The 72089-nt window shown below is 42.0% G+C and overlaps 1 protein-coding gene across 1 annotated transcript; it reads right to left on the bottom strand.

The window, feature by feature from the left end:
- Nucleotides 1–16110: 16110 nt before the first annotated feature.
- On the bottom strand, nucleotides 16111–67200 carry LOC142195049 (transcription elongation factor A protein 3-like). Its single transcript, XM_075264560.1, has 17 exons — nucleotides 66894–67200; nucleotides 61660–61722; nucleotides 61398–61503; nucleotides 61212–61284; nucleotides 60770–60805; nucleotides 55416–55460; nucleotides 51373–51438; nucleotides 44599–44667; nucleotides 43411–43464; nucleotides 42251–42322; nucleotides 42073–42147; nucleotides 41851–41987; nucleotides 37341–37397; nucleotides 32374–32528; nucleotides 25206–25352; nucleotides 19039–19110; nucleotides 16111–16735 (listed from the first exon to the last, which is right to left on the bottom strand). The coding sequence occupies exons 1-17, from the start codon at nucleotides 66960–66962 to the stop codon at nucleotides 16727–16729; spliced, it is 1305 nt and encodes a 434-aa protein (XP_075120661.1). The 5' UTR covers nucleotides 66963–67200; the 3' UTR covers nucleotides 16111–16726.
- Between the last annotated feature and the right edge of the window lie 4889 nt (nucleotides 67201–72089).

Here is a 72089-nt window from a genome sequence, read left to right as displayed (position 1 = left end):
TCTAGAGGGTGTTGTGCACCAGTTGAAGGTGGTGTTGACTCTGGTGGAGGAGCAGAGAGGACAGGGGTTCTTGTAAGTTGTCTAGATCTCCTAGGAGTTGGTGGTGCAATATCTTCAGCTTCAAATGAGGCAAACAAAATACTAGAATGAGAGGAGTATCTGGAGATTTATGGTACGCGGGTGAGCGATCAGCCTGGGCTAAGGTGAAGGCCAGTAAAAGTTGTTAGGATGTCTTCTGGGCATATCCCAGAAAGAGAAGACCAAGGGCTGTAGTGAGGGTACGTTCATGGTCACAAGGTTGTTACATAGGTGAAATTTAGACTTTTCATTTTTATTCAATAATATGTTAATTACTAGAGATGAGCGAACACTGTTCGGAACAGCCGTTCCGAACAGCATGCTCCCATAGAAATGAATGGACGTAGCCGGCATGAAGGGGGTTAAGCGACCGGCCGCCGGCAAAGTGTACATGCCAGCTGCTTCCATTCATTTCTATGGGAGCGTGCTGTTCGAAATGGCTGATCCGAACAGTGTTTGCTCATCTCTATTAATTACCAATTAAAGCATGGGACAGCATGTCATTAGGAGGCAGGGACTCATAGCATCATAGATGACTATACTGCTAGGAGTCCCAGATCCAGCATGAAGTTCAAGCCAGTAAATCTGGCTAATTTCACAGGTGAAATACAATCGTGTGCAGATACCCTTAGAAGGAGTTTAACTCTATGTGTCGCTCTTTTTCACTGACTGACACCTTTTATAGTTTGCTGAAAATCAACAATGGAAAATACTACTACCAAAAACTTAAATCAAATGTATAATAAAGATGGCTCGTGAGTAAAATCTAAAGTGCAACATTTAACAACTCTATAGTACTTATGGTCCCCCTAAGTATAAGATTGTCTCACATAATAAGAGGGGATTTAATTCCCCTCAGAAACGCCTTAAGGAGTTTCTCCAATATGGGAAACTGCAACCTGACATTCTCTGCATCCTGGAATCTCATTTCACCACCAGCACAAAATTTTTCCATTTTGTTATTGGTTATTCCCCCAATAAATCTAAGAGCAGGGGAGTAGTGGTTCTAGTCAGGATTCTGTCCCCCTCTACATTGATATTATGATGGTTGATCCTCAGGGACGAAACATTATTGTTCAATGTTGCCTTTATGGTCAAGAAATATGTTTAGTCAATTCATATGCTCCCAGTGAGTCCCCAGTGGCGTTTTTCCACCAGCTAAATGCTGTGTTGGGGCATCTCAATTTTTCTAAAATAATCCGGTGAAGGGACTTTAATTTCCCGATTAATGTGACTTTGACCACTCCTCCCTCTATGCAGATAAACTCTCTTCTAAGGTCAAGGGAGAGATTCGCATTGCTCTGTAGTCCCTCATTGTAGCTGATACTTGATGTAACTTCAATGGGAATTTTATTTATCCAGCTCACCACCAACACCAGGATAGATAGGATCCTTCTGTCCACCTCAATACTCCGTAACTTCATTTATGCCTGTCACATAGCTTGTACCAGGTCGAATCATGACCTGGTTATGATTGACGTTGACTCCCATAGCTATTCGCTCCCAGTGGCACTTAATATTGAAATTAAAAATTAAACTCTTACCAAATTCTATGAATGTAATAATGATATTGGACACTGACCCAGCTAGCTGGGCAGCCCACAAGGCCACAATTAGAGTAACACTCAGAGCAGAAGCTCCTTGCCTGAAGAAAGAACATTGTAAAGTACAGATGGATTTAGAACCCAAATTACTAAAATTAGAAATTGCTAATCAGCCTTAACACTCACGCTATCTGACTAAATGTATCAGGGATGTTAAACTTCAATTTGATTCTGTCCTTACTAGAGATGAGCGAACAGTGAAATGTTTGAAGTTCGAAATTCGATTCGAGTAGCCGCTCAATACTCAACTATCAAACCCCATTATAATCTATGGGGAAAAAATACTCGTTAAGGGGGAAACCACTATTCGACTCAGGAGGGTCACCAAGTCCACTATGACACCTCAGCAAATGATGACAACACCTCTGGAATGCAACTGGGACAGCAGGGGAAGCATGCCTGGGGGAATCTAACAAGCCCAAGTCACAGTTTTACCCCACTATCACAGACCATCAACTACACACTTTCCACACTCCATACAACCTCTATGAAAACTTAAAAAATACCTATAAACCTTCTTTCCTCCCCAATTGTATGGACAGAAACCCACATTTTAAGCTAAAGAAAGATTGGCATGCGCTCCTCACAATTCCTGATATGACAGATGCGTTAAGCAGGGTGCAGGGTACAACACAGACCAGGCCTGAGCACCAGGAACAGGTGTTACTAGGCTAGTGGATAATGCTTACAGCTCCTTATCCACCAGCCAGTCAGCCTCTACCTCAAGTCCTCTTCCTTGCCAAGAGTCTGGTCCACCTTCCTCCCAACATGCCCAATCTTCCCAGGACAGTCATCCCACATTTCCCCCCTCCCAGGAGAGGTTTTCAGGTACTTTAACTGTCCCTCACTCTGTCCAACCACTTCACCAATCCCAGGAGCTACCAGACGACTTTGTGTGTCCTGATGCCCAAACACTGGAGCATCCGCCATTTCCCGCCAATTTTGTGGTTGGGGACCCGCAACCAGAGTTTCTCAGCCTCAGTGATGATGACGAGACACTGTTGCCATCAGGGCAAGCAGTGGTTATGTGTGGTTTGCAGTAAGAGGAGAGTGAGCAATTGTAAGAGGAGTTGGTGGCCGACGAGGCCACCGACCCGACATGGACAGGGGTGATGTCTAGCGGGGAAAACAGCGTTGATGTGGAGGCAAACTAAGCAGGAAAAAAGGGGGCTAGAGGCAGAGGTATGGAAAGGGGTGATGTCTAGCGGGGAAAGCAGTGTTGATATTAAGGCAAGCTAAGCAGGAAATAAAGGGGGCTAGAGGCAGAGGCATGGACCGGTGTGATGTCTAGTGGGGAAAGCAGCATTGATATTGAGGCAAGCTAAGCAGGAAAAAAGGGGGCTAGAGGCAGGGGCATGTCCAGGGGTGATGTCTAGGGGGAAAGCAGTGTAGATGTGGAGGCAAGCTAAGCAGGAAAAAAGGGGGCTAGAGGCAGAGGCATGGACAGGGGTTATGTCTACGGGGGAAAGCAGTGTAGATGTGGAGGGAAGTGCAGCATCAAAGAGGGTGGCTAGAGGCTGCTGGGGTCTTTAATTTTTTAAGGTCACTCTCCCCACTCATTGCCTCCACTAGTTTTGAGTGAGTGATAGAGTTTCTGTTTCTTTCATATATGGTTTACTGCGCCTCAGTTTCTGATCTTACATTGGGAATGAACCTGGAGACCTCCCTAACACCAGCTCATTGGATTGATTGCTGCACCTTTATCAGCAACAGCATTTGGCAGATCACCCTTATGGAGCCCTCTCTCAAAATTTTACATAGAACATATCTGGTCCGCTCTAGATTCAGTGGTTTTTACCCTACAGTTTCACCCCTTTGTTTCTGGAGCTGTAACACTCTAGGCGATACTCTTCATGTTTGGTAAACCTGACCACTGGCCCATTGCTTGGGCGTCTATCAAGGATGGTGCAAAGACTCCTCGGACAGCCAATCCCATTGGCTGCTTCGGTTTTTCCGCTTGGCCATAAGCCAACTACCCTTTCGATCCGCACAATATAAATTTCCATCAAGTTTCCTATTTTTTTTAAATAAATAAATACAAAAATATTTTAATTACCACTAAAAAGAAGTACAATGTGTGACTAAAAAAAATTCTCAAAATCACTTCTGTAAGTTATAGTGTCTCAAAGTTATTGTCATATAATGCGACACGTCAGTTTTGAAAAATTAGCAAGTGTCCCAAAGGTACTTTTAAGTTGTTTCCCTAAGGGATTAATAGCTAGATCCTAATTCCATTTCTGCAAAGGGGTAACTTGAAGGGACTGGGCTCCTAATTTAATAAGTTTTATCTATAATAGTGGTGTCATGTTATGTCTCAGAAAGGCCTTTGGGCCCCCTGAAGCGCTATGGCCCGGTGGTGATTGCTACCTCTGCACTCCCCATAGCTACGCCCTCTCATTGCAGTGTTTTTCCTACATGTTTCTAGGAATTAGTTTCATCACCCCTTTCACAGCAGTTCTATTTCTCCGTTTCCATTCTCTCTCTGCTGTGCCTCTCCTTTCCACTTCTATCTTGGTCACATTTCTCCATTCATTTCAGGGCCTGCCCTCCCTTCTTCCAATCTCCCCCTGAGCTCTTAACATCTCAGATAAAAGACAGTATGCCGCAGTGAGTGACGCTCTCCTTCCCGTGTGGGAGCGTGGGAAGATAAAAGTGACATGTTTAGGGTTATTAAAATATTTTTTTAAGCTAGTTTTCTTAGGCGAATGACGGGTGGTTAACCCTATGATGGTGAATTTTGTATGCAATAGTTTGAAGGGATATTTTTGTTCCAGCTATATGATGACAAATTAAAAAAGACTAGAATGTAGACTAGCAGGGATTGTAGTGACAGACTGTAGCAGGGAAGGAAGACCAGGTCACAAGTGACATTATGTTTTCCGTTCTGAAGAGTTACATGTCACATACCGAGGGTCTCTCTTCGGCATACACCTGGGACCCTCTAAGTCTTTTAATTAACAATAACCTTTTCATCCTCACAAATCCCGGACAAGTGGGAGGTCAATACAGAGATGAATAATCATCATTATATGTCACATGAAATCCTCTCACTAGAGTTGGGCAGGCGTAACACTGATTTTTTTTTTATGAAGCCTGAAATAATAGATTTAAGGAAATGCTGACCAGTGCTGGTCCTGTTGCTATATCTTCCCTTTATAATCAGTTATTCTGACAGAATAACAGATGTAGTAAAGTTTAACTTGACATTCTGCAGTGATAACTTGCTAAAAAGAGCCTGTCAGCAGAAAAACCATAAAGTAAGGAGCAGTGGTACTGCTCTTTCCAAATATGCCTCTGTTGTTCAGCATTGCAGCTACATTATAGAGAAAACTGATATTTAATTCAATTCATATATAAATTAGATGAAAAGGACTTTTGAGACCGTTCTTATGTTCTTCGGGCACTTCAAGTACTCTCATCACCTTGATCACAATTTTCCTACTGACCAACTTCTTTAAACTTGATAGCTTATCAAAGAAGACACTTGAAGAGTCAAGTTAAAACTCTGTGCCCCAGTGTTTATCCATTGGTTTCAGTGAATGCAGCACCCCAGTCTGACTTACACGGTGTTGATTTGGAAACCTCCATGTAGTGTTTGCACAAAATTTGGTAATATCCAAATTTGCTCTCACTTAAAGGGAGTCTGTCACTAGGGTGATGAATAGGAAACCAGCAACATAGATAGACATATTCATCTGAATGTAAAGACGTTTTTTAATGAAAAATTGTGCATCCATTGCTGAGATATTCATTGACTTCTATGATCCATAGAATGAGATTTTCTCACCAGTGTTTCAGGCTGCCCTCTTACGGGCACTACATGAAAATGCATTATGAATGGAACTAAATGGCATTTACTTGCATAGCAGGTGACTGCAGAAAATACACAGAAGGCGTCATAGTCCCTTTGTTCCCATGATCACCTTCCTGAGGTTAAAACTCCACTGATTATAATCCAGTGAACTTTTAATGCGGTGACTTCTCTTGAATATTTTTGCCTTTTTGGGCTCACAGTTATAAATGTAAACTATGGGGACAAATATATCAATGTTGTTCCCCATCTCATGTAAAAAAAAAATTAAAAACCTGATTTTTCTTTTCTGTAAATGTTCTAATATAGCAATCTTGTCACATAGTTGCAGTTGTTTGGCATGCATCTTTAGGGATGTCTTGATATTAAAGGGGTTATCAAGGGAGTAGTAAATTATTTACTAGGTCCTGCTGATCGCTGATGATGCAACATTCGGCCCTCCAGATCACTCCACCCCTCTTCCCTCCATCTCAGGGGGCCCCATGCTGCCTTGATCACCTGAACCAAGTGTGGTGATGTTACCAGAACCCCAAGGTCCATTGTCGGTGATCCCCAGGACCAGTTAGTAAATTGCCAGTCCCTAGTCAACCCCTTTCAGTCAAGTGTTTCTACGCTCATACTGTATGTGTATGTAAAACCTCATATGTGAGAATATCTAAAAGATCCTCGCAGCATGAAAGAATACTAAAATTTAATTTAAAAGCTTGCTTATCCTTGTCAATTACCCATCAATATCTGAAACAAAGTGCAATAGAAATGAAATGATCAGAAGTGTGGACAATAGGTATTTGCAAGTAAAGACATTTGGTAACACCCGTTTCTCTAACAAATGATGACAACAAAGCAACACCAGAGCCATATTTGCGAAAAGCACAGAAGGCATCTGAATAGTAGTGGACGTCAACAGATGTTTTATGATTGAAACAAATCGACACTGACAATATTTAGTAGAAATCAAGGGCCTTGTGCTTCAGTGCGTTGCACTTGGTAAATAACTGAAAATGTCTTTAGAACAATATTATATCCTGTTCACTGAGCAGAACATTGTAGGACATCAGCATTCAGTAAATACTCATTACTGGGTTTCATCTATTAGAAGGCTGACTGGACATTTAGATATGAAGCTGGTTTATTGTCAGTGATCTTGCAATAATTGCTACATCAAGGAGAGCACTAGATACAGTCAGAGGCATCACACTTAAAGAGGACCTTTCACATCCTCTGGGCACATGCGGTGTAATACACCACTAGAAAGCCGACAGTGCACTGAATTCCGCCCCCGCTGATGAGCTATCGGTGCCGGTACCGTAGCACTTCAGTGTCAGAAGGGATTTTCTGACAGTCTGTCAGGAACGCCCATCCTCACAGTAGCGTCTATAGCGCTGTACTGTGAGAGGAGGCATTCCTTACCACCCAGCCAAGACGCTGAGCAGTGAGGAACTTCCCCCCAGTACTTATCCATAGACGTGTACTGTCAGGAGTGTGTGTGTGTGTGTATGTGTGGGGGGGAGCGTTCTTCACTGCTCAGTAAACCTGAAGTGGAGAGCATGACAGTTTTCCCATAATGCACTTGAGGCCTCAATGGTCAAGCAGGTGCTGAGAACCAAGGAGGCCCTGCCAGAAGAGGTCTGCACATGGCTGTTGGAGAAGCATAAATTCTGTTCACAAGCAGCTAGTAGACAGAAAAAATGTGCTGTGTGACTTCAAAGCTAGGTTTGATCTAGGCCTACTCAGTTTCCAGAAATGAGGGGAGAGGGCCAAGTTCATGTCCGGAAAGCAGATACTAGTACAACAGTACCAACAGGGGAGACAGCAAGGGGTTCATGACAGAAGCACAAAGGAAGGTGTCCAACTTGCGAAACAAACAGCTAGGTTAACGAGAAGTACCCCACGCAAACACTATTCCTGATGACTTCTACTAAAGGTTTGAGTTGGCTCCACCATCAAGGTTCTTCCTTGTAAAAGAGACTGCTTTTGGTAGGTGGCTAAAGGGATTCTATCATTGGGAAAACTCATTTTTAACTAAGAATATATTTGCATAGCCTTTAAAAAGGCTATTCCAGGCATACCTTTCATTTGTTAATCTTCTGAGCAATTTTTGAATTAGCACACTTTTATTAATATGCTAATTAGCCAGCATGGTGCACTCCGGAAGTTCAGTGAGCACTGTGTGCTGTGTGTACACAGGGGGAGGTGAGAGCAGGGAGACTGATGAGTCAGCAGCAGCAGACACAGCCACAGCCACCACCCTGCTCTCACCTCCCCCTGTGTATACACAGCACACAGTGCTCACTGAACTTCCGGAGTGCACTGTGCTGGCTAATTAGCATATTAATACAAGAGGGGTAAATAAAAAATGGCTGAGAGGATTAACAAATTAAACATAAGTCTGGAATAGCCTTTCTAAAGGCTATGCAAATATAGGCTTAGTTAAAAATGAGTTTTCCCAATGATGGAATCCCTTTACAGATAGAGTTATAAATCTTGAAATTTGTCAACTGATTTAGTTTTGTTCATTTGTTCTACCACTATAATAACACTGTAGTACAGCTTTATAAGAAGCAAACTTATTGTTACTCTTTTACCTAACCCTTCACAATTTATACCTTGGTGATAGTTGGCTTTTAGCACTAAATGTCTTTTTTTATCACAGCTCCTGTTGTCACATCTGTCCTCCATCAAGCCATAAAGGAATCGTTTTAATACTGGTGGTTGTCATAGTACTATGATTGACTCTTCTTTGTATTTTAAAATATTATTTATTAAAGGTTATGTTGTAAGGGAATATATACGTCTAAAGGGGCATTCACACTTGCGACTGTGTCCGCCCGCTGGGTCTCCCTAATTTGAATGGATTTTGATAGCAAACCGCTGGTGACTGTATGGAGTCTCTCCGCGGGAACACCGTTTTTTTTTTTATTTCGCACGGGCACAAAGTCGGACATGCAGGACTATGTGTCTGGACACCAGCGGTTTGCTTTAAAAACCCATTCAAATTAATGGGTTTAAAACTTGCCAGGAAGCCATTCCCTATCAGTTTCCCTGGGGAATAAAACGGAGACCCGGCGTGTGTATCCGAGCGCCCCCAAAGGTTGATGTTTGATTTGGACATAAGAGAATTTACTTGTACAGGTGAAAGTACTGAATTACTGAAGATTAAATCTGAATATTGTTTTGAAATAATATTGTATTTATCAATGATGAAATCTCTATACGTTACAACTACAATAGCTATTATTTACATCACTATGGCACATATTCATATCATTATACATTGTGTTAAGTGGCACCTTAACTTGATATCCTCTTCTGATCTTTAGAATAAAGTGGCAGTGTTTCTATAGTAACAAATCCTGCCATGTGAAAATATGTATGTGTGCACACGTATTATTAAAACTGTTTGCACAAGTCCATGCTTTGTATCTATTGTATGTATCTATTCTGTATGCTTAGGTATTAAGATAGGACCTTTATGTACAATATAGAAAAGGATATTAGCGCTCAGTTATACATGATAACCAATAGGCTTACACACCTTAAAACAAGGATCTGTATAAGCGTAATGGCAACAAATACTCCTTCATAGGACCAAATATAAATGTCCAGATTATGGTTTGAGAGCCAGCATGGAAATAACCGAAGAAGATACAGGGAAGTGCAGAGGTGGCAGCTTCAGGGTAACGCACAGCAATTGTGACTCAAGGAGATCATTCCACAACTCATTTAAACAGTGAGAATATTAATGAGCCAGTAATAGGATCATTTGGGTCCCCTGGGCCGTTCTATTAAACGTTTCTGGCTGTATAGATGGTCTGTAAGATCTATTTAGGATTCACACATACAAATGATGGGAAATCACCATCGCTCGATGAGAGATAACACTGATGCTTCAGAGACAGAAAGATTGATGGCGAGATTTAGGTATTAGTGTTGCAGATCAGTTTATTGACTCTTCTTTGTATATCACATTCTTTCTGTCTGTAATGGAACAAAGATCCAATGAGTGCAGGCTGGAGGGGAGACTAAGAAATAGTAATAGATTGGAAATGACTGCTATTAAATATTCAATTATCACTTTATAGAGGAAAATATTTAAAAAGTGCACAGGCTGACACCTAGTGGAGAGAAAAGCAATGACCTCAAGTTCATTGCTCAGGGACAAACATGAAGAAATGGGAATTATGATGGTCGTATTAATATTCTTACAGAGACAAATCTGGACTGTTAAGAGGTGTAAAGATTAGATTTATTTAGGACATTTTTTACATTTATTCAGAGAAGAGCCATGCTTTAAATAGTGTATGGTGTATTGTCTGGTCCAAATGCTGTATTAAAGATACTAGTAGCAATGTTAGCAGTAATAATATTAATAATTTTACTATAAAAATGAATTTATTGTATTGTTATATACATTTTGTCCCATTAGTGTCCAACCAATAGAATTCAGTAGATTTCAGTCACTAACGGGCTCCCGCGCTGTGTCAGTAGGTGCCCAACTGTATACTTACAAGGTACCCACTCTCAATGTCAGGGATTAGAAAACCGGTGGTCCTGGGTGTTTATACTTTATACTTTAGGTGCCATGGTCAATAGGCTATCAATTAAATGGATGCAGAGGGAAATCTCTCTATTAGGCATTGGCAAATGTAAACACAAGTGCTGCCAGTACTGTGACATGGCAGCCAGAAACCTAGTGAAGTCTGCAGGGCTGAATATGCTTATTAGGTCAGGCTTGTGGTCTAATAGACTGCCTGTCAATTATACATTGCACTGTGTAAGTTGTGTTATATCAACAGATCACAAGTTCAAATCCTTTAGGTTGAATAAAAAGACAGTTTTGTTAAAACAAAAAAAATAAGTTATAACGTAATAAAACATTAATCTCCCATCCTAAAATGATTTGGCAATAAAAGCATTAATCCCAATATGGATATTGCTGTGTCTGCTAGTAGAAGTAAACATCCAGCACGCATCTCCTTAGTTTAAATAAAACTTAGCTTTTATTTATCCATATTCAAAAATTGGAAAACATTCAATTTTAGATATAAAAAACGCTCAGTGTGGCCAGCATGGAGGGAAAGCGGGCAGCGTCCGGCTAAGCCGGACGCTGCCCGCTTTCCCTCCATGCTGGCCACACTGAGCGTTTTTTATATCTAAAATTGAATGTTTTCCAATTTTTGAATATGGATAAATAAAAGCTAAGTTTTATTTAAACTAAGGAGATGCGTGCTGGATGTTTACTTCTACTAGTTGAACCACACCCTGGGCTGAAGGGCAACAAAATCTCCGTGCATCCAACTCAAGCTTTCAGGTGAAGTTCTTCAATACACGTAAGAATTTATACACCCAGTGTTGGATCTTGGAACAAGAAGGTGAGCTGACTTCAAATTTTCGACAAGGATATTGCTGTGTCTGTACTGACCCAAGCAATGCAACAGTAACCTTATTTTTCCCACACAATAAATAGTGCAAAAAACCCAAAATCTGAAAAAGTTATATCATAACAAGCCTCTGCCTGCTACTTCGTCTGCGTGTTGTCAGCGTCGATGATCTGCCTATATTCAGCAAATTGCTCCGGAGTTTCGGCAGCTCTCAAGCTGTCCTGCTGCTGAACTTGTTCCTCATGCCGTGCCTGTGATTGTTCCCACATCTCAGCAGCTCGTTGCAAAGCCATATAATGAGCATGTTGTTGACAAGTTGCTGACATGTGGGACATGTGCTGACATGTGGGAGGAACATAAAAGTCAGATTGAAAGTAATGGGGGATTTTTTTAGCCAAATTAAACCTCATAAGTCAGATCAAGCATGTGGGATGATTGTGCGATGCCTTTTGTTCATTGTCACGCCAGTTATCACCAATTGCTGCAAACTGAGAGAGACAGAATCTTTGAGTTTAAAGGCCTTAGCTTTTTATTCCAGCAGATTCCTTGGCACCTAGGTTGAGATATTGGCACTGTTCAATGCTGTGTAGCATGGTGCATGAAAGAATAATGACAGTGCAGCATCATAGTGGACACTGTTACATTGTGTGCACTGTTTCCATTGTATGTTTAATGTGTCACAATCATGTATATAAGTTTTGAATGCTTGTTTGTCTCCTCCTTTTTAGGGAGCTTGGAGCTTGGTCCAGCCAAACTGATGGTCAGCTGGGGTAAGGGGAGTAGACACTGAGCATAGCGCTTAGTTGAGTCTTCTGCCAGCAGCTGAGAAATGTACTAACAGAGAGTCCATTACAGCCTCAGATGAGGGGAGTGTGTTGGGCTTCTTGTGGGAGTTTATCCCAGCTACATCATTGCTGTAGCAATGAGACAGGGAAAAAAATCTGTTATCACTCTTCTGAGAAGAAAGAGAGTGCCATATTGGAGGAAAAGTTAAGATTTACCATACTTAAGCCTCACAGCCTGGATCCTGCTTTACACAGGTAGTCAAGGTACCATCTGGGACTTGCTCATATCAGCACTCATATATAGTGGGAGAGGCAGGAGTTTAGTGTTATTGGAGTGGAGATATCAAAACACCTGCAAAACACTGTTCCCAGGGTCAGTAGCATCTGCTACAATGTCCCTACTACCCACATATCCTGGAGGCTGCATCTGTTGCCATTATTTCAGTAAAATGGCATCCCTTGGTTCAATGGCAACTGGGCTCCAGCTGTCACGTGGGGCGCGCCGGCATAATAATGTCATTGTGCCCCACATGACCGCTGAGACCAAATCACAGGCCCAAGCAGTGATGTCTGGGGAGCAGGACCTCAATCGCAAGTAAGAAGAGGACCGATGAAGGAGAAAGGATGTCCTGGAGAGGTGAGGTAAGGTGAGTATAAATGTTTGTTATTTTTAATTCCCTTGGGTCTCTGATTATTATACTCTGGGGTCTGAGGTGACCCCAGAGTATAATAATAACACCAGCTCTGGGGGTAGGGCATTTTGGAGCATATAATACTGTGTGTTGGCCACTGTGGAGTATATAATACTGTATGGGGGCCACTGTTCAGCATATAATACTGAGTGGAGGCCACCGTGCAGCATATAATACTGTGTGGGGGTCACTGTGCAGCATACAATGCTATGTGGGGGCCAATGTGGAGCATATGATGCTTTGTGGGGCCTCTTTACTTTTTGATGACTGAACAGGTTGTAGCTACTTGTATGGAGTGGACTGTATTACAGTCCACTCCAGTAGATCTCCCTCAACAAAAAACACCCAATTTCAATATTTTTTTTTTTTTTTGCTGTGGTGTGCACAAGGGCCCACACAAAGCTGGAACCAGCCCAAATACCTTTAGCAGTATTTTGAGGGATTTCTGGATTTCTCTGGGAGCTCCTGGCATCTTCTGCTTGAATCCTGGAGTCGGCCCTGCCCAAATACCTTTAGTAGTGTTTTGAGTGATTTCACATGACCGCTGAGGCGGTCTCCACTCCAGATTTTGGCTTACAATTTCTGATGTAGAATTTTGACCAAAATGCTACAAAGAAACGTGCCTAATAACTGGCAAGAGCAGCAGTAAACTCAATGAGGTGCAGTAAGTTTCATACAAAACGGAAAAATACAGTGGCAAAATGCTCTGAAGCTGCTCCTAGTAGTCACTGCAGGCAAACTGAATTTTGTCAGTGAAGGAGGACATGGCACACATCTGTTTTAACAAATACTTGTATTCACCATCTTTCTGGCATTTTTCATCTCTCTCTTATTCCTCCTACAAATGAATGACTAGATTGACAACCCACTGTTACAATTCCACTTGTTTCTAGTGTGTCTCTAGTCTGATACTGTCAGTTATCTATTCATACATTTCTAGGACTAACAACAGAGGAAATGTATAAATAATGACTACATTAAAAGATGCTCCAGAATAGTTTTTTCCTGATTTGTTTTTACAAGTATTTGCAAAATTAAACCAGACAAGAGAGATGAAAGGCAGTGGCATACCTACCGTACAGGGAGACCACAAAGCTGATACGGGGCTTATGGGGGAGTGGGCCCAGTTTTAATCTTCAAGTCGCGCTTTTAGGCTATGATTTCCTGCACTTTCCTGACGTCACCACTAGGGGAAGCGCAGTGTAAGGAGATTTTTGCAGCTTCCATTGGCCATTCATTATGATTAGCGTACTGTATGGTAAACTTAATAAACTGGCCCTCTGGTGTTAAGAGTATTAGCTGGGCAAATCGGGTGAATTTTTTTAAATTGAAAAACATCCTCAAGTTTCTAAAAACATCACGACAGGTGCCTTACTACTTGCCATTATGGGGCACTATGATATCTGTGTACACCCGTTAAGAAAGGTGTTCTGTATGCAGTAGATTTGTAGCTATATTTTAGAAAAATGAAGCTTTAACCATTGTAAAGATACAACTAAATTAATCAGCATAGAATGTTGGATCTTCAAATAACATTACAGTGGGTACAAAAAGTATTCAGACCCCTTTAAATTTTTCACTCTTTGTTTCATTGTAGCCATTTGCTAAAATCAAAAAAGTTCATCTTTATTTCTCATTCTCAGCACCCTATCTTGACAGAAAAAACAGAGATGTAGATATTTTTCCAAATTTATTAAAAAAGAAAAACTGAAATATCACATGGTCATAAGTATTCAGGCCCTTTGCTGTGACACTCATATTTAACTCACATGCTGTCCATTTCCTTCTAATCCTCCTTAAGATGGTTCTACTCCTTCATTGGAGTCCCAATGTGTTTAATTAAACTGATTGGACTTGATTAGGAAGGGCACACACCTGTCTATATAAGACCTCACAGCTCACAGTGCATGTCAGAGCAAATAAGAATCATGAGGTCAAAGGAACTGCCCAAGGAGCTCAGAGACAGAATTGTGGCAAGGCACAGATATGGCCAAGGTTACAAAAGAATTTCTGAAGCACTGAAGGTTCCTAAGAGCACAGTGGCCTCCATAATCCTTAAATGTAAGAAGTTTGGGATGACCAGAACTCTTCCTAGACCTGGCCATCCAGCCAAACTGAGCAATCGTAGGGGAAGGGCCTTGGTGAGAGAGGTAAAAAAGAACCCAAAGATCACTGTGGCTGAGCTCCAGAGATGCAGTAGGGAGATGGGAGAAAATTCCACAAAGTCAACTGCATCTGTCTGTATCACTGCAGCCCTCCACCAATCGGGCTTTATGGCAGAGTGGCCCAAAGGAAGCTTCTCCTCTTTGCAAGACATAGTGTCCACATAGAGTTTGTCAAAAAACACATGAAGAACTCCCAGGCTATGATTCTCTGGTCTGTTGAGATGAAGACTGAACTTTTTGACGTTAATTCTAAGCGGTATGTATGGAAAAAAACAGGCACCGCTCATCACCTGCCCAATGCAATCCCAACAGTGAAACATAGTGGTGGCAGTATCATGCTATGGGGTGTTTTCAGCTGCAGGGACAGGACAACTGGTTGTAATTGAAGGAAAGATGAACATGGCCAAGTATAGAGATATCCTGCAAGAAAACCTCTTGTTAGAGTGCTCTGGACCTCAGACTGGGCCAAAGGTTCACCTTCCAACAAGACAATGATCCTAAGCACACAGTGGCTTCGGAACAATTCTCTGATCATTCTTGACTGGCCCTGACCTAAAGCCAATGGAGCATCTCTAGAGAGACCTGAAAATGGCTGGCCACCAATGTTCACCATCCAACCTGATGGAACTGGAGAGGATCTGCAAGGAAGAATGGCAGAGGATCCCCAAATCCAGATGTGAAAAACTTGCTGTATCATTCTGAAGAAGACTCATGGCTGTACTAGCTCAAAAGGGTGCAATTACTCAATACTGAGCAAAGGGTCTGAATACTTATGACTAGTGTTGAGTGAATAGTATTCAAAACTATTTGTCTAATACCTCGCTCCCATAGGAATGCGTAGAAGCGGCCAAACACCAAGGGGTTAAGCGCAGTGAATATTTGACAGCCGCTAACACGCATTCCGATGGGAGCGAGGTATTCGACGAATACTATTCGCTGAACACTACTTATGACCATGTGATATTGCAGGTTTTCTTTTTCAATAAATTAGCAAAAATATCTACAATTCTGTTTTTTTCTTTATATATAATGTAGATTGTGAGCCCCACATAGGACTCACAATGTACTTTTTTCCCCCTATCAGTATGCCCTTTTTGGAATATGGGATGGAAATCCATACAAACACAGGGAGAACATGCAAACTCCTAGCAGATGTTTTTTTGCTCTTGGCAGGATTTGAACACCAGGACCCCAGTGCTGCAGGGCTGCAGTGCTAACCACTGAGCCACTGTGTGGCCCCTAATTCTGTTTTTTTCTGTGAAGGTGGGGTGCTGAGTGTACATTAATGACAAATAAAATGAACTTTTTGGATTTTAGCAAATGGTTGTAATGATATAAAGAGTGAAAAATTTGAAGGGCTCTACAGTAAATACTTTCCGTACCCACTGTAAATGAAAACACTCACTTTACATTGTACAATGCTAGTTATATTGGGAAAATATTTTCTTCAAGTTCCTTTATTTTGTAAACTGGATGCAGTTTTCTGCCTTATTATCTGAGCTTTACAATTAGTATTTGTTGGAGAATATAATTTAACACAGAGATACAAAGTACTAGACTATGCTTAATGCACTTGTCATAATATTGGATTTATTGGGCTGAGGAACACATTTACAATTCTAGCGCTACTATGTAATTACAGGCACTTTGGTTTTGGCGTATTAACTACAGCTTGTTTTTATCTGTTCAGTCCTCTGCTAGAGCATCACAAAAGAAAAGAAGAAATTTAAAAGTCATTCAAAATCTTTGTCCAAACGCTGAACTTTATTACCAATGTTGTGAAGTGACTAATGGTTTGTATTGATCGCTGCGTCTGCGGACACAGATGAAGAGAAAATGCTGTTTTTCAGGGCACACAAAGACGTTCAACAAATTTGTATTCTTACATGTCTTGAAAGATGTGACCATTATTGGAATACACATAAAGATGTCCTTGACAATAGCTATACAACAATGTATTTCCACTATTTCCATACAATGATGTTTGAGTGTTTAATAATATAATCAGTTATAATACTCTACAAATATTATGTCACACATCTCTATGAAAACACTATAAAACCTATAAAACCTATGCTATAAACTTGATTACAAAGGAAAATATAGTAAATAAAATGAGACAGAAGGACAAACTTGGAGATAAACAGTGTGGTTCTGGGATATTTACAGAGCAGGGAAGATCATTCATTGCTGTCAATGGGAGCCACAGATCAGCAAAACTGAAAGATAAAGACAGAATATTAAAAATTAATCAATAAAAGTTACTTCATGTGATTCAAGTGAAAAACAGTCATGTGATTTTTTTTTTTTGAATGACCATCACAGTTTCAAAATAATAAAAGTCTACATCAGGGGTCTCAAACTTGTGGCCCGCGGGCCAACTGTGGCCCTCGGGACGATAGTTTGCGGCCCCCCGTGCAGCTCCCTGCATGTCCCTTTAATGTTTTACTTAAACTTTCCACCGATCACTCCCCCGCTCTTATAACAGCAATAGAAAGTGATGGGTGGTCGGTGGAAAGCTAGTACTACTGAAGTTTAAAACTCAAGGACCTGTGTGTGACGTCAGACGTCACGTGACTAGGGAGGCGTGTCTTAGTGTGTAAACCGTGGGAGTAGCTGGAGGGGGACCTGTCTGCCTCTATTTGTCCCCAGTTTATTGTCACCGTGTTTAATGTCTGCTTTAGCCTCCCGAGTTTAATGTCCCCCTCTAGTTGCCCCCAGTTTAATGTCTCACTTCAGCTGCCATTAATTTATTGCCCCCCTCCAACTACCCCCACTGTTTTATGTCCCCCTCCAGCTGCCCCAGTTTCATGCCCCCTCTAGTTTCCCCCAGTTTAAACTGGGGCACCAGGAGAAGGACTTAATACTGTGGGACAGTTGGACGGGAACATTATAATGTGGGGACATATAATGTACGGGTGACTGTAGGAGGATTATACTGTGTGTGGGCACATGAAAAATGAATAAGAATGGGCGGAGACATCATAAAATTGGGTGGAGCTAAATTTGCTGCGGCGAGCATAGCTTGTGGAAAACCTGATGCAGCCCAGCCTCACCCAGACTCTACCTCCAGCGGCCCCCACGTAAATTGAGTTTCAGACCCCTGGTCTACATGTATACACAAATTCTTATCTTTAATGTACTGTCAATATGAACCATCAAAATATAGGTCATGTCCTATTTCTGTCCATTTTTCACAGATTACTCATAGATTCAAGTCTATTAGAAATCTGAAAAAAAAAAAATGCTGCATGAATACAAATTGGTTATGTACAGTTTCATCAATTCCTCATGGGTGACTTGTTTTATGGTTATGAGAATAAATCCTTACAACTAATATGAGTATATTGTGCATCGATATACAATCCCATTACCATGTTGATGAAAAAGATTTGTATAAACATCATATTCTGATGTCAGAACCTGACCATTATACAGAGACCATTATATGAGCCTCAGCTCATCCCTTCCCACAAATCCATCCGTCACAGATCCTCTTAACAGTTCCTGTGACGACCATCAACTAAAACCAACACAACACATCAATGATGGGCTGGAATCTCCTTTTTAGTTTTCTAAAAATGTTCTTGTAGCAGCTGACGTGTATTACAAGGAATAATGTACCATCTGCTGTAGTGCTACTATACTACTCAAAGACATCTCAGCCCCTGGGCTTGTGACTACTGGAGAAGGATTTAACACCCTGTAAATTTCAACTCAGAAATAAGATTCCCAGAATCCTCCATCTTCAGTTGACCAAAGGAACCTAGGCTTAGACTATTTAATAGCCACAATTCCATACCTTTAGTAGTGTCTCTGCTCCATATTGTTAGGCAATAGACCACTATCAATCTCATTGATGGTCGAAATTTAGGATAGCCATCAAAGTTGCTTTAAATAAGGCCAAACCCCTTTATAATAAAATTACATAAATGTTAATCTATACATGCCACATACAAATAGATGTTTTTGTTATCTCTATACTATTTTTAATATTTCTCATGTTTTCATGCCCCCATTCAACAAGCCTTGTCTCATTTGGAGGGTGCTTACGTCCAGAACATGGTGGTAGGTGGAGGTGCATACACATCACTCACTCCTCCACTATTCTTCTGGAATAGGATACTTATAAGCTTGAGTGAAGTATATGATCATATGCCCCTCCACTTTGTTGTGTTATGGATGGGATGAGACCAGGCCTGGCCAAATGGGGCAGGGCAACTTCAGAAATATTACAAATGGCATAGAGGAGACAAAACCAGCTACTAGTGGTTACTGATCTAAGAATTCACTTAACAAATTAGTAAAGAAAATTTCTAACACTAAAAATAAGCTCCATTGATTTGAATGGAGATGTTTCAGTAGCACGGACATCAATTTCTGCAATTTCTCCCATTCAGATGAATAGGATAGTCACAGAGTTACCTGCTACAAATCTGTCACATGGGAATATACCATAAATTGTACAGAAGATAAGATACATAAGCAAAGAGCATGGTTAGAAAATGGTAAAATGACTTACCTTCCAACGATGTCCACACTCATTGCATAACACAAAAGTTGTCATTGGCTCATCTGCACTGCGTGTCTGCACCTGTATTAATACAGATGTTGTAGTAAGGGTTAACTTGAATCTAATAACTGTCTGCAGTAGTATTGCTTTCAAAACACTGATCAAAATACTGACTAGTGAATAAAGCCTGAAATTAAGTCTAAAAGATAAGATAAGATAAGATAATCCTTTAATAGTCCCACAGTGGGGGGAAATTTCAGGATGTTACAGCAGCATAGTAATACAGATACAGGATAATACACAGTAATATATTACAGATGTAGACACACATAAGCTGAGAAGAGAAGATATACTAGGAGTCCATAGCAGCTAAGGAACAGAAGAAGGAAGACTTCATAATCATAATCATTAGTTCTCTGTGCGGAGTGATCTTCACTTGGTCTGATGTAGATTATACAGCCTGATCACGGTTGGAAGGAGGGACTTGCGATAGCGCTACTTCTCACACTTGGGGTGAAGCAGACGGTCACTTACAGTGCTGCTTATTGCCATCAAGGTCTCATACATGGGGTGGGATTTGTTCTCCAGCATGGAGGTCACCATGGACAGTATCCTTCTGTCACCCACCACCTATACTGGGTCCAAGGGGCTCCCCAGGACAGAGCCGGCCCTTCTGATCAGCCTGTCAAGTCTATTTCTGTCCCTTTTTGATATACTGCTCCCCCAGCAGGCCACACCGAAAAATTATTCGGTGCCTGATTTATCTATATGCCAAATTGGTCTATTCATTTGGCCATGTATAAAAAACAGACATCAAACAACAGAAATAAATAAAGATAGATAGATAGATAGATAGATAGATAGATAGATAGATAGATACCATGCCTTGCGAAAGTATTCGGCCCCCTTGAACTTTTCAACCTTTTGCCACATTTTAGGCTTCAAACATAAAGGTATAAAATTTAAATTTTTTGGGGAAGAATCAAAAAGTAGGACACAATTGTGAAGTGGAACGAAATTTATTGGATACTTTAAACTTTTTTAACAAAGGAAAACCTGAATAGTGGGGAATGCAATATTATTCGGCCCCTTTACTTTCAGTGCAGCAAACTCACTCGGTTCAGTTCAGTGCCGATCTCTGAATGATCCAATGTTGTCCAAAATGACTGATGATGATAAATAGAATCCACCTGTGTGTAACCAAGTCTCCATATAAATCTCTCATAGTCTCCATATAAATGCTCTGTCATAGGCTCAGGGCTCTGTTTAAAGCACAGAGAGCATCATGAAGACCAAGGAGCACACCAGGCAGGGCCTAAATACTGTTGTGGAGAAGTTTAAAGCTGGATTTGGGTACAAAAAGATTTCCCAAGCTTTAAAGGGATTCTACCACTAAAACACATTTTTTTCTAGTTAACACGTCGGAATAGCCTTTAGAAAGGCTATTCGTCTCTTACCTTTGGATGGGCTCTCCGCCGCGCCGTTCGTTCAAAATACCGGTTTGTACCGGTATGCTAATGAGTTCTCTCGCAGCGATGGGGGCGTCCCCATCGCAGGAGCAGCGATGGGGGCGTCCCCATTGCAGCTCGAAAACCGATCGCAGCGCCGCCTCTCTGGTCTTCTGTATCCTCCCCTTGCTTCTTCAGCGTCCTGTCAGAGGCCTGCGCAGTACGCTCTGTTCGGCGAAGATTGCCGAACGTACTGCGCATGCGCGAAATTGCAGTGCCCGCACTATGGCTGGGACCCATCCAAAGGTAAGAGACGAATAGCCTTTCTAAAGGCTATTCCGACGTGTTAACTAGAAAAAAATGTGTTTTAGTGGTAGAATCCCTTTAAACATCCCAAGCAGCACTGTGCAAGCAATCATATTGAAATGGAAGGAGTATCAGACCACTGCAAATCTACCAAGACCCTCTAAACTTTCATCTCAAACAAGGAGAATAAAAATTTTGCAACACAAGGCACACAAAAGAGCAACTGCTTCAAAAATAAACGAAGTCGTTGGGCGAAACGCGCATTGGGGAGCGGTACGGGTGGTAGGTGCTTTATATTATAACTATGGTCTTAGGGTTGGTGCTTTACCTTCTATGTATATAATTTTCAAATATGTCTCTCTGTTGTGCATTCTTACCTATGGGATATTTCTATCTGCTTTGGAACTGCCACACTTGCCAACAACATGTGGACCCTTATTATTTGACTGTGATATACATACTTTTTTCACCCTAGACCTATATACTATTTATTACCACACACCACCCGCCTTTTTGTGAAGCATTTACCCCCTGTTGTCTATGTGTAATTTATGTTTTCATATTTATTATCACTTAATAAAAATTGTCATTTTATTTATTGTGTTGCTTCTTTCCCTTCTTGGACATAGTCATGCTTAGTTCAAACAAGGAGAAGACTAATCAGAGATGCAGCCAAGAGGCCAATGATCACTCTGGATGAACTACAAAGATCTACAGCTGAGGTGGGAGAGTCTGTCCATAGGACAACAATCAGTCGTACACTGCACAAATCTGGCCTTTATGGAGGACTGGCAAAAAGAAAGCCATTTCTCAAAGATATACCGTATTTTTCGGACTATAAGACGCACCTAGGTTTTAGAGGAGGAAAATAGGGAAAAAAAATTTGGAAGCAAAAAATGGTAAAATATTTAATATATGGGAGTTGTAGTTTTGCAACAGCTGCAAAGCCACATTGACAGGTGACCCTGCAGCTGTACGGGGATGCATAGAGTGTTTTTTTTTTTGTGGGGCCAGAAGTACTTTTTAGTTATACCATTTTGGGGACTATCTATTGCTTAGATCACCTTGTATTGAAAAAAACCCGGTGGTTTATGATATATGATTTTCTACTTTTATATACACTCACCGGCCACTTTATTAGGTACACCTGTCCAACTGCTCGTTAACACTTAATTTCTAATCAGCCAATCACATGGCGGCAACTCAGTGCATTTAGGCATGTAGACATGGTCAAGACAATCTCCTGCAGTTCAAACCGAGCATCAGTATGGGGAAGAAAGGTGATTTGAGTGCCTTTGAACGTGGCATGGTTGTTGGTGCCAGAAGGGCTGGTCTGAGTATTTCAGAAACCGCTGATCTACTGGGATTTTCACGCATAACCATCTCTAGGGTTTACAGAGAATGGTCCGAAAAAGAAAAAACATCGAGTGAGCGGCAGTTCTGTGGGCGGAAATGCGTTGTTGATGCCAGAGGTCAGAGGAGAATGGCCAGACTGGTTCGAGCTGATAGAAAGGCAACAGTGACTCAAATAGCCACCCGTTACAACCAAGGTAGCCAGAAGAGCATCTCTGAACGCACAGTACGTCGAACTTTGAGGCAGATGGGCTACAGCAGCAGAAGACCACACCGGGTGCCACTCCTTTCAGCTAAGAACAGGAAACTGAGGCTACAATTTGCACAAGCTCATCGAAATTGGACAATTGAAGATTGGAAAAACGTTGCCTGGTCTGATGAGTCTCGATTTCTGCTGCGACATTAGGATGGTAGGGTCAGAATTTGGCGTCAACAACATGAAAGCATGGATCCATCCTGCCTTGTATCAACGGTTCAGGCTGGTGGTGGTGGTGTCATGGTGTGGGGAATATTTTCTTGGCACTCTTTGGGCCCCTTGGTACCAATTGAGCATCATTGCAACGCCAAAGCCTACCTGAGTATTGTTGCTGACCATGTCCATCCCTTTATGACCACAATGTACCCAACATCTGATGGCTACTTTCAGCAGGATAATGCGCCATGTCATAAAGCTGGAATCATCTCAGACTGGTTTCTTGAACATGACAATGAGTTCACTGTACTCCAATGGCCTCCACAGTCACCAGATCTCAATCTAATAGAGCATCTTTGGGATGTGGTGGAACGGGAGATTCGCATCATGGATGTGCAGCCGACAAATCTGCGGCAACTGTGTGATGCCATCATGTCAATATGGACCAAAATCTCTGAGGAATGCTTCCAGCACCTTGTTGAATCTATGCCACGAAGAATTGAGGCAGTTCTGAAGGCAAAAGGGGGTCCAACCCGTTACTAGCATGGTGTACCTAATAAAGTGGCCAGTGAGTGTATATATTCTAGGGACAGGAGGTGATTTATAACTTTTAATTATTTCATTTTTTTTAATATATATTTTTAAAGCTTTTTTTTTTTTTTTTACTATTTTATTCCCCCCGGGGGCTTGAACCTGCGGTCACTTGATTGCAAGTCCCATAGACGGCAATAAAACTGTATTACCGTCTATGGGACATTCTGTCTATTAGTATTACGGCTGGTCATAGACCCAGCCGCAATACTAATATAGCCGTGACAGGCCTGGGAGCCTCATTAGGCTCCCGGCTGTCACCCGAACAGGTCGGCTCTTGCGATATCGCCGCGCAGGAGCCGACCTGCAACTTCACAGGTACGGGGCCGGTGGGGACCGGCCCCGGGGGAGAAGGGGCCACCGATACTGTCCCGGCATCCGCTGTACTAGAGAGGCGGATGCCGGCGAGGGATAGACGCCATCACAGGTGCCGGGGCCTGAGACATCGCTGCGCTCCTCTGCCCTGCATGAAGCCAGCGGCGGGGGGACGGAGGAGCGGAATAGCATCGCCCCTGCCGCTGCTGGCTTCATGCAGGGCAGAGGAGCGCAGCGATGTCTCAGGCCCCGGCGTCTATCCCGTGCCTGCATCCGCCTCTCTATTACAGCGGGTGCCAGGCGCCACATTCGGACTATAAGACGCACCCTTCTTTTCCCCAAAAATTTTGGGGGAAAAAAGTGCATCTTATAGTCTGAAAAATACGGTACATAAAAAGTCTTGTTTAAAGTTTGCCACAAGCCACCTGGGAGACACCAAACATGTGGAAGAAGGTCTTCTGGTCAGATGAAACCAAAATCAAACTTTTTGGCCACAATGCAAAACGATATTTTTGGCATAAAAGCAATACAGCTCATCACCCTGAACACACCATCCCCACTGTCAAACATGGTGGTGGCAGCATCATGTTTTCGGCCTGCTTTTCTTCAGCAGGGACAGGGAAGATGGTTAAAATTGATGGGAAAATGGATGGAGCCAAATACAGGACCATTCTGGAAGAAAACCTGCTGGAGTCTGCAAAAGACCTGAGAGTGAGACGTAGATTTATCTTCCAACAAGACAATGGTCCAAAACATAAAGCAAAATCTACAATGGAATGGTTCACAAATAAATGTATCCAGGTCTTAGAATGGCCAAGTCAAAGTCCAGACCTGAATCCAATCAAGAATCTGTAGGAAGAACTGAAAACTGCTGTTCACAAACGCTCTCCAATATTAACGCAAGGGGGCCGAATAATTTTGCATGCTCAATTTTTCAGTTTTTTCTTTATAAATTTTTTTTTTTTAAATATCCAATAAATTCCGTTCCACTTCACAATTGTGTCCCACTTGTTGATTCTTCCCCCAAAATTTTAAACTTTATACCTTTATGTTTGAAGTCTGAAGTGTGGAAAAAAAGTAGAAAAGTTCAAGGGGGTCGAATACTTTCGCAAAGGCACTGTATATACTGTATGTATATATATAAATATATATATATATATATATATATATATATATATATATATATATATATATGTGAGATCTATACAGAGAAAGATCCACCACACAAAAATTTGGATATTACCTAGTGTCAGACTAGCAGTTTACAGGTCCTGTAATCTGACACTAGAGTGGGACCATGTATCTCAGAGGTGTGTTTCTGGTGGGACACTTATTGTAGTGCACCTCAGATAGCAAGAAGAAGGGAGGTCCTACTCTCCATATTGATGCATGTCCCTTATGATTACAGGTACAGTGATTAATTGCTGCAGCCATGTTGTTGTTATATTCTCATATTGTATTGTTCAGTATATGTTGATACAGTCACTGATGTTAGGAATGACTGAGAACTTGATGCTAATGTATAACTACTAGATAGTATGTAAGGACACATTGTAGTGCACCTCAGATAGCAAGAAGAAGGGAGGTCCTACTCTCCATATTGATGCATGTCCCTTATGATTACAGATAAGGTGAATAAAGAATATAAACCCCCCCAACCACACCAGTGTTAGTTCATTAGGTGTGCAACATATTTACTGTATATATAGAGAGAGGGAGAGAGAGATTTCTGTATAGAGCAAGTCACTTACTTGGTTATAGGTACAGTTCTTCTTCTTACACTTGTCACATTGCAGTAAGTCGGTCTGAGTGCCTCCCGTCTTTGCCATCTGATGTTCTCTGATAGCCTCTTGTGTCAGTGTGTTCCTAAGTTCTTTCAGCTCATCGCTTGCCATATCCTGTCATATATAAGAACAGCCAGACACTAGGATGCAATTTTGAGGGGAAATATACTTTGCAGAATACATTACTTCCTAGAAGCTATAAGTTAACTTAAGCTCTGTTCACATACACAAGGGGATATGTGATACAGGAGCCATGAAAGATATAGGAGATAGGTGAATCGATTCATTCTCAACCAGGTTCAACCTGAATAGTCCAAGATGTTCGGTTTTTAAAGAAACTGAATACTTGGAAATGAATGGTTATGTAGAAAAGCTGTTTTCCCTAAGTCCCAACAGCGGCACAATATGGGGTATTTTCTGCCCCTGTGTGCTGGTAGGACAGGCGGAATTTTTAATTAGCCAAGTTTTAATCACCTGGCTGGTCCCTATAAGAGGGCACCACACCCCTCCCCCTGCGTGTTAATACAAAGTAACCAACATAGGTCCTATACATAGCATCTAGTACATTGTTGTGATGTTTATACATCCTTATATACACAACACACCTCAGTTTTACATAAAAATGCACGTAACAATCAGTACATGTTTTGTATTGCTCTCCTCCAGTGATTTCTAGGGAGGGAGACTTGTGCCGCTGTTGGGACTTAGGGAAAACAGGTTATCTACATAACCATTCATTCCCTTGCGTCCCACCAGCGGCACAATATGGGGAGATAACAAGTAATTCTCCACTTAGGGTGGGTTTTGGCGCTCAACTGAGCTCAACACCGTCCAGCCAAATGCCGAGGCCTCAGCAGTATAGCTGGCTAGCCTATAGTGTTTCACAAATGTGGAGTCTGAGCTCCACGACGCTGCTGCACAAATCTGCTCCAGCGGCAAAGCGCATCTCTCTGACCAGGAGGTGGCTACCGCCCTCGTGGAGTGCGCTGTCAGCAAGGAAGGTGGAGGTAAACCTTGGGACGTAAATGATATTTTAATGACCTCCTTCACCCACCTAGATATGGTGGCTTTAGAAGTCGCCAGCCCTTTCAATTTCCCAAAGAAATTGACAAACAGGTTTTCTGTTCTCCTGAAAGAGCAAGTTCGCTCTATGTATATCCTTAGACATCTGGATAGATCCAGTGAGTGCAGCTTGACTTCCTCCGCTGTAGAGGGAGTTGGATGGAATACAGGAAGCGTGACCAACTGACATCTGTTGGAAGCGGAGGGTATCTTGGGTGTAAAACCCAGGAGGAATCTCAATTGGACCCGGTCCTCAAAGAAACTGGTATAAGGCTCCTTACAGGAAAAAGCCTGCAACTCACTCACCCTCTTGGCCGATGTTACTGCCAAGAGGAATGTCACCTTAAAGGTGAGAAACTTTGGTTCAACAGCCTCCAGAGGCTCAAATGGCTTTTTGCATAGTGCCGTCAAGACCGTGCTGAGGTCCCTACTTGTGGACAGGCGCAGATACTGCGGGTCTCAATCTCCCTGCACCTTTTAGGAAGGTGCTTACTAGAGAGTTTTGAGAAAAACGCCTCCCCAGACAGGCGGACAGGGCGGCCACGTGCACCTTCAGGGTTGCGACCGCGAGCCCCCTGTCTAGGCCGTCCTGAAGGAAGTCCAGGATCACCCCCACTGGGGGATCCATGGAGTCCACTTCGTGCTCCCGGCACCAGTCATTAAATATGTTACCGATCCTCTGGTAACTTTTGTTTGTTGATACTGCGCGGGCACATGACATCGTCTTCAGGACGGCACTTGAAAGTCCTCTATTCCTTAATAGGGACTGGTCAACTTCCAGGCTGTCAAGTTGAATCTCCTCAGATCCTGGCAGATCAGCTCTCCTTGAGTTACCAGGTCTGGGAGGGGGGGAAGCCTCCAGTATATGCCTTGACTCATCCTCATGAGCTGGGCAAACCAAGTCCTTTTTGACCAGAACGGGATTATGGCGATACCCGAGACTTGGTCCTATCTTATCTTCATCAATAACCTGGGTATGATGGGAACTGGAGGGAAGATGTAAATCAGCCTGAACCTCCATGGGATGGAAAGGGCATCCACTGCCAAGGGATTGTCCTCCTGATACAGGAAACAGAAGGTTTCCACCTTGCCGTTGAGTCGGGTCGCCATAAGATCGACCTCTGGGACCCCATCTTTGGACTATCTGTTGGAACACTCCTGGATGAAGCGACCATTCTCCCGATACGGTGATACCCCGACTCAACTGATCCGCTACTATGTTCAGGGAGCCCTTGATGTGAACAGCGGATAGATGGGACAGGTTCTTCTCTGCCCATGTGAAGATTAAGTTCGTGGTTCTTTGAAGGGCCGGGGATCTGGTGCCGCCTTGCTTGTTTATATATATATAACCGTTGTCCTGTTGTCCGACCGGACCTTGACCACCCTCCCTTTGAGGAGGGGGGCGAAATGACACAAGGCAAGGTATACTGCCTGAAGCTCCTTCAGGTTGGGTGACCCCTCTTCCGGATGCGCCCAAACGCCGTGTATAGTCCTGTCGTGTAGGTGGGCTCCCCATCCCCCGTGGGACGCATCTGTAGTCAGCAGGATCCATTTTGTTGGAACCATGGACCTTCCGTCCTTCAGGTGTATCCACCATCTGAGGGAAAGACGGGTACTGGGAGAAAGGCAGATCTTCTCCTGCAGTCCCCATGGAGACCTGTTCCAGGCGCTCAACACTTCCTTCTGGAGGGGACGCAAATTCCATAAAGAGCCAAGGGACCGCCCTGGCCGAGGATGACATCAGGCCTAAAACCTTCATGGCGCTCTGGATGGTCACCCGCCGAGTTCTGAGGAGGAATCGGGCGGCCGCCTCTATCTTTAGTTTCCTTGGGCTGGAAAGATAGATCTCCATGTTCTGGGAATCCAGAATGAACCCGAGAAATTTCTTTAGGGTGGCTGGCACTATCTCGGACTTCTCCCAGTTGATCACCCATCCTAACTTCTGCAGGAAGGATACGGCGATCTGAAAATGAAGAAGCACTGAAGTAGACTGAGCTTTTATGAGCCAGTCATCCAAGTAAGGAACCACGAAAAGGCCTTCTAATCTCAGAGCGGCGGCAACGGGGGCGACCGTCTTGGTAAAGACGTATGGGGCTGATGATATGCCGAAAGTGAGGGCCGTGAACTGAAAGTGCTCTCTGTGGCCAGATCTCCGGCTGGCAATTCTCAGATATCTTCTGTGTGGAAGGAAGATAGGCATGTGTAGGTAAGGGTCCTTGGGATCCAGGGTTGCCATCATCTCGTCTTGTTACATGAAGGATGTCACGGAGTCTATAGTTTCCATCCGGAAGGGTTTTCTTCATAGGAACCGGTTGAGAAATCTCAAGTCTATTATCATCCTCCAGTCCCCGGATGGTTTGAGGACTAGGAAAACAGGGGAATAGACTCCGTTCCCTACTTCTTGAGGAGGGACCTTCTCCAAGGCCCCTTTTTGACCTGTCTTCCAGGACCGCTGCCTCTAGGTTGCTCTGCTGGGCAGCAGGAAGGACCCTTGATGAAATAATTCCACACGGTGGCAAAGTGGGCCAGACGGCCACCCACGATGTTCAGCCACAAAGAGCGGCGTACCCTTAAAAGGTCGGCTTCCTTTTTGGCTCCTCCCTGGCGCGCCCCCGGCCTGAACCTCTGGACCGGAACCTGGACCGCCTTTGAGGTTGGGCTCTGGGAGAGGCCCTGCGACCCCTCACCGGAGGAGGACTTCTACTCCTGGAGGCGTGCGGCAGAGATCTGCCTTTATCCTCAGCCAGACCCCCCATAAGGTCATCCAACCCGCCCCCGAAAACCTTACCAGGTTGGAAGGGTAAGCCGCAGAGTGCCTGTTTGGACGACAAATCCGCTCTCCAAGGGCACAGCCACAATGGTCTTGCGGCCGTAGTCTGAGCCATCGTTTTGGCAGATAACCGTAACTGCTGTCTTGAGGATTCCCCCAGGAAGTCAGCTGCCAGATGAACAGGAGCCATCGACGCCAGGATCTCATCTCTACCGATGCCAGCATCTATGTCATGTTCCAGCTGCGCCAGACGAGGACGGAGAAAATCCGAACCTCAGTGGAGGATATTGCTACCGCCGACTGCGCAGATGTGGTGGAGTACGCCTTTTAAAGGTGGAATCTATTCTCCTGTCCAGGAGATCTTGCAGATTGGACCCATCCCCAGGGGAACTATGGTCCGGCGGGATAACTTCACCACCGCGAGGTCCACCTTAGGAGGAGGACCCCCGCGGTCGAGCTGGGCCGTGTCCACAGGGTACAGATCTTTGAACACTCTGGAGGCGACATGAGCCTTTTCTGGGACTTCAACTCTTGCTCCATAACGCCAGATAGGGCTGCGTCTACATGGAAGGCCCTCTGCCCCCCAGAGGTAGACGCGGAGGCTACCCCCATACCATCCTGGTCCCTTGACCGGATGGCCTTCAGCAATGTTGACGTTTTGTCCCATTGAAAAATGGGTTTGCTGGCAATACTCGACTGCACCTCAGAGGGGCAGGAGTCATCCTCGACCTGCAGTCTTTCCAGAGAGGGAAGGGAAGCAGAGCGCCACTCAGTGCGCTGCTTCTTAGAGAGCTGGGTAATGGAGGTACGAATGTCCTTTAACGACTCATCCTAAAAGAAAGGAGGAGGAGCTTACCAGAAGTGAGGAAACCACTTTTCCACTGTATTCTGTGCCGTACTCACCATATACTCCTTTACCCACACCACTATGTCTCTAGGGGAGTGTTCCTCAGTAGGGGGGCCTCTGCCAGGGAGGACAATACCACCTACACCCCTGTACACGCTTACCAACAGGTAAAGGGATGTCACAGTCCCGACAGGAAAAATGTTTCCTCTTAGCGGAGGATTTCCTTCTCTTCTGGGACCCAGGGGGGTGGTGGAGGAAAACATGGTGGAAAAAGGGTAGCAACTGCTACACTCACCTAAGCCAAATTACTGGGTAAGAGGAGTACAACCATAAGATAATAAGAGATTTCTCACCAGGCGTAGGTGATAATGCCCGAACTGCCCACCGGCGGCACAATACACGACGTTGCAAGTTGTACTCTGCTGGACCGTAGTCAAAGACTAGGAACCCCACTAGGGGATCTAGGAATGCAGGGATACAAAGCACTGCACTACCTTTTAATGTGCCGCCTTTTTTTTTTTTTTCGGAGGGGCGGGGCCACCTGGGAGTCCGCCCTTAACCCGCCCCCCCCTTAAACCTCATACAGCCATCCAAAAGAGGGGGGGAGGGGAGAGGAGGCCCCTGCCTCCCTATATTCTCCCAAAACCCCTTTGCCAAGGGGACCATAATTTGATTCAAACGGTCGCCGCCGCGACCAGAAGTGTGGTCGCACCGGAAGTGTGCGGCCAGGAAATCCGTCCTCCCAACACAGAGGACCCTGACTAGGGTTCCACCTCGCAGCCGTCCACACGCCGGAGCCAGATACCCGCTGAGGAAGCGCCGGACCGCGCGCTCCCCGGCCGAAGATGCCAGCATGCTGCAGGAGGTAAGTGAAGGGAGGGGGGAGGACGGGAGGGAGGGTAGAAAGCTTTGCTAATCCCCTCTGCTTCTTCTAGGACCATGGAAGCAGGAGTAGACAAGAACAGGACCCAGGACTAGGTAGACTTACCTTAGCCCTGAGCCCTATAGGAGGACACCAAGTCCTCCCCACCTGTCCACACACAGGACAGAAAAAAACACGCAGGGGGAGGGGTGTGGTGCCCTCTTATAGGGACCAGCCAGGTGATTAAAACTTGGCTAATTAAAAATTCCGCCTGTCCTACCAGCACACAGGGGCAGAAAATACCCCATATTGTGCCGCTGGTGGGACGCAAGGGAATTAGTTTTGGGAGAACTAAAATGGCCACTGTGGCATGCATTGTGCAGTGACAATACAGAAGACACAAGGGTATGTGATGTCCTGGTGTCATCTGCCAGCCTTTCAGCCAATAGTCAGTGGTAGATGGACACCTTACAGTGCCGATATCACATGCAGTATATAAGATGCTGTGGGCAGGAACTCAAGGCATTTAAGTGATGGTGAAACTAGGGAATGGATGTGTTATTCATCACTGTATGATTCAAAGGAATAGCTCCATTTTCTTCTGCCATATACAGCACTGACAGCAGCAAAATTTGCAATAGAGAATAAGGAAAATGTTTGTTTTGGTACCGTGTTAGCCAGTGGTTATGAAATATGAAAAAAAACAAAAAACTTTTTAAGTCTTCAGTAGGTGATACCTTTTTTAATGGCTAACTCATAATGATGACAGAATATGACGTTTCGAAGCTTCCTCTGAGCTTCTTCTTCAGATATAACTAAAAACACTTTCTAGAGGCTGCATATTTATGTACAACTGGACATAGGGGTAGAGTTACAGGAGGGAAGGGGGGAAGAGGCTTATTACTATATACTTATAACAACAAACAATCAATTGCCAGATCCCAGGTTATCTTAATGGCTGTCTTAATGATTTGTATAAGAATATATGTGCTGTGTGAGCCAGACTACTGCATTACCAACAATGGACTGATAACACTTTCATTGTCAATAATCTATTTTTGTCTGTTGTGTAATAGAGCAGTTTTATCTGTGACTGTCCACAGAGTGCCTTGCATTGTTTTTACTCACATATTAAGTAATGTTAGTGAAAAATATTTTGTTAAAGTTTTTTTGGGGCAAGAGTTTAACCACCATGGGACCCGAACGATGGAGAGCCCACTCGCTAAAACAGCGGTTACCAGCAGTCACCTGCAGACGCCACAGATTATAATATACTGAAACCAGCGGAGAGAACAGTCCTCTGTACAGGACTTTTCTCTCCTCCAATTTTCATCAGAATTTCCGACGGAACCTCTTACAGAGACTCCTATGCAGATGTGAACAACGCTTAATAGAATACGATATATTCATGTACCAGTATTTATTTATTGGTAACATACCAGATTAGTTACATAACTTCACCATAACTATTTAACTATTGCCAATGAATTATCCATTTTTATACATTTTTCTCTGTCAATGTTATGCAATTTGTATTGGAGATGTGTTACACCTATAAGTAAGTCTAGCTTTATGACTTGATATGATATCTCACCTCAGCGGTCATTGTTGCTATCTTCTGTGGTGAGACCACTCCACAAAGTACATTACGTCTAAGATTAGGATTTTTCGGATCCTTCAGGTTGCTAATTCGACTCCTGATCCTGTTTCTGTACTTCATATCCGTGGCCTTCATTTCTTTGAATATGCGTGGGAAAGTTAAGGAATTGGGCCAGAGCAGATGGCTAATATGACCAGTAGAGTACAAAATGTAATACAGAGTCTCACTTATGGTAATTAGAAAAAAATACATTGATTACAGGGATCCTGTCATTCAGACACTATTTTTTCTAGGTACCACGTCGGAATAGCCTTAAAAAGGGTTATTCTTCTCCTACCTTCCGTCATCTTCTTCGCACCGCTGTTCGCCTACAATCCTGGTTTTTCTCGGTATGTAAATTAGCTATCTTGCAAGAGAACGTTCTCCAGCGCCGCCTCCTCTTCTTCAGCAGCGTCATCTTCTGCCTCTTCTTCCTGCCATGGCTTGTAACTTCTAGGGCCTCGGGCCTTGGGCAGAGCAGACTGTGCATGCCCACAGGCCACGAGAAAATGGACGCTTACAATACTGTACAATACTGTCTGAGTACTGGGGCCCGCCCCCAGTGCTGCGAGAGAGCTGGGCGAACCGGGCGAAACCGGGCGAACAGCAGCACGGAGAAGACGACAAAAGGTAGGAGACGAATAGCCTTTCTTAAGGCTATTCCGACGTGGTCCCTACAAAAAATTGTATCTGACTGATAGGATCCCTTTAAAGGGGTTGTCCCATCTCAAGGATCCTATCTATACTGGTAGCTTATGTAAATTGCAGACTTTTTCTAAATATATTGCTTTAGAAATTCTGCTTTGTTTGCCTGGTATGTGAATTTATTCCTCCCATTGTTTACACTGCGTTACTGCGATAACCGCGAACCTAGGAGATAGGACAAGTGATGTCACTTACTCAGTGCCAGCAGGACAATCCATTCAGCTAATTGAAGTTTGCTGATAAAGCTGAGTCTGTTATCTCTCTATGTAAATACACAGATTACACTGAGTCTGTGTTCTGTGTCCCGCTCAGCAGGAGGGAAGGGGAGAGAGAGAAATACAGGAAGTGAGAAACAGACACTGCATACAGCCTGGCTGAAAGGCTGAGATGGGAGAACCCCTTTAAAGGGGCTCTATCATTGGAAAAAGTCATTTTTAACTAATCACATACTTGCATAGCCTTTAGAAAGGCTATTCCACATGTACCTTTTGTATGTAAATGGCCTCAGTAGTTAAAAATGACTTTTGCCAATGATAGAGCCCCTTTAAACCAAAGCAGAATAAACCACAGTAATAGTAAATAGCATACATAACTGTGCTGCTTTCCATAATACTATAGTACCTAATAGTGCACATGCCATAATAGGGAAAGCATAGATGCTTATGCAATCATAGTGTACCTTGAAATGTCTCTAACATTCTTTGAAGACACATGAAAATATTTCATATGTAATCAGAACTGACACCCAGCTGTAATTGAACATCCCAAAGGATTTCTGCTGCAATCCAGGTCTACCATCCTTGACCACCTATACGGCTTTGTCTAGGAATATGCTTGTCAGTTTTTACCAATAGAAATAATATATGCAATACAGATACTACTGATTTTATAGTGTATTATAGAAGAAATCAGACAATCACACACTCAAGTCCCATAATATGAATAAAAAAACTTACAAAGACAAAGAAAAAAGCTAACCTTGCACCAGAGATAGATAAGTTAGAGTCACCTGATGCTAGGTTCACACCTGTTTTGGGGTATCCTTTCTTTGGGTCCACTTGGGGACCATAGACTATGATGGGGTCCACTGGGTTTCCACCCAAAAAATGCTTGCAGGACTTTTCTCCCCACATTTTTCAAGGAATAGAAGGAAGGAATAGAGGAAGGAATCCCTGAACGGTCACCCAATGCAGGTGTGTGTTTTTCCCGCAGTGCTTTTTTGCTGCAGCCCGCCACGTGGGCCCTTAGCCTTAAAGGGATCACTCAAAGGGGTCACTCAATTGAACCTCCACTGAACTGCAAGTTATTCAAGACTCTTGAACTGAAATTGTTCAAACTGGAAGGAAATAAATCTCAGAAATATTCAGCAATGATGTGGTTAATGCAATTCTAAAACTAATAACTTTTAAAGAACGCACAGACACAAGCTTTCATGCAATTATACTCGCACTGTACATCACCATGAGTACATATTCTTAAGAATTATTTTATTTCTACAGCACTTGCAAATACATATTTCATATCAATCAAGGACAGAAAGAAAAGTATCTAATTAATATACAGTTGACTTTCTCTTATAGGGAGTCAGTCAGCACAAAATTGAGATATAAACTAATCTCAGGACCTTATAGGGCTGTCAGTACAGTTTACAATGATATATTCCCTATTCAAGACTGTAAAATTCATCCTTTTATCCCTATGTAAATGAGCAGAGAAGGGATTTAGGGGCATTGCTTTCCATGGGTGGACTTCACTATCTGCTGCTGCTAACTACTTCTCAGCTCTACCCTGTGCAGGTCTGATGATGACATACTGTACCCGAAAGAGAAGGAAGGTGGCTTTAGATGGGGGCAACTATAAGCCAGCTTCCTTCACTTCCAGGAGCACTATGTCACGTCTATGCCATCATCATACATGTACAGTAAAGTTAGTACTGTGTGCTCAGGCAGAGAAGAGAGGTGTAAGACAATGAGGGGGGTGAAATTCAGCAGCAGATAGTGAAGCCCACTGATGGGAAATAATGCCCCTAAAACACTTTTCTGCTGATTTGCATAGGGATAAAAGGACAATTTTACAAGAATGGGACATAGTGGATATTGCTTTCAGCAGCATTTCCACCAGCCAGTCAGCCACTACCTCCAGGCGTGTTCCTACCCAAGAGTCTGCCTGTCTTGGCGATTTAGTGGTTGTGGACCCGCAACCAGTTCGTAAAGATGTCCGACTTTTCAAGCGGGAAGAAAAAACCTACATGTCGGGTTTTGCTGTCTGCTTGAAAAATCGGACATCTTTAGGAACGGACACTTAAGGACAAGCACGGAGTGTAAAACAACGCACCCGATGTCCATTTAAATGAATGCAAAATATCACGGACACAGCTAGTGTCCGCTGCTAATGTCCGTGCAAGATTTTGAACGGACACTAGGAGTGGACACTGCCTGTTGGACAATGACGGTAGTGTGAACGCTCCCTAATAGAGATGAGCGAGTACTGTTCGGATCAGCCGATCCGAACAGCACGCTCGCATAGAAATGAATGGACAGCATGGACAGCCCGCTTCAAATCATCCCACAGATGTTCAATGATATTCAGGTCTGGGGACTGGGATGGCCATTCCAGAACATTGTCATTGTTCCTCTGCATGAATGCCTGAGTCGATTTGGAGCAGTGTTTTGGATCATTGTCTTGCTGAAATATCCATCCCCAGCGTAACTTCAACTTCGTCACTGATTCTTGAACATTATTCTCAAAAATCTGCTGATACGGAGTGGAATCCATGCGACCCTCAACTTTAATAAGATTCCTGGTGCCGGCATTGGCCACACAGCCCCAAAGCATGATGGAACCTCCACCAAATTTTACAGTGGGTAGCAAGTGTTTTTCTTGGAATGCTGTTTTTTTGGACGCCATACATAACGCCTTTTTGTATGACCAAACAACTCAATCTTTGTTTCATCAGTCCACAGGACCTTCTTCCAAAATGAAGCTGGCTTGTCCAAATGTGCTTTTGCATACCTCAGGTGACTCTGTTTGTGGCGTGCTTGCAGAAACGGCTTCTTACTCATCACTCTGCCATACAGCTTTTCCTTGTGCAAAGTGTGCTGTATTGTTGACCGATGCACAGTGACACCATCTGCAGCAAGATGATGCTGCAGCTCTTTGGAGGTGATCTGTGGATTGTCCTTGACTGTTCTCACCATTCTTCTTCTCTGCCTTTCTGATATTTTTCTTGGCCTGCCACTTCTGGGCTTAACAAGAACTGTCCCTGTGCTCTTCCATTTCCTTACTATGTTCCTCACAGTGGAAACTGACAGGTTAAATCTCTGAGACAACTTTTCATATCCTTCCCCTGAACAACTATGTTGAACAATCTTTGTTTTCAGATCATTTGAGAGCGGGCTGTCCATGAATGATGACCATCAAACTTCACTGAACTTGAATTGTTTTGTAAAGAGGAATGGTCCAAAATACCTTCATCCAGGATCCAGGAACTGATTAAAAGCTACAGGAAGCGACTAGAGGCTGTTATCTTTGCAAAAGGATGATCTACTAAATATTAATGTCACTTTTCTGTTGAGGTGCCCATACTTTTGCACCGGTCAAATTTTGGTTTAATGCATATTACACATTTTCTGTTAGTACAATAAACCTCATTTCAGTCCTGAAATATTACTGTGTCCATCAGTTATTAGATATATCAAACTGAAATGGCTGCTGCAAACACCAAAATATTTACATCTAAAAATGATTAAGATTAATAGGGGTGCCCAAACTTTTTCATAGGACTGTACATACATACACATACACAGACACGCACACATAAAGACTGGACTGCTAAGCCTAGAATGAGCAGATCTCAATAAATGAGTTTCTAGACATACTGAATTCTTTCTCAAATCTCTGCTCATCTCCTCTTGGTTTGTAACCTACTGACCAAAGATTTTAGTTCATCCTTCAATGTAACAGATTCCCTGTAAATCAATAGAGAAATCAATAAATAAATAAATGTCAGTAAGAAGCTAGCGGAGCTGGGAGATTGACAGTTCTGGTCTCATCCATCCCTCTCCTTTTCATTTACTTTACCTTTTGTAAGACTAAAAATACTCCAATGCAAATCATATTACCAAAAATAAAATGCTTTCTGTGTAACAAAATAGCAAAACTAAATTCTGACAATTAGATTAGAAATGATCACACGTATAAGCACATAAAAAGGATATAGTCTTCGATCTCCCATGCAATTTTATCACAGTTTACTCCAAAGGTTTTATAGGCATCTAAAATAGATATGGAACAAAATATAACAACACATCTGCATTTTGTATATTATCACAGAATATTTTTCAATTGCCTTATTGTCAACCAAGCAGCTGTAAATATATCTTAGTATTCTTTATGATTGTAAGCAGTTTGAGAAAGCATGCAGAAACATAATAAATAGCCAATAAGCTGCCTGGCAATGAAGAAAATACCACAATACAGTAGTTCTTCAAGTTACAATTGTCTCAGGTTACATTATATTTTAGGCTAGGTTCACATCATTGTTGGAGTCTTTGTAGGAAACTCTGCTTAAAATCGGCAGAGAAAAAAGTCCCGCAGGGAGGACCTTTCTCTCCGTTGGTTTCAGTATAAAAACAGTGGAAATCCAATGGACCCCATTACAGTCTATGACAACGAAGAGGTGAACGCTAGTGTATCATGAAATTGAACTTGAGACCACACTCAACTTACAGAGCTATAGAAACTGTGCAGTGTCATGGGCAGAAAGATCCAGGCAGTCAGCAAGGACATTTTACTAATAGCTGTGTTAACAAACTCCATGCACTGAGTGACTGTCTAGTATCGCCGCTCTACAGTATAGTGTGGTAAAACACAAACTATGCTGAAAAAGGAACCCTTTGAAGTCACTGGGAGGCTTTTTTCCCACGTGGATTCTGACGCAGATTCAGCATCAAAATCAGCGCCAAAAAACTCAGTGTGAATCGACCCTTCAGATTTTTCTAATCTACATGATTAAATACGACATCATATTTTCACACAAGCTCTAAAAGTAGATGATGAGAACCAAATCAAAGAAATGAGTCCAAACTATTAGACTTGGTCATTTATTAGTAAAAGAAAATGATCCAATATTATATCTGTGGAAAAAATCTATGCGGAAAAACATCAAATACCATAGGCAGAGGTTCACATACTTTTTCCACTCTCAGATATGAGATATTAGATCATTTTCGTGTATAGATAAATGACCATGTCTAATATTTTTGTCTCCTTTGTTTGAATTGGTTCTCTTTATTTCATTTTAGGATTTATGTAAAATACTTGTGTACTTATAAGTCAAGTTTATGCCGAAGTATGTAAAATTGTGAAGAGTCCGCACACTATGCAGTACCCCTCTAGAAAGTAATTTACTGACTCTCTTTTCTGATCTGGCTAGGCCATAAGGGTCCTGAAGAGTTTGTTGGAGGTTGTTGAAGTGGGGTAACTAAACCAAACAGCCCATTTAAAGGGAATGTATCACCATGTCTTTCTTTTACAGTTAGGGCCAGAAATATTTGGACAGTGACACAAGTTTTGTTGTTTTAGCTGTTTACTAAAACCTGTTCAGAAATACAATTATATATATAATATGGGCTGAAAGTGCACACTCCCAGCTGCAATATGAGAGTTTCCACATCCAAATCGGAGAAAGGGTTTAGGAATCATAGCTCTGTAATGCATAGCCTCCTCTTTTTCAAGGGACCAAAAGTAATTGGACAATGGACTCTAAGGGCTGCAATTAACTCTGAAGGCATCTCCCTCGTAAACCTGTAATCAATGAAGTAGTTAAAAGGTCTGAGGTTGATTCCAGGTGTGTGGTTTTGCATTTGGAAGCTGTTGCTGTGACCAGACAACATGCGGTCAAAGGAACTCTCAATTGAGGTGAAGCAGAACATCCTGAGGCTGAAAAAAAAGAAAAAATCCATCAGAGAGATAGCAGACATGCTTGGAGTAGCAAAATCAACAGTCGGGTACATTCTAAGAAAAAAGGAATTGACTGGTGAGCTTGGGAACTCAAAAAGGCCTGGGCGTCCACGGATAACAACAGTGGTGGATAATCACCGCATACTTTCTTTGGTCAAGAAGAACCCGTTCACAACATCAACTGAAGTCCAGAACACTCTCAGTGAAGTAGGTGTATCTGTCTCTAAGTCAACAGTAAAGAGAAGACTCCATGAAAGTAAATACAAAGGGTTCACATCTAGATGCAAACCATTCATCAATTCCAAAAATAGACAGGCCAGAGTTAAATTTGCTGAAAAACACCTCAAGAAGCCAGCTCAGTTCTGGAAAAGTATTCTATGGACAGATGAGACAAAGATCAACCTGTACCAGAATGATGGGAAGAAAAAAGTTTGGAGAAGAAAGGGAACGGCACATGATCCAAGGCACACCACATCCTCTGTAAAACATGGTGGAGGCAACGTGATGGCATGAGCATGCATGGCTTTCAATGGCACTGGGTCACTTGTGTTTATTGATGACATAACAGCAGACAAGAGTAGCCGGATGAATTCTGAAGTGTACCGGGATATACTTTCAGCCAAATGCTGCCAAGTTGATCGGACGGCGCTTCATAGTACAGATGGACAATGACCCCAAGCATACAGCCAAAGCTACCCAGGAGTTCATGAGTGCAAAAAAGTGGAACATTCTGCAATGGCCAAGTCAATCACCAGATCTTAACCCAATTGAGCATGCATTTCACTTGCTCAAATCCAGACTTAAGGCGGAAAGACCCACAAACAAGAAAGACCTGAAGGCTGCGGCTGTAAAGGCCTGGCAAAGCATTAAGAAGGAGGAAAGTGTTTGTAAAGAAATGTGTACAATTCCTACATTTTCTATCAGATATTTTTGTTCAACCCTTCAAATTAAACGTTACAATCTGCACTTGAATTCTGTTGTAGAGGTTTCATTTCAAAACCAATGTGGTGGCATGCAGAGCCCAACTCGCGAAAATTGTGTCACTGTCCAAATATTTCTGGCCGTAACTGTATTTATTAAAACCAAACTGTAAAATATATAGCTTTTTCTGTTTTTATTTTCATATTGTACATTTTTTTATTAATATGTTTTATTGTACAAAATTTCTGGTACTTCTATCTTGCATGAACTGTGCCTCTGCTCTGTTAAAGGGATTCTACCATTAAAACCTTTTTTTTTTGTAGATAAGACGTCGGAATAGCCTTTAGAAAGGCTATTTGTCTCTTACCTTTAGATGTGGTCTCCGCTGTGCTGTTTCTTAGAAATAACGTTTTTTACCGGTATGCAAATGAGTTCTCCTGCAGCGATGGGGGTGGGCCCCTGCGCTCAAACAGCGATGAGGGCGTCCCCACCGCTGCCAGAGAAGTGTCTCCACGCGCCGCCTCCTTCTTCGTCCTCCGCGTCATCTTCTATGTCTTCTTCCGGCGCAGGCTCATAACTTCTAGCAGAGCAGACTGCTCAGGAGCACAAGCCACGGGAAAATGTCCGCTAACAATACTGTGCAAGAGGCCATTTTCCTGTGACCTGTGTGCCTGCGCAGTCTGCTCTGCCCAAGGTCCGAGGCCTAGAAGCTACGAGCCTGCGCCGGAAGAAGACATTGAAGATGACACGGCGGACGAAGAAGGAGGCGGCGCTTGGAGACACTTCTCTGGCAGCGGTGGGGACGTCCCCATCACTGCTAGAGAACTCATTTGCATACTGGTAAAACCGGTATTTCTAAGGAATGGTGCAGTGGAGACCACGTCTAAAGGTAAGAGACAAATAGCCTTTCTAAAGGCTATTCCGATGTCTTATCCACAAAAAAAAAAGAAAAAGCTTTTAATGGTAGAATCCCTTTAATAGCAATTTAGGGATATGCTTTACAGCAGTCATGTCCATAGGCAGCAGTAGACAAGAGCTGACTCATTGAGGTCTATGGGATATTTTTCTAGGCATGATCTGTGCAGGGAGTGGGAGAAGATAATCTGTGTCATCTATTGTCAGTAGTGAATGCATTGATGAGGTAGGGGTGTTAGCTTCTATAATAGTACTGTCTGTCTAGTCTATTATGTTAATGTGGTTACTACTACAAAGGAAACCCAAACAGAATTGTCCAGACATATCAGTCTCTTACTAGGCTCTGAAGCCAGAGTGAAAAGATGAAAGATGTCACACAAAAAAAAAAAACACAAAAAAACCCCTAAAACATAGATAGATAGATAGATAGATAGATAGATAGATAGATAGGAGATAGATAGATAGATAGATAGATAGATAGATAGATAGATAGATAGATAGATAGATAGATCATAACATAGGAAATATTAAAAATCAAATCAAATATTCTAAAACAATATATTTAACCATTTAACATAAAAACTTGGTATTAAAAATTGGTCATACTCTGGTGAGGCATTCCCTTTAAGCCTTGTTGTAGAATTCTTGGCACACTATGTCTGTACTAATAGGCCTCGATCACACGACTGTGCTTTTGCATCTACAACTGCGGATCAAAGTACAGACACATGCATTTCTATCAGCCCATAAACTCAGGTGTAATTTTTGTGGTTTTGTGTCCGGTTCGAGGTAAAGAGCTGCATGTGTCATCCGTGCTGTTTTTACTGATCCGTATACTGAACACAGTAACGTGAGGGAGGTTTTATAGTTGATTTCTTAATGTTACTTGTGAAATGTACAACAATGCCAGCTAAGTCTTATAAGCCTTACCATCAGTCTTCAAAGCAGCTGCTATCATCTCTACACACTTGTCTCTTACAGAATCGCCTGTCACATAACAGGATGATAGAAGAGCTGATGAAGTAGGACTACTACACGTTGGGGAGCATGCCAATGGAGCGCTGGGTCTAGGAAAATACCAAAACTTTACTTCAAAGAAAATGACATAGAAAGCTCAATGAAGATTTTGTTGATGCTTTAAGTGCTTTTCACCTTTCCTCTTTAGTGTTTGTAGAAGGTTTGTTGGATCCATTTCGACATGAATTTGGTGAAGATATAGAGTGTCTCCTTGAAAGATGAAGATGTAATATATGGCTATATCATTAATGACACTGAATAGAGATAAAAGTTACAACACACTATTTCTTCATATGTTAAGATAAAATTTTACCTTTCCTCTTTGTTGTTACTAGAACTTTTAGAACCAGATGATGATGACAGTGAAGTGTTTAAGGAAAGTCGCCTAGTGGAGACATATAGATATCAGACGTAAGCATAGATCACCTTGAAGTATACTTTACTGACTCACCCTTAGGCCATGAAGCTGCCATGCAATGACCCTGTGCATCTAGACATGGAGTCTCTATGGCAGAACAATAGGCGGCACTCTACGTTCCATCATTTGTAGAGAAAAGGAAATAGCACTTTGATAAATTCTGCACCTGAAGGTCAGCAAATACAGGAAAAATACAATGCAAAGGAAGGTCCCTTTTACATCACTATAAGTGATTTGTAAAGGGCTGTGGAATATGTTGGCGCTATATAAATAAAGTGATTATTACATTTATTATTAGTAAATGCAGTCTGTCAGCACCAAAAAGTTATTAAACCAACCACAGAATGTTATAGTGCTTAGAGCTGTGGACACAGTGCTATAGGTTGAGTTTAGAATGGTTGTTTTATTGTGACAAAAAACTACTTTTGTATTCCTATGCAATTGAGCGAAGAGTGCATTGGTGGTGTGTCCTGGGGTGGCTGAACAAGGTCTTCCTTTCACTTAGTACCTATCCCACCAACACTGTTGTAATCAGAGATTTCTTCCACCTCCTTCTAAGCAAGAGGAAGATCTGGACACAATCCTCAGATGCCCCAGATATACCCCTTTTGCATAGGAACAAAAAACAGGTTTTCATCAAAATCAAGTAGCCATTCTTCAAACATTTTGGAGCTGACAGACTTCCTTAAGGGCGGGGGTATCCTAAAATGCAAAATTTCAGCAACTGTAGAAATGTATGTTATGGATGTACTTGGTAAAATAAAGACAGCAAGTTTTTCTTTTCACTTAAAGAAGTTCCTGTGGTGCGGTTACCTTCCTTTGTATACAATTTAGTGCCTCTGTTTGGCATTATGTTTGAGAGCTATTCTCCTCCATAAGCGATGATTGAGTAGAATATGGAATCTAATGTGACACGCCTCTACATAAAATCAGAGGCATACATTGGTACAGCATGGTCTAATGGAGTCCGACAGGTTTTGTCTTATTGCCCCATACAAGTCAGAGGTTGTATAGAGTTATAATTTGCACATATGGATGATGAGATTACTTCTTACCTTTCTAGCTTCTTAGAAATATGGGATGCAGACTGAACATCAGTTGAATGGCTTCTGCAAAGAAGATATCAATATGTCAGTCAGAGTTGGACATTTTCCCATTTACAATCAGTTTGTCACTACAATCAGATGCTCAGTCTGTCCTTTTATTTTAGCAATGGCATTCCCAATCCTTAGCTAGATATTGTATAATTATAATTAAAAAATAGTAATTAAAAAATAATTTTTTTGAAACACTATATTTTGGATGCAGAAACAGTTTTTATTTTGCAGATTTTGCTGTGTTTTTTTTGAGCCACAGCAAAATCTACAACAAAAAAATCCTTAATCTAGAATGCTTCTTTTTGTAAGGGTAGAAATTACAATGATGTTATATCCACTGACATTTTGCCCTCTGAGCTTGCTGGTGTACTTCCTTTCTCAGTATAGCTGCCTCTGTGCATACTCCTCTAAGGACTAATGTGCTCTCCTGCTAAACTTCCTCCTGTCAACCTATGTCTTTCTGAGTGTATATAAGTCTTATGCTCTAGCCACACACTGGCTAAGCAATGAATTCAGTTGCCTGTTTCATAATCTTTCATTGCATGCTTTCTATCTTTCTTTCTGACAGTCTGAGTTCTGTTTCTGTTTAAGGCTGGAGTCTCAGTCTCTCTGATTCACTCTTGTCTTGACTATTGCAATTCTCTAACTCACTAAACTCTCCTCTTGACAATCTGTCCTGAATGCAGCAGTCGGACTCTTTCTCTGGAAGCACTACACAGATGCATCTACCTAGTTGTCCATCGACAACAGAATATTCGACTATCCACAACAGAATACTTGCCCATCGCCCACAAATCCCTCTATAGCGCTGCACCTGCCTACATCTCCTCCCTCATCTATGTCTACCATCCTGACCATACTATCTGTTCAACCAATGAACTCAGGTGTGTAATTTGAGCATCACACTCCCTTCCCCAACACTTTTCTCAAGCTGCATCATTGGCTTCTAATGGTCTACCAAACAATCAGATTAAACAACGACTACAAATGTGCATTGAAAAGCAGAATTCTGATGTTTACATTGTAACAGGCGGTTAAAAAAGAAAGATAGGAATAAACTAATATATATATATATATATATATATATATATAGATATTAATATACATTTTTACTGATATAGATATTACTATGTTAATAAGCTTTACCGTTTCAGCTTTGAGTCTTTAGAAGTTTTTTTCTGGGTTTGAGATGGAGACTGACTTTCAGGACAGTCACTGCAATGACAAAGAGAGATGTATCTGCTTCTCTACATATCTACATGAAGCACTGATTTGTTACAGGCCAGTTTGACCCGAAAATTCCACATTGTAACTTGTGATTTGTTTCTGTCAAATTAAAATGTCCAACCCAACATGTATTGCACAGTGAATATACACAGGAGATACAAGTGTGATGTACTGGCCTCATTTCACATTGTTTAGCAGCCTCTAAATCAATAAAGAGTAGTGGGAAGAGACCTTGCAATACTTAAGTCACATACAGAAAATAAGATGCTGTGGGCAGGAAAAAAAAAGCCATTTTAGTAGAAGTAGAATTAGATTTAATCAATTATAGGCAGGTATTGAGATAAATCATAGGAACGGAGGGAGAATTTCTGCACTGTGCTGTGAGCCTGTAACTGCTGCATTTGCAGACACTGGATAGTGGACCCTTGCATTGCCAATAATCTACTTTTGTTAAGTCTTCTTTGCAATAGAGCAGTTTGATCAGTCACTGTCCGCCGAGTGTCTTACATTGTTTATTAAGGATTATTTTGGCAAGATTTAGTTTTATTATTAAATACTTACAAACTTCTGTTCCAATGGCAAACACTGAGACAGCTTGCGTAAATCTAAATAATCTCCAATGGTTAAGGGTTTTGTCACCCAATATTAAAAAAAAAATCTGACCAATGCAGTTCTAATCTACGATTCACTGATCAGGTCACCCTTTTAATGCTTAGCTATTTTTTTTTCAACTACTCCTTCTCTTCCATGCCAACGTCAGTCATTCACAAGGGAATGTGTGTCCAGGAATCAGCAATATGTGCCCAGTCATAAAGTGGTTATGCAACTTAAGTTGCACTTGGCCAAGCTGCTGGTGGTGCAGTCATTTCACTGTGTTTTGCCAACTGATGGCATGCACTCAGCCTTGATGGAGGATGCCTAGCGATTTCTCTCGGAAAACTGTCATTGCTTTATATCGCCATGAGTCAGAGAATGTGGGCTTTTCTTTGGATATGTCAGTCCGGGAAAAGTTGCACACCACTATCAACATGTGAAACAGCAATTATGAATAAGGACAATACATGACATTCACAGCCCACTGGGTTAATTGTTTGAGTGGCAGCAGCCACAGTTCAGAAATGCTATAAGGCCATTTGTAGTTCCAGTGTGTGTGTAGGTTGAGTTCCAACAGCATGTAGGCCACACTTGCTTCCTTTGGATCCTCCTTTCTGGACTGTTTTCACCTCTTCCTCCATCTATATCAGGACAAGACATTTCTGCTCATTTCATGGGTGTAAGGTGAAGAGCTGCCATGGGGTTTTACAGCTAATGAGTCTGGATCAGAAAGGCCATACAGCAGAGGAACAGCTCCATTGCATCTTGCATCAAGTATCCTGTTGGATGGCTTTTAGCCAGCTACAACTGGACAGTGTTGCCAGGGACAATGGCACCATTATTGTTGATGTGCTGCAGTTGGGTTCATAGAACACATCGTCCCTGTATGGTGCATGTTCTGCATCTGGTGGTACAGCACTTTATTTACAGATATATAATGGTTTAAAGGATGTGCTGCTCATAACAAGAATAGTTTCTGAGCATTTCAATAGTTCTGATGTGGCTAAAAACCTTGCGCATGTTACATTTTGTGAATGTTTACTAATGTGTTATTTCAAGATTCACCATTGGAGGCTTATGAATGAAGTATGTTGCTTCTCAAGCCCTTTGTAGAGGCCACCAAATTTGATAGCAGGGACAACTGCAGCATCAGCAATGCCATCCCTTTATTACATTTCTTCATAACAAGGGATGAAAAAGGAAGAATAGCTTTCATGTATTGGTCATTGCACTGGGTTGATGTAAGTTGTGACAGGTAGAGACAGACTGCAGCCATGATGTAAAATCATCCAGCACCTGTGGAGTTAAAGCTCTAACAAGAGACACAGGAAGTGGTCACTGACACAGCAGGGTGTGCTGGGAGGGAGACAGTGATCCAGGGGAGTAATAGGAAAAGGGAAGAGAGACACCATGTTGGTCCTGAAGCAAAGCTAGAAACTCTGGACTGTAGAACAGAACAGTGATAACAGAAAGGAGTTTAGCTGAGCAGCTGAAGGCCAGAACTGATTGAGACATCCATCTTTTCCCAGTATTAAGTACAGGCCAGGAAGATGCAATGCTGACGCAGATGGATTGTCTAGGATGCCGTTAGAGCCTGAAGAATTTATGCAAGCTTGCTCAGAGGAAATCTGCCCGGGAACCATTATGAGCACCACTCAGGCGATAGAAATCCAGAAGCAGGAATATACACCACTGTGGTGTCCATTGACAGTAGCAAGCGCTATGGAAGTGAGGGAACAAGATTATACCTCCATGTCCCTCCAACAACTGTCAAAAGAATCTATCAGGAAAGCGCAACAAGAAGATGAAACAATTGGAAGAGTCCTCCAGTATATGGACCAGAACAGGGTTCCAGGAAGACGAGAGAGGGAGTCAGAATCACCAGAAGTAACTACTTTACTGAGAGAATGGTCAAAGCTATACTTCAGCTCAGACGGTATCTTATACCATCAGAGAGGACCGAACCAACAGTTAGTGTTACCCAGAGTATACCACAGATTGGCTTTCAAAGAACTCCATGAGGAAATGGGACACCTGGGAGTAGAAAGAACGGTGAACCTAATTCGTGAACGGTTCTTCTGGCCCTATATGCAAAGAGATATCGAAAGTTCTGTGACCAGAAAATGTGGATGTTTGAAAGACAAACATCCTAACAAGGCGACCAGAGCACCCATGGGCCACATCCAAACTACTTACCCGATTGAAATGGTTTCAATAGACTTCCTACACCTGGAGCAGTGCAAGGGTGGATATGAATACATCTTAGTGGTAATGGACCATTTTACTCGATTTGCTCAAGCGTATGCCACTACTAACAAATCAGGCAGGACAGCAGCAGAAAAGATCTTCAATGATTTTGCACTGAAGTTTGGATTTCCTACCAAGTTACATCATGACCAAGGAAGAGAGTTTGAGAACCAACTCTTTGCCAAGTTAGGGAAATACTGTAGAATCCAAAGATCGCACACTACGCCCTATCACCCAGAAGGAAATGGACAAGTAGAACGCTTCAATAGGACATTACTGTCAATGTTGAGGACTCTGACAACTGCTGAGAAAAGAGATTGGAAGAATTCGGTAACAAAAATGGTACATGCCTATAACTGCACCAAGAGTGAAGCAACAGGTTACTCGCCATTCTTCCTTTTGTTTGGTCGATCCCCAAGGCTACCCATTGATATTATGTTCGATACCCCAGTTTCAGAAACATACAAGACGTATCCTGAGTATGTCCGGGTATGGAAGGAACGTATGACTGAAGCATACAACACAGCATCAAAAGTGAATGCGGAAGAGCAGAAAAAGAGCAAAGAATACTATGACAGAAGATGTCATGGAGCGGAATTGACACCAGGAAGTCGTGTGTTAGTCAGAAACTTACGAGAGAAAGGGGGTCCAGGAAAACTTCGATCATATTGGGAAGAGAAGGTTTATGTGGTTGTGAGGAGAAAATCTGATGACAGTCCTGTTTATGAAGTAAGACCAGAAATAGGAGGTGATAAAACAAGAATATTGCACCGAAATCTACTCCTACCATGTGATTACCTGCCACCACAGCAAGCCATTCAGGAAGTTGATAAACGTCGATCAAAACCTCTCAGACAACGACATAGGAAGGAAGTTATTGATGGAAGTGATGACAGTGAGAGTTCAGATGAGGAAAATCAAACCCTTGTATTCCGTATACCGAACAGACGCGGAACCAACATTCCTCAACAAAGTGAGTTATGTCCTGAGGCTCCTGAGTTTGTACCTCGAAATGCACCCAATAATTGTATGGTCTCAGATGATCAGTCACCAGTTACTGAAGAATCGGTTGAAGAGGTAAGAGCAAAGGAACCCCTAGAAGATGCAGAAATAGGTTGTCCAATGGAAGAGCAAGGACCTACAGATGCAGTTCCGAACACATCAGAGAATGAACTAACAAGCGACATGGAAGCAGAGACCATTGGAGCTGCTAGGACTGAATCATCAAGAGAACTACCAAGCAGAAAAGTATCAAGTAGAGAAGTAAGAAAACCGGTGATCCTGACGTATGACACTCTAGGAGAACGAAGAGAAGTACCAAGAACTGTCCAGTTCAGACAGGTGTGGACACATAAGGATCAGGTAAACCGACCAGAGTGGTATTTACCCGCAATCTACTTTACTGAGGACTTTAACTGTGATGAATAGACTGGTTTAGTTATCTTGAATAGAAGCAACCTACTTTGAGGATAGTTATTCAGAGCTGGTTGAAGACGGAGGAAGAGCTCCAGCTGAAGAATGAAAAAAAGGTTATTGCTAATGTTATGTTTAGTCAGGTTATGGTTATCATTGATGTGTTAATGTTAAAGGAAGTACTATGGACACTGTCTCACACCTCTTCACTAAGGACAGTAGAAGGGACAATGGAGACATCCACCAGTTAGATACTGGGATCCTGGATGTGGGAGACGTCCTACAATCAGGAAAAAGGGGTGTTGACCTTTGAGTAAGGACAGTTCCAATTGGGTCTAAATTAACCATACGTAGGCCATATTTTTGAGCCAATGTCAGGGACGACATGAAATTAGCGGGGGAGAGTGTGACAGGTAGAGACAGACTGCAGCCATGATGTAAAATCATCCAGCACCTGTGGAGTTAAAGCTCTAACAAGAGACACAGGAAGTGGTCACTGACACAGCAGGGTGTGCTGGGAGGGAGACAGTGATCCAGGGGAGTAATAGGAAAAGGGAAGAGAGACACCATGTTGGTCCTGAAGCAAAGCTAGAAACTCTGGACTGTAGAACAGAACAGTGATAACAGAAGGGAGTTTAGCTGAGCAGCTGAAGGCCAGAACTGATTGAGACATCCATCTTTTCCCAGTGATAAGTACAACTGCCAGTATACAGTGATATCTGTTATGAAAGACTCATGTACTGTATGTGATAGCTGTGGAGACTGTGTGAAGAGAAGTAAAACCTTAACAACAACTGCTGTCTGGGATTGTCCCTTCGTCTAAGCTCTCTAATATCCAAGAACTCATATACACTATGTCCTACCTCGACCCGCTGTGAGACGGACATACGACAAAGGGGAATTGGAGAAGGGTGAACATCTGCATCAAGGTTATTATGGTGGAGGAACTTCCTAGACTAGAACAGGAGAAATACTTTCCTTTGGATGCAGAAGGAGCCCTTGATATGTCTCAGGCACAGCCAAGGGAGTAAGTTGACCCTTATTTCTTTCAAGATGATGATGATGACCACAAACACATTGTTCAACAACTCCAACCATGTCAGGCCCTTGGATCCATGCATACACTACTTACGCTGTAAGAAGTGTATTATTAGCATCAAGCACAAGGATGAGTACCTGATCACTGTGCTCTAGACCCTCAATATAAAGCTGAAATAAGGGAATTTTTCCATGCCTCACTAAAGCAAGGAAAATTGGCATATTTTCAGGATAGCTTTCCATAGCTTTTCGGGAGACTGCTGCAAGTGCCAGTCACACATGTGCCCAGGTGGCCTGTGCCTAATCCCAATCCAGCTTATTCAGTCAGCGCTCCACTTCCCCTGCCAGTGCTACAATTACAAGAAATAGGAGGGAAAGCAGCAGCATCAGAGACCCACAACAGGCAACTGACTGTCACTGGATGCACCAGCAGGTACATTCATACCTAGAGTGCTTGTACTGTATATTCTAGTAGATAACTGTGATCCCATGGAATTCTGGGCCAGTAGGTTAGACCAGTGGAAGTAGCTGGCCCACTCATGGGAGTTTAATCTTAGCCAGTATTAAGCGTATTGGCCGAGACAGTGTTCAGTGCTGCTGGTGGTAGTGTAACACCTAGACCGGATAGATAGGCATGGATCCATGAGGATGGAGCTGCAACTGCCTCCCTGTATCATGTTCTATTTACTGTACTTCTCATGCTGCCTGCTATTCATAAACAGCCAGACATCATCTCTTGCGACCTAATCCATCACATTGCCATTCATGTTGCCACTGCTACTACCACTGCCACCATTCAGCCAGACATGTCTTGTTACCTAGTCCACTATATTATTCCATGCTGTACTGCCACTCATGTTGCCACAGCCATCACCACTGCCTTCACTCAGCTAGACATGTCTTGTGCCATCCATACTGCTTTCTCATGGACCCATACAGTAGGCTAAGCCTAAATTTCCACTAACTATATGACAAGATTAGTAAATCTGCCCCACTGTACTAGAACATGATCTGTCATGTTATTGGATCCCCTTTCCTTCTATCTGCAATACCAGGCCCATTAGCGAGCTGGATAATGTTTCTCAGCCTAGAAATTGAGCAGAGGGGCAGCATGAATGGTTAGCTGGTAGAGACTGTAAATATTAGTAAGGCTTTCCCTTCCTGATAAATAGGCTGTTGAGAAATGTAATTTCCTTAGTAAACCAGCTAAAAGCTATGTGCATGGTTTTTCCACTGCAAGCAAACCAAATTATGAACTATGTATGTAGTATAATATAGTAAATAAAGATAATATTCTAGGTTATAATATATGATACATTCTAATAAGTGCAGCTGAGGTTACATAAAATTATAATGGAATGCTTTGTAGTCTTGTAGTATTTTCACTACATAGTTCCTTACCGGTTTACTTTTGGGTCCTTGGTGGTAGATTGCTGGTTTGGAGACTTTGTATTTTCTGGGTGTGTGCTGAATGATAAAGGACAGTCAGTGATAGCACAACAAAGACACATTTCAACTATTGTAAATTTATAATAAGATGCAGGTCTAGTTGCCTATGTTATTTATGACTATGGATGTAACAATCAGGTGTGTGGAAGCCCCAGTCACCAGGGATCTGGAGACTAAAGGGGCCCAAAAGATCAATACTATTAGGGGCCCTAATACAAATTGCTCCCAGGTGTGGGCAGAAGAGTGGACAGCGGCACCGACGAATGTCATCTCCAGGATGAGAAGACAGTAAAAGTATTATGGGGTGGGGAGGGGGTTGGGGGACTGAGTTAGTTAGCTAGGTAGGTAGGGCTAGTAGTCTGTGGGCTAACTAGGTAAACAGGGGGAGGTTGAGGGAGAAAGTTAAAGGGTTGATCTGAGTGAACTGGAATGCTTCATGGTAGTTATAGGCTAAGACAGCAGATACCCATGTAAACAAATGCAGAGGACACCAGAAGCTCCCAGAGAAAGCCAGAAATCACTCAAAACACTGCTAAAGGTATTTGGGTGCACTTATTAACCCATTGATAGCACTAACAGACCTTTTTAAAAAAAAAAAAAAAAAAAAATTTGCCTGGAAAACCCCTTTAAGCAATTGCCAACTAATAACCTTTATGCATATTAAAGTACCTTTTACATGGCTCATTGTTTAACTGGTGCTATGTACTGTTTCCAGGGATTTGACTATAGCGGATTAGTATTGATTAGTATTGATTTTTAGCCTGTACAAATTAAGAATAATCATGTTTTACCGAGCAGTCAAGTAGTAACGCCAGTATGGAAATAAAATGCACATATATAACATTAATAGTTTACACTATAACTTTACATTTTAAACAAATCTTAAATGACACGAATGACATGAATATGTTTTGCACAAGTGAGATCAATGATGAGCAAATTGAGTTTTTTGATATATTGGTGGATATAAAAGTAGATACCTTGAGGATATTGTCCTACAGAAAGCCTACTGCATCTTTAACGTGTATTTCCATCATCGGAGTAATTACTCACGTTATACTAAAATGGCTATTCCCTACAGTCAAATCTTAAGACACTTGACTGAACAAAAATACTCCAAAAGGAAAATTTAAGTGTAGCTTTTTATTCCCAATATGCAGAATAAGTTCTGCTGCTTAGGGGAAAAAGCTTGGGCAATCCAGCATTTTTTGAACTGCATTAGTTTGTCTTTGTGGACAATTTTATATAGGGAAAACTATTCGCTGTCTTTATATTCGAGGAAGAGAACACTTTAAGTCTGTATCCATGGGAATAGGATCATTGATCAAATATGTGAAAAGTGTAACAGTGATAGTAATGTCTAACAATTCTTAGGGTTAGAAATGGTTAACCCCTTTAGCTATGGGGGAACCGACATAAAGAATTATTTAAAAAAAAGAGGCAAAGTGGATCATGGAGACTGAATGCTCTATGGCCTATAGGTGTCAATGATCGTAATCATCAAGTGCGTTTTGTAAAAGAGTAAGAAGTCATAGTGTAAACTATTGATTATATATATATATATATATATATATATATATATATATATATACACTACCGTTCAAAAGTTTAAGGATATCTCCTTATTTTTGAAAGAAAAGCACAGGTTTTTTTTCCATGAATTTACCATTAAATGAATCAGAAATACACTCTATACATTGTTAATGTGGTAAATGACTATTGTAGCTGCTAACGTCTGGTTTTTAATTTAATGTCTACATAGGTGTATAGAGACCCATTTCCAGCAACCATGACTCCAGTGTTCTAATGGTACATTGTGTTTGCTAATGTGTAAGAAGGCTAATGTATGAAAACCCTTGTGCAAGTATGTTAGCACTGCTGAAAACAGTTGTGCTGGTTAGAGAAGCTATAAAACTGACCTTCCTTTGAGCTAGTTGAGAATCTGGAGCATTACATTTGTTGGCTCCATTAAACTCTCAAAATGGCTAGAAAGAGAGAACTTTCATGTGAAACTCGACAGTCTATTCTTGTTCTTAGAAATGAAGGCTATTCCATGTGAGAAATTGCCAAGAAACTGAAGATTTCCTACAACGGTGTGTACTACTCCCTTCAGAGGACAGCACAAACAGGCTCTAACCAGAGTAGAAAGAGAAGTGGGAGGCCTCGCTGCACAACTGAGCAACAAAACAAGTACATTAGAGTCTCTAATTTGTGAAATTGACAACTCACAGGTCCTCAACTGGAACCTTGTCAATGTCTCAACTATATTTTCTATTCATTTTACAACTCATTTGATAAATAAAAGTGAGTTTTTATGGAAAACACAAAATTGTCTGGGTAACCCAAACTTTTGAACGGTAGCGTATATGTGCATTTTATTGCCGTGCAGGTGGTTGCCTTTGGGCCAGAAGAAGCGTGGAGACGCAAAAGGGCCGTTGCATGTGGATTTTTATTTTTAAGACATGCCGCTGTATTCTTTTAGCCTGCTACAAGCTGGAAATAAACACAAAGATTTGACTACACAATTGTGAGTAAAGCTCCTCTTTCTACTTTTGCTTGACTGTTTAGAATTTCTATGAAGCTGCAGAAGCAGAGCCACACATGAAGAAAAAAGAGCAGCTGCATACCCCATGCCCTGCCATGAGGGACATGAGAAGTAGTGGCAACCATTTTTTTTCTTGGTTTATGTTTTATCTGTGTGTTTAGGGGACACATGTTGTATATATACAAACCATATGCTATATACTGTAGTTGGTGGTTTAGGTAGTTCTCAAATTTCATTTCAGTCTGACATTCAAAGCTTTACTAAGAACATTTCCATTCAGTATCGTGGTCCTGGGAATCCTTAAACCGCATGTCCTTGTGGATTTTCCAGCAAATCCATGTGGAATTTTGAGTGAATTGCAATTGATTGAAAATGATCTTATTGGAAACACAATTGCATATGCAGAATCCATTTCAGAATCAATGCTTGTTCTAGACCAGTTTATACATTATTTTACATAGACCATATAGGTGCAGCAGTTCAAGACTATAATATATAAAATGAGACAATGGACCACAGTCATATTGCCAAACAAGCAGAAACATAAAGGCGTTGTCCAGTTAACTGTCTTCATAACCTCTCATCAGGATAAGGCAACACTAAGAGGTCAGTGGGTATTGCTGTTTGAAGTGGTTGCTGCTCTTCCATGAGCGTTGTGACCTTTTCACTGTATACACTGCATGGCATTTGTTTTATAATGGCCAAGTGATGTTATACAACCTCCTCTCATTCAGTTTTATGGTACAAGACTATAATTACATTTATATAGTGATCCTTCAGGGGGGAGCTGCATTGAAATTGACACAAATAGAATTTCAGCTGTAATTTACACAACTAATCTGACATAAGTGATCATAAATCGCACAAGGATGAGATAAAAAATGCTGCTTGCAACAATTTTTGCCTTAAGCAGAGTTTAAACAGTCAACTTTTGACTTTTCTTATGCCACAGAAATGCGGTAGAATGTTAATAAATGTGGGCCATTGTGTGCTGTGAGTATGTACAGATGTAGTAGTAAAACTGGAGATACCATGTCTTCATTGTACATACTGACAATAAACACTCTCCTTGACAATGCTTACCCTGTTTCCCCGAAAATAAGACAGTTTCTTATAATTAATTATCTAACGAAATATATGGCTTCTCTTATTTTCGGGGGATGTCTTATGCAGCGGCTGGAGCGGGTAACAATCGGCAGTCATGCTGATGCTTCCTTAGCGGAGCGCCGGCATGACTGCCGATTGTATGTGTTCCAGAAGGTGAAGGGGGGGGTGTCTTATTTTCGGGGAAATAGGGTAGTGAGAGTGCTGTTATAGAAATGAGTTAATAACGTATATTATTGGGTTATTATGTATATTACTAAATGTTCACCAAACACGCCCCACACTATACTAGAAAACAGAACGACATTTACATTGTAACATAAAGCATTGTGGCATAATCAAATACCTTGCTTTCTCAGGGTACGGGTTCTTATGAGTAGCGGGGGGAAGACTGTGGGCGACAAATAGCATAAAGTATAGTATTAGAAAAAAATACAACCAAATAAATATCTTCTTTAAATATGTTTAACAAGTAGAATAATCCTTTATTAATGAAGTCTAAGATCTTCAGCTCTACAATGAGGGATTCTCATAATCTGCATAGAATCATTGGCTTAGCAGTGTTTCACTTCAGCAATGCAGAACTTATTATGTCCTCTCACATTACCAATTCTGTATAAGGCAGAAACCCCATGTTGCGGAAAACCAGCGCTGCCGTGGCAAAAATCGCTGTGCTTTACAGTACCTGCAAAGTGAATTAAATTCTGGATAATCCCATGCACACATTGCAGAAAAAAGTTGGCAGTAGAAAGGTTGTGGTCAAAAATGGCCATGTTCTTGAGAATCACAGAATGTCAATTATACCTGTAGAAACACTTGTGTTTTCCTTATATAATAAAGGCAAAAAGGCCACAGAGATAAACTCAATGCTTTTTTTTGGTAGCATTTTTTGTTGCATTTTGCTACGTGGGGCCTTGTTAGGTGGTCGCAGCATGTATAGCATCAAGTAATGGCCTATCATTTACTAGTCACTAGGGGAGAGCAGCTTCATACAGTCATACAGTCATTGCGCTAAATCAGGGCTTCTCAAAATGTTTTGATTCAGGTCTCACTGGTCAATGTGTTGTGATGCTGGGGCGCCAAACCAATGCCACTATGCAGCACACAAAATACCTAAAGCAACATTAAATACCACATTGCAGTACTAAATAACTACCCATCAGTGCCAAATACTGCACTACAGTATACCTTCCCCTCTCCTAAAGGCAGGTACAGTCTACACTTATTCATCCCTAGGTCATTGACAACAGCAGTTTCCCCAAATGACACATTCCGGGCTAGCAGCAAATCATTCCCCACTTCCACACCTCTCAGGAGCAGATCCACAACAGAGAGGAGATTAAGGAATAGTCTCCATTACCAGTATCAGACTATGATGCCTCTGTCTAAAGCATTCAGCCTGAACTGTTCCTGGGTGAAGGACCTGTGGGCTCTTAATGATGATGATGATGATGCAGGGCAGCCATTGCCATTATCATTATCTGCCTTACTGTAGAGTCCCCAAGTTGGTGCCAAAGCTGACCCTGGCAGTGATCATCCTGATAGTTTGAGTAGCACTGCGCTAAATCACACCCTGTGCAGTGTGACTAACATGTCCCTCATTGTCAGTCCTAAAAAGATGTGAATCACTGTGATGACTGCATGACTAGTTGAAGCTATTCCATGCTCCCCCATGACTATTTGGTTTTTTATGGGCCCTTGGGCGACAGAGCCTCAGTGGGCCCCCTTGTGGAGCAAATCATGTAACGACAGCAGGTACCATAGAGACCCAAATATTTTATTTAGAAAAAAAATATGTAAACTTAGAAAAACACTAGTGCAAAATAGAGAAAGTGCAAGCTATCAGGGAAACTTTGGAAAAATTTGCTTCTCTGTAAGTTGTAAACTTTTGAAACAATTTTAAACATTTTATGCTGTATCTCTTGCTCTCCCCAGCCTGTACTGAGACCCCCTAATAAAAACAGCTGAAAATTCCATAGCCCCCCTCTTCCCCCCTGCCTCTCTCCCCCTCTCCCTCTCTCCCCTTCTTCCCCTCTCTCCCCCTCTTCCCCTCTCTCCCCTGAAGAATACTTACCAGCGGGGAGCCCGGTCCTGTCCTCCTTGCTTGTAGGAGGCGGAAGTTGGGACACTGCGCGCCGCTGGGCCGGGTGAAGCGGGTGACGTCTCGCAGGAGCGCGGCGTCACCTACGCAGCCGGCCGCCGAAGACACTCCAGAGCGATGAGTGAGTGCACGGGGTGGGGGGGCTGCTGACGGCAGCCAGGCATCAGCATACCTCCCAACTTTTGAGAAACCGAAAGAGGGTTTCGTAAATTATATGTCCCCCCTCCATTCCTCCCCCAGTTTCATGTCCCCATCTCTGCCCACAGTTTCATTTCCCCCCATCTCTGCCCCAGTTTCATGTCCCCCATCTCTTCCCCCAGAATCGTGTCCCCATTTCTGCCCCCAGTATCATGTCCCCACATCTCTTCCCCCTGATTCATGTCCCCTCCATCTCTGTCCCAGATTCATGTCCGCCCATCTCTTCCCCCAGAATCATGTCCCCCCATCTCTGCCCCCAGAATCATGTCCCCCATCTCTGCCCCCAGAATCATGTCCCCATATCTTCCCCCAGATTCATGTCCCCCATCTCTGCCCCCAGATTCATGCCCCATCTCTTCCCCCAGATTTATGTCCTCCATCTCTGCCCCCAGATTCATGTCCCCCCATCTCTGCCCCCAGAATAATGTCCCTCAATCTCTGCCGCCAGAATCATGTCTCCCCATCTCAGAATCATGTCCCACTATCTCTGTCCCCAGATTCATGTCCCCCCATCTCTGCTGCCAGTTTCATACCTTCTCCCCCCCCTTCATCTGTCCCCAGTTTCATGGGCCCCCTTCATTATGTTCCCCTCAATGTTTAACACAAAAAAAACACGTATACTCACCTTCTAACGCTCCCTCGCTACTCTCTCCGCAGTGTCACTAACAGAGTTGAAGGCACAATGTGACGTCATGCTTACACAGCCACTAGTTGGAGCACCACGGCAAAACAAGGAGCTGAGGTGTGACAGCTCCTTGCTTTAGTAGCGTATGTATTCAACTCATATCTGCGTCCTCCGGGGACATACCTCCCGGGTTGGGACGGTTGGGAGATATGCTTCAGCACAGAACACTGCACCTGCATTCTGTGCTGGGGCAGGCAAGTGCTGGGGCGGGAAAGTGCCGGGGGGCCCCCAGAGGCTCTGTGGGCCACGGCACTTGCCCAACTATGCCGTGTGCTGACGCCGGCCTTGGCTGAGACCCCACATTGTGAAAATGCTACATTTTACTGTACCTTTCAAAAATCGCAGCATGTCAATTATACCTGCGGAATTGCTGGCATTTTTCATTTAGGTATAGGAGCAGAAAGTCCACAGAGGACAACTGCAGACTTTCTGTGGAAATACGGTGCAGAAAAAAACGCACTGCATTTCTGCCAAGGTCTTTTCCGCAGCAGTAAAAATCGCTTACCCTAAAAGTAAACTTACATAAAGTTTAAATATCTTATAATGTGGCTTTTCAGGAATAGAAAACTTAATGAGAGATATGAAAGGAAAGTTCATTACTTGATGTTGCACAACTGGAGCCAGTTTAAGGTGCAAAAAACACCTTTAGGCCGGGGCCCCACGGGACGTAAACGCTGGGCGGAAACACAACATTTTTGGGCATTGCGGAAATGCAGCGGAAAAAAATACTGCGTTTTACAGTACCAGCATAGTGAATGCAATTTTGTCTAATCCTAGCTCCACACTGCAGAAAAAAAGCTGCGGAAAAGCTGCGTTTTTGAAAAACTTTTGTGTTTTTGAAAAACGCAGCATATCAATTATAGTTGCAGAAACGCTGAGTTTTTCCTCCATAGATTTCTATGGAGAGTGTGAAAACTGCAGCAAAAACGCAGCATGATAAATGTTTTGCGGAAATTCTGCAGAAACGCTGCGGAAAAGCATCAAAATCCGCAGACAAAAACTCACTGTTTTGCTTGGTTGAGGCTAAGGCTAATTTGAGCAAAAACACGATGAAAAACTCAACAGAATACTCATATGAATTTCCGCAGCACAAAACTGAAAAACGCGATGAAAACCGCATGTACATGCACGTTTATTTCCGTGACAGAAAACGCAGCATTTTCTTTGCGTTTCTTTACGCTGCGTTTTTTGCTGCGTTTCCGCCCAGTGGGGCCTTAGCCTGAAGATGTAAATGGGTATATTCGATAACAATGATTTTCTGGTATATCATAGATGAACATGAGAAGAACACCTTATTGGAGTCTATGATCATTTGATTGAGTCTATGATCATTTCCAGTGTTCACATCCATTTGACATTGCTCAGAAAATTCTGGCTAAGGCCACACATTGTGGAAAAACTATATTTTTTGTTGCAGATTTTGTTGCTGTTTTATGAACCAAAGCTAGGACTGGGAGCAGAGATATAAGTTCTTCCATTATATTTCAGATTCTTAGTGAAGTTACTCTTGGTTTTGGCTCAAAAAAACTAAAACCAATAACAAAAAAGCATAGTTTTTCTGATATCCTCTCCTGTGGGGGTCTGACCCCCATAGATCTACATTACTGAAGCAGCGCAGCTCTCACTATTCGCTTGCCCTACAAACTGTAGCAGTGAGTGTAGGTATTGTAGTATTGTCCCATAGAAGATATTGTAAAAAGTAGACACATTCTAAGTAGTTACCCATGTGCTTAGAATAAATAGTGTCTAAATAATGCCAAAGGGACATGAATATTGTCATTCTGGAAATCAGTGGTTGACTGTGATCATAGACCACAATAGTATAATATTCTATATTTCTGGAAATCAGATTATTCACTCCTTTTTTCCACTGTGCTACTATATCAAATGTATCTAGGTTTCGAAACAATCAGGTTGTATGATAATAATATGGCTTTAGATGACATGAATAAAACCTACAACCCTGAGAGTACATGGCACGCACCCTGCCATTCTACTGTGTGGGAACTCTTCCAATACACAATAGGTCTGTCCATTGTGTTTATCTTGCATTTAGGGGTTGCCCACTTTCAGAATGTATTGCAGAAATGCCATGTACTGCCATTTCATGGCTGAAAGCATATGGAGCTGGTAAATCCCCTCAGGCCTTACCTTAGCCCACCTGCCCACACACACACTGTGCTGTAGATACCAATGTAAACAAGTAGCACATCCATAGCTTCTCCAAGATGCCATCTGAGGGTCTAAAGGGGCTTTTTCTTGGAAGCTAAGATAAACACGTAATGTTGTTTTTTATGTAGATTGTGAGCCCCATATAGGGATCACAATGTACATTTTTTTTCCTATCAGTATGTCTTTGTAGAATGAGAGGAAAACAGGAGGAGGAGAACATACAAACTCCTTGTAGATGTTGTTCCTGGCGGGATTCAAACCCAGGACTCCAGCGCTGCAAGGCTACAGTGTTAACCACTGAGCCACCGTGTTGCCCCAGCACTTAATATTGATCAGCTTCTAATTCTTTAGAAGAAGGCACTGCTTCCATTTCGTCAGGTATTTTCTGATGGAGGGGAGTGTTGCCCGCAGGGGGGAGTTGTTGTCTGTATATACTATAACCCAGACATCGTAAAACAATGGATCCATCATTGAGGTAACGGCTCTATTGTAAATGTCCTGATGCTTGTAAATATGTAGTTTTAGTTTCATCATACAAACTTACCTTTTCGAATGTAACTTCTTTTCTTCTTTTTGCTTTCTTAAATTTGCAGTTATGAAAGTAACGAAAAGAGAAAAAAAACAGGAAAAGGAAAAATTAAGAGAAAAGTTGATTTGAATAAAGGTAGAGAAATTAGGGCAAATTTATTAAAGACTGGAGTATAATATGACAATCTTAATAAAGGCCTCTTCATAAACATGTTGGGTGTCTCTGCTCCAGAATGGAATTGGCGTAGATTTCTATTCTAACTCATGTCAGGATAATGGTGACTTACAATAAATCTGTTGGCCTGCCACAATTTCCTCTCCACCCACATTGATGCAATGTAGTGGCCAAGACACAGATAAGGGCTTGTGGTGCACATTTGGCAAAGAAGGGGCATTGCCTGTTTTCTGGCGTATTAGGAATGATGATTCCCCCCCACCCCCTTCACATTATAGCTTACTTTTCAGGAACAGTTTTAGCAGGGGAGTGCATAACTACTCCATCTGAATCTCCATTGTTCTTGTATGAGGATTCTAAGAAGAAACACATACATGGGAAACACGTTACAATATTGCTATATCTCTACCCTACCATCATTCAATCTACATGTTTTTTGAATGTTCCCATAAACTTGAGACCTCCTTACCAAGCAGTCTTTTCCAGTCCCTGATTATGACTTTGGCAAGCTCTCCAATCTCTCGATCCTTGGTTTGCTTCTTTAATTTATTAACGGTCACGCCAATCCTTGTGCTCTAGAAAATGGAGAGCAATTCACTTTCATTTTTTTGTTTTTAAGAGAACCGCCCCTAAAAAGCTATATTCTACTCACTCACTTCCGAACTCTAACAACCCCTTACTCTCTAATGTTCTGTGCAGGCTTCTGAAGTAGGAGAAGGCACCACTCTTACCCTCAGGAGAGAGACCGTCATTTGAAATTTCTGCAGCTCCTTTAATAGATCCAGAATACGATCCTGTAATAATTTCAAGAAAAAATCATTACTGACAGCACAATGCCATTGCTGCCTTTACTCCTGGGTTAGCCAGGGTTGTAAGGCTTAGTTTGGAGCAGGAGTGCCCCCATATAAACAAGAGAGTGGCTGAATTTAGCTCTTTAAAATATCTGTTTAAGAACAGAAACTGCCGAGAATATACAAACACTGTCACGGTTAAACAACATAACAAAAATGAGTACTGCAACTGAAAGTGTTAATGTCTTCCACTTCTTCCATGGGTTGTAAATTGTTTTAGTTAAATTTTATTATAATAACTCCTAAGTATTTAAGGGGAACATGTCACCAAAAATGGCCTATTTTTATGTGAAACATATTTTTAAAGAATTTTTGATAATTTTTTTTTAAAGTTTTAAAATAAATTACTAAATCTGTCAATTTCAATTGTAGCCACTAAGCCGAATAATAGACTGACAATGCTAATTCTGTAGAGATACAGCAGTCACCTCATTTACACCACAAAAAGAAAACCTTAGCCTAAAAGACATAAAACAAAGATAAGGCATTTAATACCATTAGAGGATCTAACAAACTGAATTGGATAGCATGGTACCAAATGCTGCCCAACAGATCCCCATGGTTATATGACTGTACACTCTATATGAGCCAAAAACCCACCACACCTCCTCTTTCAGCAACAATGTGAGGCAGCAAGGTTTACCACCTCTGCCTGATCCTAAAGGAACCATTATCTGCGTGTGAATTCTGAGTATTAGCTACTACATATTAGAACATCTCATCATTTGCATGGCAACCTCTATCTATCAGGAGCGATGAGCTTAACTAAGAATATGCTACTTGATTCCAACAAGTGTCATTAAGAGTAATTTGTTATTAGTTTTCACATCTATAATATATTATTTTCTGTACGGATGAATCAGTTAAGTGTTTTATAAACATACTTTAATAGGCACTTGTTGTATGTCTTGTACACTTTAGCCTCAAACTGTTCCTCAATGAACCAATACACTTGGGGAAATATGTTGGCCTGATTTAGTGTACTGTAATATTGTATTTTTTTGTTCATTGGACAGTATGGTGGCTTGTGGTTAAGAATATTGCCTTGCAGTGTGGAAGTTCTAGGTTTGAATCAAGCCAAAGACAACATTTGCAAGGGATTTGTGTGTTCTCTCTGTGTTTGCGTGGTAGGGAATACTGTGATACTGATAGAGAATTTAAACTGGGAGGTGTATATATAGGACAGTGACTGATAATGGCTGTAAATGATGCTATAGAAGTAAGTGAAATAATAAATATTGAGAGATCTGCTGGGTGGTATTTGGTACCATGCTGTTTACATCAGACCAAGCGAAGATCACTCCGCACAGAGAACTAATGATTATGAATGTCCTCCTTCTTTCTTCTCTGTTCCTAAGCTGCTATGGACTCCTAGTATATCTTTCTCAACATATGTGTGTCTAATTCTGTAATATATTACTGTGTATTATCCTGTATCTGTATTACTATGCAGCTGAAACATACTGAAATTTACCCACTGTGGGACTATTAAAGGATTATCTTATCTTATCTTTAATTCAGTTTAGTAGATCCACCAGTAGTATAGGAAAAAAAATTTGAATAAAATCGGTTGCCATGAATGAACGGCATGGGCGGCGCACGGGAAACACATAGATGTAAGCTGTGTTCCACTTGTGCATCTACCGTGCTTCCACAACCTCTTTCATTCAATGAATAGGAGCTACGAAAGCAGGGCCACAAAATTGAACAGGAATAGGACCTGTTCCACATTTTGCAGCCTGGACTGTCGGCCCGTGCATATGACTGTGTGATTCACGGTCATGTATATGGGCCCTGTGAGAAGGTAACAGGCAGAGTGCTGGATTCCCAGTATTGGCGTAACTAGGAATGGCACTTTTGACGTGGGGCTCCCCCCCCCCCCCCGCCCTGACCGTCGTGTGCTGAAGACCCTGACCGACCCCCTGCCCCACCACATTCCTGCACTCTCTATTATTCCCCATAGTGGCCCCTGTACACAGTATTATGCCCCATAGTGGCCCCTGCACACAGTATTATGTCTCACAGTGGCTCCTACACACACTATTATGCCCCACTATGGACACCTATGAACAATTATTATACTCTGGGATCTTTTCAGACCCCAGAGTATAATAATCAGACACTGAGAGGGGGATATCAACATAAAAAAACAATGTTACTTACCTATCTCCAGCTCCGCTGCAGTCCTTGGTGGTGTTGGTCATCTTCAATGATGTTTGGGACGTCACATGACCCAGTTCCCAGTCATGTGATGTCAGGGAGCGTCCAGAAGTAGGCCCGAACCTGCCCGGAGCACAGAAAGGTAAGTAACACAGTTTTTTATGTTCCCTTACCTCCCCTGGACCTCCGATCATTATACTCGGTGTCTGAAAACACCCCTGAGTATAATATTGATGTTTGTGGGGCCGGCAGCATCACTTATCGATCCCGGCCACTGCCAGGATTGGTAAGTAAATAGGGCCTGTTACTCAAGCCGGTAACAACCTATTAAGAAAAAAAACAAAAAAAACAGCGGTAGTGGCTGTCGCCGGGCCACTAATGTCCCAGGCCCTGTGGCAGCCGCTAGCTCTGCTACACCGGTACTTATGTCTCTGAGTCCCAGTATATCTCCCTCAGATTTCTAACTTATGTGTGGTCCAGTGCAGATCTTGAATAGGCTTCAGCCCCAGGTTTAGGTCCCAGGTTCATTACTGGGCTATAAAAGGATGGGCTTGAAAAGACCCCCAAGTATAAAGATAGCAATGTTTGTTGGGGTTTGCGGGCCTGCAGCCTCACTTACCGATCCCCACTCCTGCTCACAGCCACTTTTGTTTCCAACGAGCAGGGATCAGTAAGTAAATAGTGCCTGTTATATGCTGTGGTTACTCTAGCAGGTAACGGCCTGTTAAAAAAAAAAAAAAGCATTGGGGGCCCCCTAAGGTCCCGAGTATTTTGTATTATCCATGTTGGCCACTTTTTAATATTTTTAAGTTGTATTATATGGTGGCTCTCTATCTGTAATATAGTGTTTCTTTATTGTTTATTGTTTGTTTTTCTACTTCATGTTTATTGAATTTTCAATGAATCAGGCCTGGTTCACATCTGCATTCGGTAATCCATTCGGGAGTCCACATGGAGACCCCCCCGAACGTAATACTGAATGCACTGACAAGCAGTGAGCAATGAAAGCACACGGACCCCATAGACTATAATGAGGTCTGTGTGCTTTCCGCACAGTGTCCACATGGATAATGCGGACAGAAAAGTACTTCTTGATCTACTTTCCTGTCCACATGACATGTGCGGACACTGCGCAGAAAGCACATGGACCCCATTATAGTCTATGTGATCCGTATGCTTTCACTGCTCACTGCTTGTCAATGCATTTGGTATTCCGTTCGGCGGGTCCCCATTACTAACCACTTCAGAACTCTCCCATGCTTTGTTTCCATCCATTTCTGTATGCTTTTATATGTATGTCTGGGGTCATTGTCCTGATGGAAGACCTAGGACGCAGCTTTCTGACACTGGGTCCTACATTGAGAGATGGACTTGTAATCTTGAGATTATTTTTCCACAATTTTGGTTCTCAAGTCCTCAGACAGTTTTCTTCTCCTTAATCTGTTCTCCATTCTTAGTGTGGCACACAGAGACACACAATGAAAAGACTGAGTCAACTTCTATCTTTTTCAACTGGTTTCAGGTGTGATTTGTGTATTGCCCACACCTGTTACTTGCTACAGGTGAGTTTGAATGAGAATCACATATTTGAAACAAAGGTACCAACAATTTAGTCCAGCCCATTTTGGGAATTTTGTGTTAAATTATCTTCAATTTGCCTTTTTTCTCAGTTTTTTTTTGTTGTTCCACATAAATGAAATAAAGAAGTGTATAACAAAACGTGTAATTTCAATCAGTTTCTGAGAGAAATACATTTTTTGGAAACACTTATGGCTATAACTGTTTGTGTATTAGAGCCACCCAACTCTTTCTTCATAGACGATGGGGTAAAATAAACATTGGGTATGTTCAATTTCAACACCCGAGGTATATGGCAATATCTTATGCCCATCCATGTCAACTGATCACACACATACGCACAGCTGAACTGACCATGCATGTGTATAGGGTAGTCAAGAGGAATCTCCTGGATGGACTGTAAGGGCTATCTCATTTCAAGCACCTTACAATGTTTGTGCTACAACATCAGTGTATGGAACTGTTCAATACAATGGTAGCATGTCAGAATACCATGTTGACAATTTAAATTCAGAACATGAAAATCCTCATTGTCCATATATTTTTTTTCTAATTTTCTCTTTCAGTTAGAAACTACAATTGATTCAGATACATAATAACCAACACAAGCTAGCTGTAAATTTTCTTGCTTCTATGACAGATGAAACATTCAATATGAATAATGACCTATTATTATTTAGAAGCTTATAGCAGCATCTATTACACCTTGGTTCAATCTAAACACTGTAACCAGATGGAAAATGGCATGGATTCCAAATAATAGTGCAGTTATTGATCTGTGTGTTTCTATGTTTACCAACTTGTGTAGGTTATATATATACGATACTGTATGCACCACCATTGTTCTCCTGCATTTGGCCTATTGTTTTTTTTCCGTTTCAGCAGTTTGCTCAAAAAACAACTTATTCCAAACATTTCTATTTATTATTCTGCAACAAATCTGAACAATGAGAGCAATGTAATAAGAGAAATATGAAGCACATTGCACTGGCTTGTTTATGTACAGTGCAACTATTAACCTATTTGTTGCTAATAATCTTCTTTTTTTTGTACTTTCTCATATTATCCTCCCTTTCTCGCCCATGTTATTCACCTGTTAAACCATTTTCTATGTTCCTCGCTATTCATATCTTATACCCTACCCCCCCTTTACATCTCATGTTTCACAGAAACTCATGCCCGCTCTTTCTCAGGGCTTAGTCCACTCACTCTTTTCTAACCAAACTCTCATTCCTATTTTCTAATAATAATATTTTTTTCTTACAGAGTTTTTTCATATGGATGAGTATATTAAAAATTCAAGAATTAGTACCCAAAACATTATTAAAATCCCTTTAAATCTTGAACAACCCAGATACATTCACCAATGAACTTACCATGCTCTGCTCGCTGATCCGCTTCTCCAGCCTCCTGCCAATTTTCAGTAGATCCTCTTCTGTCCCCATATGGTTTTGTGTAAAAGAAGCAACACAACTAGCTGTATACTTGTATTATTTGTTAATAAGTTGCGTAGTAGGTACAGGTGAGGTGACTTTGCACTGACATAATTCTGTGCAAGGTTACCAATGGAAAGTTTTGTACACTGATCAGTGAAATGATATTAATGTGTACATAACACTTAGTAGATTCGCTGCTACGTGCTTTTGTATACACTTGTGTTGTGTGTAGTGTGTTAGTATATAGCTGTGCTTGTGCTTGGTGCCAATTGGGGGGGTGTGTCCTGAATTATAAATAGTACCAAGGTCTTGAGCCAGACACAGGCAGAGGGGGTGAGCAATGACAGCTGGTTGCAGGAGATACACGCTTCTAAACACAGCATGTTATACAAACTATATGTAGTATGTATTACTAGCAGCGATTGTGCCTGCATGTGGCATTAGGTACACTGGGACTATACACGTGGGGGAAGATATGGTGTCATTGCAAAACATAGGAGGAAACTGAAGCTAGAAATAAGCAAATAAGTCCAGATTTGTCACATGAATCACTATTATGTTGTGGGGTCTCTTTGGACCCCAAAGTACAAGATGCAGAGTCCTAAGGGAGGTGCAGAAATGTAACAAACACTTATACTTACTTTGCCTCAATTCTCTCAGGCTTCCTCAGAGTCATTTTGTATCTAAGCACCATGATGTTGTTATGCCCTACTCAGACCAATTCACAGGCCTTCAGGTACTTGTAACATTCTCAAGGAGGCTGGGAGACCACTGAAAAGGACCTTGATGTAGCTCAGGAGAGGTGAGGAGAGGTCAGTATAAGTTTTTACTCACATTCTTTTTCTGCATTTCCCCTGGATCTCCACTTGTTATACTCTTATTATACTGTTGGTACGGTGTGTGCAGTCCCAGCATGTAAACATTACAATGTACTATCAGATCCTCCCAGAACTAATATTGATCCTTGATATCCTTAGGATACGCCAGCAATATTATAACATGGATAATCCTTTTAACAACATAGCAGCAGGGTTACTACATAATCACCATCGGCATTGCTTTAATTCATACTAACCATATACAAATAATCCTAAAACTCGAGATATACTGTAGTAAATCATTAATTTTATTTATTTTGCTAACTTATATATTGCCATCATATTCCACAGCACTTTGCAGATATTGTCATTGTCCCCACTTCCCCATACAGTGTGATATACATGACATACATGTGACCTTCACTTTGACATAACTTCGGCTGTTTGGAAATTGGATACATAGGTTCCTAGGAGGTTACTGACATTGTTTTACGCTATGTTTTAAGCCAATTTAAGTAGGTTCATACTAATCTGGTACCTGAGCCAAAACAAAACATAAATTGAGAGACTCGCCAATCTCTAGTGGACACTAACAGTGCCTAATAGATCCTGTTGAGTAGAATGGGGTCTGTCGGGTGTCCGTTCTTTTAGACTGTAATCATTATACGACAAAGTTGGACCGGCAGCACTTTTTGTAAGACAATTTTTGACGCACACTGTGATGGAGACCTCAATGCAGATATAATTGTAGCCTCAAATGACCATTAGAAAACATAGTAAATAACATAGACATATGTGTTATCACTGCATTGCTACACAGTACACAATACAATTAATGCAATATTTTGGTGCAATTCTTTATTTTATTTGTGTACACAGTTGTACCAATAGCACCAACTGTAGCACTAAAAGTGCAAGCAGTCCTATAAATAGTACCATCAGTAGTGACTTTGACACCGTAGTACACACACTGACACCAGTCAGGGCGGGTTCACACCTGCACCCGGTCTACGTTTTGCAGGTTTCCGTCTTCTGCCCAAGAAACTGGACAGGAGGCGAAAACTCCCGGTCACCTGCGACACCCTGAAGGGGATGTTGATGCTTCTACAGTCTGGGATTAATAAGAGTGTTGCTTCCCTGGTGGGTAAACTGCAGCATCATATCGACGCTCTGGGGGAACGCACAGATCACGTGGAGCGGAAAATGGAGGAGTTCTCTGTGGCATGAGTTCTCGAGTGAATGGGTTTGAAAACTGACTGCCGGGTTTCTGCCAACAAGTGCTAAGCATCTCTGGGAACTCCTTCAAGACTGTTGGAAGACCATTTCAGGTGACTACCTCTTGAAGCTCAAGAGAATGCCAAGAGTGTGCAAAGCAGTAATCAAAGCAAAAGGTGGCTACTTTGAAGAACCTAGAATATAAGACAGATTTTCAGTTGTTTCACACTTTTTTGTTAAGTATATAATTCCACATGTGTTAATTCATAGTTTTGATGCCTTCCGTGTAAATCTACAATTTCCATAGTTATTAAAATACAGAAAACTCTTTGAATTAGGAGGTGTGTCCAAACTTTTGGTCTGTACTGTACCTTCCTCATTGTGCCTTTATCTGCACAAACCCATCTGTGCTCTGAATCAGACAGAAATCTCTTCTTAGTTTGATGACCATGCTTAAGTTTCATGAAATATCTAATGTTTTCATACCTTATCAACTATCTGATGTCTTTCAGTATCCTTTTTCTTTCCCATATTCCTTGAAACCAGTGACCTGCTTAATAATGTGGAACATCCCTCTTAATTGGACTCCCCTGCAAACTTATTATCACAGGTGCCACCATCGTGAACGAGTCAGCTTTATTTAACTGACCTATGACTCTATTTATGTTTTTATATTTTGTTGATAACATGGTTAATGCAGTTTATTAATAAAAAAACAAAACAGGAGGAAGCCTTTAGGGTACCTTATGGTGCTTGTAGTTACACCAGGGTGCTTTCTGTTGGTGGCAGCCTCCAGTTTCACTGAGCCAGATGAGTGCGGGAATTGACTCAGGAGTGTGCATTATTTTGTTTTTGGTTTCTTAGTGTTTTTTTCTACCTTGTAACCTGTATAAGTGTGGTGTAACTACTACTGTAGCAGCTGGGGCCTCTGCTGGGTTTTTTTTTTTTTGTTTTTTTTAAAGGCTGCTACATGTTTGCATAACCCCAGCAGGTAAGGGGCCTTATTTACTTACCAATCCCTATTCCTGCTCTCAGCTGCCTTCTCCTTCAGCCCTCCAGGGGGCCCTTGTATTTCATATCATATCATTGACGCTGCACAGTATCAGGATGTCTTTGACAGCAGCGCAATATAGGATGCATGGGGCCCCCTGCAGGGCATAAGGTGATTACACCACAGGATTTGTGGCAATAATATTGGACATCAGTGGAAAATTGTCTTTCACCTGCAGTCATCAGGGTTTGCCAGTTTTTATTTTTTACCTTTTTATCTGCCAGTAGCAGGTTGTGCACTTTACAACATACTTCTACATGGGAAGGTACAAGGAATAGTACCAACCAGATTAGGTCTTTCGTTATCAAAATGGGCCTTGAACAGATGACAGAGGACACCAGATTGGTTACTATGGGCAACTGTCTTATTTTTCTTTTCCATCACTTTTGACTAATCATTGACAATTGCATTTTATGGTATTTGGACACATCAAAGCTTTCAGTCATAACTCTTGAAGAGTGGGCTGCCAATTGATCTTCCCGACTTTGTGGGATCCTTTTTAACCAACACTTTATTTAGCATCTCAGTGAACTCTGCGAAATTGTTTATAATGTGTTTGTATTTTTTGGTGTCACGGTGCATAAAGTGGTATTGGTTAACCTGTATCTTATTCTCCTAAAAACCTCATTGGTCTCATGTTTTTGGTTGTTTTTTTTTTTGCCTTCCTCTCAATCAACACTGTAGGGTTATAAGTTGGGCTTGATGGACCTGTGTCTTTTTCCAGTTTCATCTACTATGCAACTATTTAAGTATGTAATTGAGGCTGCACCACTGTGAGTTGGAAGATTATTGGTCAGTCCGACCAGCATGTTCTGGAAAGTGGGAGGACACTAAGAGCCTTCTTCCAGCTTCCAAAGAGGAAGGGTATATGAGATCACTGCAGCCCTGAGACAAGGAATAAAGGCCACATGAGCTTTGCACCAGCTCAGGAGGAGAGCTTGAGAATCTGGTAAAGTCAATAAGCCACCGTGACAACTCCTGTTTCAAACTATTTCTACTCTCAGCCCCTGGGTTCCCCCCAATTCCATGTGCAAAGAGTGGACAACACAGCAACCTTTGCTACAGCTGGCAACTTCAGTTACAAATTACCCCTACAAAAATACATTAATATCATGGAGGGATTATCTACATAAAACTTTTTATAACTGGATACAATATTTTAATGATAAAAATGGGGTTAATCTAGAAGAAATTCAGAATTTAAGATGGGAATAACAAGGTTCAAAGAAAACAGATGAGATGAAAGGAGTTGTGAGCATAACTTTCTGTAGATATGCAGGTACTGGCTCACTGCCACTTGTCACATAATTATCAGTTCTGTACAGAAAAAAGCAAATACCTGAATATGGCATGCAAGCGGAACAAACAGAGACCATATGGGAACAACTTGTTATTGAGTAGTGTTTTATTATTATTATTACATTGCACATTTGTGTGGGTGAGCTGCCTTTTTCATAGTTCCACCATATCTAATTTACTTAATTCCAATTCACAAACCAAGAAGTTTAATATTGCTGACTGTTCTTTATTAGAGATGAGCGAACACTAAAATGTTCGAGGTTCGAAATTCGATTCGAACAGCCGCTCAATGTTCGTGTGTTCGAACGGGTTTCGAACCCCATTATAGTCTATGGGGAACAGATACTCGTTAAGGGGGAAACCCAAATCCGTGTCTGGAGGGTCACCAAGTCCACTATGACACCCCAGGAAATGATGCCAACACCTCTGGAATGACACTGGGACAGCAGGGGAAGCATGTCTGGGGGCATCTAACACACCAAAGACCCTCTATTACCCCAACATCACTGCCTAACAACTACACACTTTCCACATTCAAAAAAACCTCTATCAAAGTGGGAAAATACCTGGAAACCTTCTTTACTCCCCAAATGGATGGACACAAACCCCAATTTAAGCTCAACAAACAGTAACAACCACCCCTTTAAATCACGTTCCCCATGACAACCACAAATGGAATAGGCAATGGGAATTCCAAAAGCCCTCACCCTTAACTGTCATTTTGAGTGTGTGTGTGTGTGTGATGTGGTAAGA

This window comes from Leptodactylus fuscus, chromosome 2 (genome assembly GCF_031893055.1).
Source record: "Leptodactylus fuscus isolate aLepFus1 chromosome 2, aLepFus1.hap2, whole genome shotgun sequence".
In the NCBI taxonomy this organism is placed as follows: Eukaryota; Metazoa; Chordata; class Amphibia; order Anura; family Leptodactylidae; genus Leptodactylus; species Leptodactylus fuscus.
The sequence above is the reverse complement of the archived record's forward strand: the minus strand, read 5'-3'. Positions and strand labels throughout refer to the sequence as shown.

What these genes read in the sequence shown, in the direction of transcription:
- LOC142195049 (XM_075264560.1), bottom strand. Translation starts at nt 66,962, where the DNA reads ATGGGGACAGAAGAGGATCTACTGAAAATTGGCAGGAGGCTGGAGAAG. An exon ending in AGTAACAACAAAGAGGAAAG is followed by an intron (nt 42,148 to 42,250) that starts GTAAAATTTTAT and finishes TCATCTTTCAAG; the next exon opens with GAGACACTCTATATCTTCAC. An exon ending in AGCTGCTTTGAAGACTGATG is followed by an intron (nt 37,398 to 41,850) that starts GTAAGGCTTATA and finishes TATCTATTTTAG; the next exon opens with ATGCCTATAAAACCTTTGGA.